Below are 60968 nucleotides of genomic sequence, written 5' to 3'. Positions count from 1 at the left end.
CAAACCCCATGTACATAGTGCCCTAGCTGGGATTCAGTTTGAGGTCTCCAGTGCTACCAGGCAAGAGCGTTACCCATTAAGCCACTGGGCTGCAACAACGTCCACAGTTGGCTTTCTGATCATTTCATGGCCTTATTAAAACAAAAAACACACCACCAAGCTTAAAGCGGCTTCAGTCATGTCTTTAAAAATGAAAGGTTAGTCAGCAGTCCACATGGACTAGGGATGAGCTTGGGTTCAGCCCAAACCTAATCTCCTTCCTAAAAAAGATAATAAATAGTGTCATGCTCATAAACTGTTGACTTTTATTAAACAGACACTCACCTGTCCAGGGATCCAGCGCCGTCCTCACCCGAGCTGGTTTCTTCACTGGTCTTCGGTCCCCCGACTCCGGCATGTTAACTGTGGGCAGCTGGCTATGACTCCTTGCAGTTTCACAGCTGGCTGCCCACTGTGAAGGATTGAGCGACGCTGTGCTTTGTGAATGGTCCACAGCTTTCTGGGACCTGTGATGTGTTCCATAAGGTTGGCGGGGAGGGGGGAAGAAAATGACCACTCCAATGGCCTAGGCAACATGTGTCAAACAAAAGGCCTTCGGGCCAAATCCGGTCCACCAGGCCATTTCATGTTTTCCTCGCACCCAGGGAGTTTTTGTCAGCTGGAACGTGACCCTCCACTCCCTGATCACCACTGTCACTTGTAAACATACAAGCCTTCTGTGTTTCCAAGGAACGCTTTCCTTTGAGTGGCTCCAACAGATTCCTGCCTGCCCTTCGCTCATGACGGGGACAAGGGAGATGCGGATGGAGTGTGGGATGGGGCATCACATGGTAAGTTGCACTGTGATCCCTGTTTGTGCACTGATGCCAACCAATGATCTCCCTGCAAGTGAGGGAGAGGGAGGCAGAGCCGCCCTACACTGCCAGGAGGTACTAAAGACGGGCCGGGTAGGTGAGACGCAAAGAAGATTTTGGGGGGTAGAAGAGATGAGGGCTGTGGAGGGAGATGTGTGTAAAGGTGGGGGATAGGGGAGAGTAGTGCAGAGGTCACAGACAAGGAGGGGTGGAAGTGAAATGTGGGCAGCCTGTGAAAGAGCTGAACCTTGCACTCTGTACACAGCGCACCCTGAACCCTGCACTCAGTATGCAGCACGCTCCTCAACCCTGCACTCTATACACTGCATACACCTGAACCCTGCACTCAGTATGCAGTGCGCTCCTCAACCCTGCACTCTGTACACTGCATACACCTGAACTCTACACTCTGTGCGTAGTGTACTCCTGAACTCTGTACATAGTGCATCCCTGAACTCCACACGTAACGCACTCTTGGTATTTATTGCCTCCTTAAGATCCTCCCACACCCTCCATCCAATGTGGTTTATTGGTGGTGGTGGTGGGGGGGGGGGCGTGGATGAGCTCCTGCACCTATACTCTGACAAAAAAGCCCTGGATAAATGTATATAGTCTTACAGATACAACCAACCCTTTGAAGGCAAACATAATGCTGATGCTGCCCCCGATGCCAAAACTGGGTATCCACCCCCCCCCCTCCTAAAAAATATGTCAGAGAAGGGGGGAGGAGGAGGAAGAGCAAGACTTCCCATTCTGGATTAAGTTATGCTTTAAAGATTCCAGCTTTCCAACTGATTTTCTGCTGTTTTTGCAAACCAAGCAGGCAGAACATTGCTGTGTGTAATGAGCCTGAAAGCTGAATTAAACGGCCAACTCCACACATAACTGGTGAATGAAATCATATGCTGGCTTCTGATATTGAGATACCACCACCAGAATTCACAGTTCTGCCCATCTGCTCCAGGACTAGGGATGAGCTTAGGTTTGGCCCAAACCCAAGCTCATCCCTAACAAAGACAGTTGATGGTGTCATGCTCATCCCTAACAAAGACAATTGATTGTGTCATGCTGACCCGATACAATGTAGAATAAATAGGTGATTGGGGAATATGGCTTAGAGAGACTGAAACCAACGTGGAAGGGGAAATGCAAATTATTCCAGGGAAGTCTCACCATTGGAGTGATGGAAGAACCTGGTGTGCACGCATTCTCCACCGTTTCCATTGTGGGGATAACACAGATAGAAGAACATGAAGGGGACATTGTGACTTTAGCATAGCTAGGGTGTTTCTTGGATACAATTTGAAGTTCCTTCATCAATTTCACTTTTCTGGAATTTCTGTTAAATTTCTTTGATTACCTTACAGATTTGCAGCGAACAATCCAGATCACTGATTATCCAGCCAGTTGCAGGAAACACCGGAACCTTTTTAAATGCAGGTAACTCATCTCATGGTCACAGTTTTGTTACAGTAATTTTACGTGTTCCTTCAGTCACAGATACTTGCCACCAAATCACATAGCTGTACGTCATTGGCTTCAAGCATTTGTACTGGAGTGGTGCCTGCAGCCCCGGTACCCGTTTTTTAGAGCTGACGGTCCTCTCTCTAGTAATAACAACCGATGCCGCTAAGCAGCCGCTTGGTTGTTATTACAAGCTTTGAGCAAGGATTGAGCAGCCCATGACATGTTAACCGGCCCCTTCCCCGCTCTCCACCCTGATAGATCTCCCGGGAGAGGGGAGGGGGGAACCTGGTGGGGGGCGAGGGGGACCAGAAAAGAGCATAGGGGAGAGGCAGAGAACACCGCCAAGATGTAAACAAAAGAATGCCGGTGTTCTGTCGAATAGTGCAGATCATACGCCTATGACAATCTGCGCATGCACAGTACATAATGTCACGGCAGCTGATCTCCCGATCAGCTGGCATGACGTCAACAATGCACATGAGCAGATTGTTGGAGCAAAGCACGGAGGATGAATCTGATCGTCAGAGCTGCAGACACTGCCAGGTGATCAGCGATGTACAGGGATTAGTGCACAGTGCTCATTTTTTTGTTTATCGGACGTCTAATTAGCACCTGATTTATGCTCATTTGGCGCCAGTCTTACGCCCGGTTTACCTCTATTAGCGCCTATCTTGCGCCCAGTTTGTGCCTATTGCCCCTATTTAGCACCTGCTCTGTGTCTATTAACGCCTGTTTTGTACTTGTTTTTCTTGCCTACTTAGCACCCAGTTTGTATCTATTAGCGTGCGGTTTGACCCCATTAGCGCCAATGTTGCGCCAAGCTCGCAGAGTGAGCGAGGCGGAATCTGACAATCAGCTGGTGTGACGTCAACACTGTGCATGCGCAGATCGTCGGAGGCATTATCCGATGATCAGCAAAGCGATCTGGCCATATTCTTTCCATTCCTTTGGGTTGATCTGGGAAGATGCTGATTGGTCAGTCTGACAACACAGACAGTTCTGCAGAAGATGAACAGAAGCGAGTTCAGAGAGACCGGGACTATGACAGTGCCATCGCGGTAATAATGTAACTGGTTCCCAAAAAATGTCAGTTAGGTGTCCGATTTGTCCACCGCAATGTCGCAGTCCCGCTAAAAATCGCTGATCTCCACCATTACTATAAAAAAAAATAACAAAAATAAAAATGCCATAAAAACATCCCAAACCAATCAATATACACTTCTTAGGATCTTTTTTTACCAAAAATATGTAGCAGAATACATATTGGGCTAAACTGATGAAGAAATTAGATTTAAAAAAAAAAAACGTATTGGATGTGTTTTATAGCAGAAAGTAAAAAATATTTATTTTCTTCAAAATAGTTTTTTTGTTAATAGCACAAACAATAAAAAAAACACGGAGGTGATCAAATACCACCAAAAGAAAGCTCTATTTGTGGGAAAAAAAACAACATACTGTATTTATTGGTGTATAACACTCACTTTTTCACCATGAAAATCGGGTGCAAATAGCGTGTGCGTGTTATACGCCAATACTTCAATTTTAGCTGCCTCGGAGGGGACGGGATGAGCGCCATCAGATTACATACAGTGAGAATCTCCTGTTTACTTGGCGGCCTCTGTAATAGGAAGTCCCGTCTCCTGGGCCGCCATTGGACCACTGTTCTGTCTATCATAGGAGATTCTCACTGTATGTAATCTGTCGGTGCTCGTCCCGCCCCCCTCCCTGTCCCATCTAGGCTGCAGATGGGCATCGATCAGGCTGCACTGATGGCAATGGTGAGGCTGCTGCATTGATGGCAATGGTAAGGGTGCTGCATTGATGGCAATGATGGGCATTGATCAGGCTGCATTGATGGCAATGGTGAGGCTGCAGATGGGCATTGATCAAGCTGCATTGATGGCAATGGTGAGGCTGCAGATGGGCATTGATCAAGCTGCATTGATGGCAATGGGGAGGCTGCAGATGGGCATTGATCAAGCTGCATTGATGGCAATGGTGAGGCTGCAGATGGGCATTGATCAGGCTGCATTGATGGCAATGGTGAGGCTGCAGATGGGCGCCGACCCTTATTTTGCTTCAAAGTTCCTTAATTAAAATTTAAGTTTTTTCCTGAAACTTCCCTCTTAAAATGAATGTGCGTGTTATACGCCTGTGCGTGTTATACGCCGATAAATACGGTAATTATTTTATTTGGGTACAGCGTCACACGACCGCGCAACTGTCAGTTAAAGTAACGCAGTGCCGTATCGCAAAAAATGGCCTGGTTATTAAGAGGGTAACACCTTCTGGGGGCTAAAATTTTTAAAAAACTAAAAACAATGTCCCCCAGTGTAGATCCATCATCAATTACTCCCCCTGCAGCACCGTAAGACTAAAAAAGAAAAAAACCTCCTGCATCCTCAAAGGATCCCCACTGACTGCCTGCACCTCTGTCTGACATTTCTTAAATAGCTAAGGGGTGACCCCGCCCCCTTGTGACATCATCAACCCAGGGTTCCCCGGTTGTTGACATCACAGGGGGGGCGGGGTCACTCGCTGATGTTATTGGGTGACTCCACCCCTTAGATATTTAATACATTTCAGACGGAGCCTTCAACGAGACCAGAGGTTATTTTTCCCTTTCTTTCGCTTCTGGGTTGCGGCGACCAATTGACGATGGATCTACACCAGGGGACATTGTTTTTTTATTTTTCATCTTTTAATACTGTTTTGGTGAATGGGTAGGGGTACTATGTACTTGTTAAAGGGGGCTTCCAGATTAAAAAAAAGCCCCCCCCACCCAAAAAAACCCCCCCCTCACAACCACCTCCCAGGGTTGTGGGGAAGAGGCCCTTGTTCTCATCAACATGGGGATAAGGTGCTTTGGGGTGTGGGAGGCAGAGCCCCCCCCCGCCCCAAAGCACCCCCCATGTTGAGGGCATGTGGACTGGTGTGGTTCAGGAGGGGGGGGCCGCTCACTTGTTCCCCCCCTCCCCTTTCCTGGCCTGCCTGCATACTCGGATAAGGCTCTGGTATGAATTTTGGGGGAGACTTGATGGCATTTAAAAAAAAAATGTTGACGTGTGTTTTTTATCTTCATTTTCTATTGCCGGCATTCTTTTGTTTACACTTCAGCTCTCAGTGGTGAAACCTTCTGACAGCTGATAAGTCGTCGGTTGTTAAGGACATGGCGGCCGACTTCCCGGTCCGCTCCTTAACAACCAGCTATTCTTCACACAGAATTCGAATCGGTAGATCATTTTTCGACCAATCTGAATTCAAATCATTCAGAAAATTTGGAATTCGTTAGAAAATTAATGAACAAATTTAAATGAAACAAAAGTAAATGAATTTTCGAAACGAATCTACAAAATGAAATTGGTAACATAACGAATCTGCCCAAAATGAAACAAAACAAATTCTTTCCGTCCTGCACATGTCTAGTGATCACTACACAATTATTTCACCCTACAGAGAATGTGAATATTGTATGAGAGATCCAGAAGAATGGACTTTAATGTGTTTTTCTGTCTCTATAGTGGCGGCACCTGCATCCTGTGAAAGTGATCCCTGTGCTGATGATGAGTATTGTGACAATAGTACTACTACCTGCAAGTGCAATACAACTCTCTATACAAACACAGGTATGATATGATATAATACATGGGTCAGGATGGATCTCTTTTGCTATTTAAAACCAAATATTGAATTTTACCATAAACCATATAAAGTCCATGTAACACACATCAATGTAAGGGGGTATTACTGACCATCAATATAAGGGGGCACCAAACTGACCATCAATGTAAGGGGGGCACTACACTGACAATCAATGTAAGGTGGGCACTACACTGATCATCAATGTAAGGGGCACTACACTGATCACCAATGTAAGGGGCACTACACTGATCATCAATGTAAGGGGGCACTACACTGACCATCAATGTAAGGGGGCACTACACTGACCACCAATGTAAGGGGGAACTACACCGACCATCAATGTAAGGGGCACTACACTGATCATCAATGTAAGGGGGTACCACACTGACCATCAATGTAAGGGGCACTACACTGACCACCAATGTATGGGGGCACTACACCAACCATCAATGTAAGGGGGCACTACACTGATCACCAATGTAAAGGGGTACCACACTGACCATCAATGTAAGGGGGCACTACACTGATCATCAATGTAAAGGGGGTACCACACTGACCATCAATGTAAGGGGCACTACACTGATCATCAATGTAAGGGGGCACTACACTGACCATCAATGTAAGGGGCACTACACTGATCATCAATGTAAGGGGGCACTACCCTGACCATCAATGTAAGGGGGCACTACACTGACCATCAATGTAAGGGGGCACCACACTGACCATCATTGTAAGGAGGAACTACACTGACCATCAATGTAAGGGGGCGCTACACTGACCATCAGTATAAGGGGCACTACACTGACCATCAATGTAAGGGGGCACTACACTGACCATCAATGTAAGGAGACACTACACTGACCATCAATGTAAGGGGGCACTACACTGATCATCAATGTAAGGGGGCACTACACTGACCATCAATGTAAGGGGGCACTACACTGACCATCAATGTAAGGGGGCACTACACTGACCATCAATATAAGGGGGGCACTACACTGATCACCAATGTAAGGGGGCGCTACATTGATCACCAATGTAAGGGGGGCACTACACTGACCATCATTGTAAGGGGGCACTACACTGACCATCAATGTAAGGGGGCACTACACTGACAACCAATAAAAGCGGGAACTACTTTGACCATCAACAGTCGATGTTCTTTATGTAAACTGGAAGTTTAATTGGATTTAACTCTTTGATTCTACGGCAGCTTTCTTCCCAGTCCCTGGTCACTCTTGCCACCCTAAAGTGGGTATATATAGAAAATCCCTATGGTGTATAATGTACATCAATCACGTCACCGTCACATCTCAGAAATACTGAATGAATTTACTCTTTTTTCAGGAGCCAGTCCACCAGTAAATCTTACTTGTACTGGAGCAAAGTTCAATATACAAGTGTCAAAATGTTGGTTGGAAGCACAAGGTTATAATACGTCCGATATCAGGCTGAACAGCACCAACTCCGAGTGTTGGGCAGTAAGGCAGGTTGTGGATGGAATGTCGGAGATAATCATTTATCGTCCATTGATAACCTCTGACTGCAACACTGAAGCTGTGGTAAGTTCTCCTGATACAAGCTGACTATTTGTTATCCAAGAGAAGTAATAACAGATACATTAGAGTATGTATAGACAAAACATTGCCCTTTATTCTCTCTCTCTAAAGACAAGCAAGCCCATAGACTTCAATGCGAAACGATGAGAATCCTGGGAGTTGAAGTTTGAGATGGCAGCCATATAATTGCTACACTATAATGGTTACACTACAGATCCCAATAGACACTTTGCTGTAGGAGGGGAGAGATGATTTTTTTTTAACTGCTGCTTGGCAGTTCTTCCTCTTGGGGAATTGGAGAGAAAGCACCTCTGTCTGATTTTTTTGCCTGCCAGCGGAAGACAATACCAGCGGAGATCTGAGACTGGGAGTGAGAAGACCTGGGGGTAGCGCAGCACTGGTCATTAGGGATGAGCTTCGAGTTCGAGTCAAACTCATGATCGACTCGAACATTGGCTGTTCCCAAGTTCGCCGAACAGCGAACAATTTGGGGCGTTCGCGGCAAATTCGAATGCCGCAGAACACCCTTTAAAAGTCTATGGGAGAAATCAAAAGTGCTAATTTTAAAGGCTTATATGCAAGCTATTGTCATAAAAAGTGTTTGGGGACTTGGGTCCTGCCCCAGGGGACATGTATCAATGCAAAAAAAAGTTTTAAAAACGGCCGTTTTTTCAGGAGCAGTGATTTTAATAATGCTTAAAGTCAAACAATAAAAGTGTAATATCCCTTTAAATTTCGTACCTGGGGGGTGTCTATAGTATGCCTGCAAAGGGGCGCATGTTTCCCATGTTTAGAACAGTCTGACAGCAAAATGACATTTCGAAGGAAAAATTCCATTTAAAACTACCCGCGGCTATTGCATTGCCGACAATACGCATAGAAGTTCATTGATAAAAACGGCATGGGAATTCAACACAGGGAAACCCCGAACCAAAAGTAAAAAAAAAAAATGACGTGGGAGTCCCCTTAAATTCCATACCAGGCCCTTCAGGTCTGGTATGGATATTAAGGGGAACCCCGGCCAAAATTAAAAAAAAAAATGACGTGGGGTCCCCCCAAAAATCCATACCAGACCCTTATCCGAGCACGCAACCTGGCAGTCCGCAGGAAAAGAGGCGGGGGCGAGAGTGCGTCCCCCCCTCCTGAACCGTACCAGGCCACATGCCCTCCCATTGGGAGGGTGCTTTGGGGTAGCCCCCCAAAACACCTTGTCCCCATATTGATGAGGACAAGGGCCTCATCCCCACAACCCTGGCCGGTGGTTGTGGGGGTCTGCAGGCGGGGGGCTTATCGGCATCTGGAAGCCCGCTTTAACAAGGGAACCCCCAGATGCTTCTTCTTTCTTCTATCTTCCATCATCTTCTTCTCGTTCTTCTGGCTCTTCCTCCGGCGTTCTCGTCCAGCATCTCCTCCACGGTGTCTTCTATCTTCTTCTCTTCGGGCCGCTCCGCACCCATGGCATGGGGGGAGGCTCCCGCTCTTCTCTTCATCTTCTTCTTCATCCTCTTCTCTTCTTCCTTCTCTTCTTCATTTTCTTCTCCGGGCCGCTCCGCATCCATGCTGGCATGGAGGGAGGCTCCCGCTGTGTGACGGCATCTCCTCGTCTGACGGTCCTTAAATAATGGGGGGCGGGACCACCCGGTGACCCCGCCCCCTCTGGCGCACGGGACATGACGGGACTTCCCTGTGGCATTCCCCGTGACGTCACAGGGAAGTCCCGTCAAGTCACCGTGCGTCAGAGGGGGGCGGGGTCACCGGGTGGCCCCGCCCCCCGTTATTTAAGAACCGTCAGACGAGGAGACTCCGTCACACAGCGGGAGCATCCCTCCATGCGAGCATGGGTGCGGAGCGGCCCGGAGAAGAAAATGAAGAAGAGAAGAAGGAAGAAGAGAAGAGGATGAAGAAGAAGATGAAGAGAAGAGCGGGAGCCTCCCCCCATGCCATGGGTGCGGAGCGGCCCGAGGAGAAGAAGATAGAAGACGCCGCGGAGGAGATGCTGGACGAGAACGCCGGAGGAAGAACCAGAAGAGCCAGAAGAACCAGAAGAAGAAGAAGATGAAGGAAGATAGAAGAAAGAAGAAGCATTTGAATAAAGGAATTGTCAAAAACTGTCTCTTGTCATTTTTAACATTTTTGACAGTTTTTTAGTGAAATGGTAGGGCTAAGTACCCCCTTACCATTTCACACAGGGGGGGGGCCGGGATCTGGGGGTCCCCTTGTTAAAGGGAGCTTCCAGATTCCGATAAGCCCCCCGCCCGCAGACCCCCACAACCACCGGCCAGGGTTGTGGGGATGAGGCCCTTGTCCTCATCAACATGGGGACAAGGTGTTTTGGGGGGCTACCCCAAAGCACCCTCCCAATGTTGAGGGCATGTGGCCTGGTACGGTTCAGGAGGGGGGGGGCGCACTCTCGTCTGCCAGGTTGCGTGCTCGGATAAGGGTCTGGTATGGATTTTTGGGGGGACCCCACGCCTTTTTTTTTTTTGGCGCGGGGTTCCCCTTAAAATCCATACCAGACCTGAAGGGTCTGGTATGGAATTTAGGGGGAACCCCACGTCATTTTTAAAAAAAATTTTGGCTGGGGTTCCCCTTAATATCCATACCAGACCTGAAGGGCCTGGTATGGAATTTAGGGGGACTCCCACGTCATTTTTTTTTTTCAATTTTGGTTCGGGGTTTCCCTGTGTTGAATTCCCATGCCGTTTTTATCAATGAACTTCTATGTGTATTGTCGGCAATGCAATAGCCGCGGTTAGTTTTAAGTGGAATTTTTCCTTCGAAATGTCATTTTGCTGTCAGACTGTTCTAAACACGGGAAACATGCGCCCCTTTACAGGCATACTATAGACACCCCCCAGCTACGAAATTTAAAGGGATATTACACTTTTATTGTTTGACTTTAAGCATTATTAAAATCACTGCTCCTGAAAAAACGTCCATTTTTAAAACTTTTTTTTGCATTGATCCATGTCCCCTGGGGCAGGACCCAGGTCCCCAAACACTTTTTATGACAATAACTTGCATATAAGCCTTTAAAATTAGCACTTTTGATTATTCATGTTCGTGTCCCATAGACTTTAACGGTGTTCGCGTGTTCGAGCGAACTTTTTTCCTGTTCGCATGTTCTGGTGCGAACCGAACAGGGGGGTGTTCGGCTCATCCCTACTGGTCATATCATATCACAGTACTTGCACCATGGACATAGGGAGACTAGAGAGTCCACTCACCCTCTGCTTCCAACTGCTGATCATCAGAGGCTTTTGGGGAGAGACCAACGGCCCTCCTCTACAGTGGGAGGTTACTTCAGCATCCCAGAGACTGGTGAAAGGTGTATTCGCACATTGCTGATACTGCTAGCAGGGACTGAGCCACTCAGAGCAAGACACCAAGTGTACCCAGACCATACCGCATCCATACTGCACCCTATACCGCCCTTATTCTAAACCTAGACTAACTACACCTATACCACCCCTGTACCACATTATACTGAAACTTTACTGCATCTGAACCACATCTACTTTGCACCTGTGCAGAGACTATACCTATACTGCATGTAGGATAATTGGATCTGTTGGTACAATGTTCTTCAAGGACCCCAAAGATAGCCAGCAGATGAACATCACAAAGAACTGCCCCTCATCGAAAAATTATTCTGTAAGCCCCCCCTTGGTCCCCTGCCCCCTCCGCAATCATCCTCTTCTTCTTTTGAACAATGTATACCCATGTAGCACACTTTTAGATAGGTGATAGGATTGGTTAGATTTAGTGCTGGCTCACTGTGTTCAGTGGAGCTGGGTGTTTTGATAGGTAAATTTAGCTTGCCTCACTGTATCCAGTGTGCCTGTAATTATTGTGTCAGGTAAATTTAGTACTGCTGACTGTAGCCAGTGCAGCTAAATAATTAGGTCAGTTCAGTGTTCTCAGCTTCTGCTAGTCTGTTTATTCTCTCTGCTTTTCAGAGAGCTGGTAGAATTCTCTGGAGCATAGGTGTGGAGCTAGGGAGATGGCAGTATGAATATTTATGCAGTACTGACCAATCCCAGGGAGCAGAGCCCTAAAGGCATGCTGGGAGTCTGTATAAAACTTCTGAGCACACTGAGCTTTGGGTCTTTTCCTGGAGAGGATCAGTCCACTAGGAAAGAACCTGGGAAAGTTTCCAGATGCTCCTTCAGGAGTAAGCGTTACATGCGGGGGCTCGGTTCTGGATTTTCCCTACAGATATTGCAGCGGTTGCTATCAGTAGTTGAAGAGACTGTCAGAGTTGTTGCTGGTGTTGTGTGGATTGCAGACAGGCAATGGGGGGGGCAAGTTAAGCTACTGCCAGTGTGTGTGTTCCCGCAGATGCAGATGAGTAATGACAGTGAAGGAGTTAACGTGGGGAGTTAGCACCAGGGGGTGAGGGTCAGAAGAGTCTGCCTAACAGGTGGAGCAATTGTCAGTGTGCCAGCCTATTGAGAGAGGTAGGAGGGGTTGCTGCCTGGCTTTGGCCAATCCATATGTGAGGAGGGGCTAATAATTCCCTTCTGGGTGTAGCCAAGAGGAAACCCTGCTGAGAGAGCACCAAGATGGCGTACGTAAGGAAGAGAGAAACAAGCGTGAGCACCGGAGTTGCTGCAGATCAGCATGCTAATGGATACACCAGTACAGTTAGCGCCTCAGGGGTGTCTGGTGTTATGCAGCATAGAGGACAAGGAGTACATTGCGCTGGTATGTGGCAGATGCCAGCGGGTCACAGTCAAGCTGCATGCCTGGAGTATGTGTAGGCATTGCTGGGAGATGTTACTGAGGTTGCTGCACAGCGATCTTCAACCCAATATCCTTCTTGTCAACTGTAAGATGGGCTACATCACAAAGATGTGGAATCCCACTTTTAAGCCATCAGGAGTGACAGGGTTGTGATGGAGTTACCACTGGGGCCTGGGACCAGTGATGTTCACCCAGACTACAGTCTCTCAATCCAGGGAAACTCGCATTTCCACCATTCGAGGGAGCAGGGGACAGCAAGCACCCCAACCCCAGTTCAGCTGCCAAGGTGAATGACCAGATGACTGTGATAAGGATCTCCGAGAGCTATAGAATCCAGAGGTGGGAGTCCACAAGTTCCTCAAGTAAGGAGTGTCCAGGGGCTTTCGATCCAGCGTCACCAAGTTTAAAAACATGTATAGGTCAATGAAGGAGGGGATGGAGGTCTGGGAGTCAGTGGCAGAGACTGAGTGAGATTGTGGAGCTGAGCTAGGAGAGGGCTCACAAGCCTCTAATCCTGACAGTGCAGACAAGGAGCATAAGGCAATGTGCTGAAGGAATCGGCCTCAGTATAGAGAAATAGGAAAGGAAGCCTGATCTATTCTCACCACGCACTATGGCCCGTGTCTGCACACAAGATGAGGCCAACAGCCACCTCATTAATAGAGTAAAAAGTCCATTCATCCTACCAGGGCAGGGAGACTGAGATGAGCTGCCAAGTTTTTTCTGCTTTCAGCGAATCGTACAACGTGGGTGGCTTCGAAATACAGCTACAATTTCCCTTATGAGATCATGGAGGCAATAGAAACCAAGTGGGTCACCTGGTGTGAAGAAGTACGGGACTTTATGTACATGCCAAGACCATACAGGAACCAGACCTATCCCTATTTGTGGTAGCAATTCCAGGCCATAAAGATGATTTGAAGCCTGGGGAGGTCCATCCACAAAGCTAAGGTTGTTGTAAAGAAAGTAGGTTGCAGGGACAAGTGGTCCATCAACATCTGGGTACCTGACAGAAGAATGGGATGGCTTTCGTTCAGTAAGTTGAACTTTGCAACTACCTTTGTTTTCTACCAGGTATTGCAGTTGATGCTGAATGGTTCTCTGTGTGTCAACAATTACACATAAAGGGGGCAATCCCCATAACTTTTAAAACATTCCCTACTATCTTTGCAACTTAAGGAGAAGGGTGCTTCAGGTCCTGTGTGGATGCGCAGCTGAAGTTAAGTCCAAGTGAGTTGCTGTCATGGCAAAGGGCGGTTGCTCACTAAAGTTCTACACAAGTGCAGAGGAGGAAAGACTTTCTGCAAAAGCTTCCCCAGTCCAGTTTTCAAGTTAAATTTTTTATCTGAACTCCAACCTAAAGGGGCAATCCCCTAGTTCTAAATTCCTTTTATTAAGAGGGGTACTTTGGCTGATGCTTGGACATGCGATGCTGAAGTGAGTTCGGGTGATTGGTTGCTTTGAGCGGGGGACGATGACTTGCTATCCAAAGGAGAAGCTCCTAATTCTTCTACAATCAGGAACTGAACTGTTGTCCAAGAGGAGGCAACCCTTGCTAATTATCAGGAGACATAATTTTGAGTCGTTGTTAGTGACAGGCAATGGATCATTACAAGAGACTCTTGACTGCAAAAAAATAACTCTGCTCAGCAGTGGAAGGACTCCTTGCCAAGCTTCAACTACTGATCTACATTTGATTACTGGAGTTGTTGCTCATGATGCTGCAAAGGTGGCAGCACTGCAAGTGTCAGTTTAGCTGAACTTCCCATCTTCTACTTCAGTTGATTGACTTTGGCTAGCAGAGCCAGAACCCAAAGCATTCCTAAAGGACTCTTCTACTGTTGGTATATGTTGCTAAGTGTCCCTGGCTAGGGAACAATATTTCATAGCAAGTTATGTTCATTGCAGATGCCTAGATAGAATAGACTAGTTAGGATGTCTGTTTGTGCTTTGCTTTCCAGGGCTCTGGAAGGTCCAGAAAGGCAAGAGATTGGTTGTCATACACTGTAGTGAATGAAAGACCAAACAGATTGGACTTACAATATGAAACAAAATTGCTGATGTCAGTATCAGTGCCTTCCCATATAATGACCACATCGTCTATGTATCTTCCATAAAAGTCTATATGGGCAGATAAGGAGTTATTACGCCAGATGTAATTGGCCTCCCAAAAGCCCATTGTCAGGTTGGCATAGGTGGGGGCAACATTTGCCCCCACAGCTGTGTCAATAACTTTAAGATAAAAGCCTCCAACAAACAGAATATAATTATGAAGTAGACAAAAAAGGGTAGCGTTTAATATGAACTGGGCTTGTCTATTGTTTAACAGTGGGTCCTCAGCTAAAAAGTTTTGGACAACCTGAAGGCCTACCTGAAGGGGTATGCTGGTGTAGAAGCATAAATAGAGTGATACTTATTAATATTATTATGCAAGATTTATATAGCGCCAACTGTTTGAGCAGTGCTTTACAATATAAAAGGTGACAATACAGCAACAATACAACTCAATTCAAGAGGGCTCTGCTCCTGGGAGCTTACAATCTAATGGGGAGGGGCTGGTGAAACAAAACGTAGAAACTGTAAGGGATGAACTGATGAGGGGAGTAGAAGATTCGGTTGTTAGCCGAAGGCAGGATAGGCCTCCCTGAAGAGATGTGTTTTCAGGTGATCGCCTAAAAGTGGACAGAGTAGGAGATAACAGGACAGATTGGGGTAGGGAGTTCAGGAGGATGGGAGAGGCTCTGGAGAAGTCCTGGAGACAAGCATGGGAGGAGGAGACAAGCCAACTAGAGAGCAGGAGGTCTTGGGAGGAGCGGAGAGGATGATTTGGGTGATTTTTGGAGATAAGATGGGGAAGAGTTGTAAATGGCTTTGTATGTTATTGTTAGTGTTTTGAATTGTAGTCGTTGGGCAATGGGAAGCCAGTGGAAGGATTGGCAGAGAGGGGTCCTGGACACTGAACAGTTGGTAAGGTGAATGAATCTGGCAGCGGCATTCATGACAGACTGAAGAGGGGATAGCTTGTGGAGAGGTAGGCCAATGAGAAGGGAGTTACAATAGTCAAGGCGAGAAATAACAAGGGAGTGAAGAAGTTGCTTAGTGGTTTCAACAGTTGGAAAGAGGCGATACTTATTTGTATGTGGGCTATTTACTAAGCATGTCAAGGAGGTGTATGCCACCTCTGATGTAAGATGGTAGCGATTGGGCCAGGGGCTGCAAAAATGAGTCAATATATTTAGAGAATCCACTAGCGACGCTTTACAAGGCTGACACTATTGGCTGTCCAGGTGGGTGGGAAGCATTTCTGTGGATCTTGTAGGTGGTAGAAATATAACAAACAGTGGGAATTGGCGCAATGGTTGTTAGTACTTGTCCCTTTGACCCAGGGGCGGAAGTATAGGGGGTCGCAGAAGTCGCCATTGCGACTGGGCCCCATGCTGCAGGGGGCCCTCCCCGAGCGGTGGCTGCATATGGGATCGAGCCCTCTGATCCTCAGCCGATGAATAAATCTGCAGTGCAGGAGCTCGGTCACGCAGTGTTTACTCTGAAAGTGAAAGCAAGGGAGAGGTGTCTAGCACAGCGTGTGCTGTGCTCTCTGCCTCCCCCTACAGTGCAGCACCTGGCATGGAGAGTGATAGTACAGTGCTGCAGCTGCAGATTTTTAAAAAGGCGATCTATATATGTTTGTATGCATGTGTGTGTGTGTTTATATGTGTGTGTCTGCATGTTTGGGTGTGTGCATATGTGTGTCTGCATGTGTGTGTGCATCTATTTGTGTGTATGTTTATATGTGTGTGTGTGTGCATGTTTGTGTGTGTGCTCTAGTGTGTGTTTTATATGTGTGTGTGCGTTTATGTGTGTGCATGTGTGTATGTTTATGTGTGTGTGTGTATTTATATGTGTATGTATATGTGGGTGTATGTGCGTACATGTGTGTTTACATGCGTGTGTATACACATTACTTTTAATCCTGACCCCCTTTTTCTTTACGATCAGAACTGCTTTTTTTTTTTGTTTTTTGTTTTTTTAGGGCGGGTTCATAATACCAACAAGAAAATACCATTCCTCTGAAAATCGATGCAGGCTCAGATCGCTTTTCAGAGGCATTTGACAGGCAGCGAAGAGGCAATATGTTGCGCCTTGATTGGTAAAATGTTGAGAAACACTGATACAGAAAAACTGATTTCTCCATTTTCCTCCTGCAGCTGCTGAAAGCCTGCGGGAGGGAGATGAGAGATGGGGGAAATGGAAAGATCAGTTCCTCTATATGCAGATTCTTTTTGCTGCCCCCCTTGTGTGCTCTCCAGCCCCCCTGCACTTTTTCCTGCCCCCCGTGCTCTCTCCTGGCCCCTCCCCTTGTCCCCACAGCTCCGCAGAGTTCCCCCCTGCCCTCTCCTGCCAGCGGCTGCAGGGTATCTGTCCATACCGATCACGGACTCAGTCCATTCACAACTGAAACATAGTAAACTGTATTTACTATGCTTCAGTTTGCGAATAAAGGGGCAGCTCTATACAGAACTATTCCTACCCATTCATTCTGTGCAGCTGAGGCTGTGTTCTCGATCTCCTTTCCTGGTCTCAAAGGTGAAACGTCAGAGGTCTGCTGAGACCCCTGATATCTCACCAAAGCCCCCCGGAACTCTTAAAAAATGTAAAAACTTTTTTTTATAAAATGATATTGTAAAAAAATAAATAAATGGTAGAAAAAAAAATTAAAATAAAAATAAAACAGTTGCCAGTGGCAGAACTACCAGGGTCACAAACTGATTGACTGATTCGCACTTGCGACCAGGCCTTGGCGTTTCAGCCACCGGGCTCAGAGGGAAGGGCCCCAGCTGGGGGTCAGGGGGGCCCTTCATGGTTTCTTGCACCGGGGCCCTGAAGGTTCTAGTTTTGCCACTGCTCTGACCATCTATATATAACTAGGAATCTGAGGCAAGGTCTTGAAAAGAAAGTCACGTGCAGTTAGTCCATCTGTACATGGGGTCTTCAGGGCTCAGTACTGTCTGTAGTTTAGGGCAAGCCTCTGGAAGGGGAGTAGAAGCAATCTCCAGGACCATGTAAAAGAAGAAAAGTGCAGAAGAACTTCTAAATGCAGACTGATTATACAATTTATTCAGCAGAAATTAGGAGAGCAACTCACATTTGAGTAGGTAAAAATAATGTTGTCCTATGGACGGTGGACTATTCAAACATGCCTGTTTCTACCTACTCAAATGTGAGTCGCTCTCTTAGGCCCCTTTCACACGAGTCGGGCTCCATTTCTACGGAGCCGCCTCGGTCCGCCGGCTCAGCGGGAGATCTGTCCGTTGATCTCCGCTGAGCCGGCGGATGACAGGTCCCTCTCTGCTCACTGAGCGGGGAAGGGCTTGTCAGGCGCCGCTGCCGCCTATGGAGGGATCGGACGAAAACGGACAGCGTGTCCGTTTTCGTCAGATCTCACCCGATCCGATCCGCCAGCGACGGATCTGGACGTAGAGCCATACGTCTGCTTTTAGCGGATCGGACGGGGTCGGATGTCAGCGGACATGTCTCTGCTGACATCCGACGGTCCATAGGCTAACATGGATCGCCCGTTCAGGTCCACCGTCAAAACTGACAGGCGGATCTGAACGGTCCGATCGTGTGAAAGGGGCCTAAGTTTCTGCTAAATACATTTTGTAATCAGTCTGCACTTTTCTACTTTTACATGGTGGTAGAAATATGTCTAATGGCTTCTGTGCTTCTTCTCTCTACAGATGAATGCAACCCACGTCATATACACAAATCAGCTGTATATTTTTGCCAAGACGGATCCAATCCAAACACAAAATGACGCTTTCATGAATATTTCCTGCGCTTACCCGCTGAATATAAATGTCGCTCTTAATGTGACTCTGCACACAATACTCGGGTAATTATTATTACATAATGTCGGTTTTTCAGAAATCCGTGCTGACTATCTCTTATGATATTGGATTCCATCACATACTCTTGTATGAGGTCCTTTAGGAAACCTTCAAGTATCTTCCCTATGGTAGAAGTTTAAATTTATAAATACTTAAAGGTCTGTTCTTATTGGTTAAAGACCTTAAACCCTTCTTAAATATAGACACCACATTGGCCTGGTGCCAGGTCATAATAAATTGGAAACAAAACCTTAGCTATAACTGAGCTCAGCTCTCCTAGGACACATGGGTGTGAGCCATAGATATGTGCAAATTTGTTTCATTATAAATTGAAATTCGGATGAAATTTTCAGTAGTTATGAGATTTGGATGTATTTGAATCTCTGAATCACAATAGTAATGAAGTTCAAGGAATCCAAAATAAATTCTAACAAAACAAATTATCCGAATTCGAAAATGAATTTGAATTCAAAGCCCAAATTGAATTCAAATTTGAAAATTAATTTTAAATTTGAAAATTTATTCAAATTCGAAATGGAAACACATTGCAATATACATAGTAAAGTATATAAGTGAAATAAGATGATGATTCCCACTTAAGCTGCTGAAAAGAATAGAATAAAACAGACTAGAATCACATGACGTCCACCCAGAATGGCAAATGTCTAGCCTGCCTGTCATTTTATTATAGGCTTGGCAAGAAGGTGTTAAAGCGGAGTTCCACTTAAAAAAAAAAAAGTAAAGTCATCAGCTACAAATACTGCAGCTGCTGACTAATAATAATCGGACACTTACCTGTCCCACGATCCAGCGATGCGGGGGAACAAAGCCCCGCTCGTCTCCCACTCCTCTCTGCGGCGCCATCATTTTCACTGTGGGCACAGCCGGGCACGCACTGCACATGCGCGAGCTGCGCAGTGTGCCGTGATCCAGTTATCTGGGACCTGTGACGTGTCCCAGGTGATTACCGAGAGGGAGGGGGGAGAGGTGATCTCCCTTCCTGTGCCGCGGTGCGCCGGAAGGTAGTGGGAGCTGGATCCCTCTAAAAAGAGGGTATCCGCTCCCCCCCCCCCCCCCCAAAAAATGTGGCATGTCAAGAGTTCACCTTCCTTTAAAGTTCCATTTTTGAGTGGAATTCCGCTTTAATACTAAAGCTGAACTCCAGGCAGATATAAAATAGAACAGAAAATAAAGTAATAGAATATAATTAAACAGAATAGCATAGAAAATAAATGAATAGACTAGAATAAAATAGAATATAAAACAATATAATCAAACCAAATAGAATAAAGCACAAGAGAATAAAATAGAATAGAATTGAATAGAATACATAGAAAAAATAGAATAGAGTAGAAAATAAAGGAATAGAATAGAATAGGAAATAAAAGAATAGAATAAAATGAATATAGCCGTCTTCCAAAATTCAAATCAATTCGGAAGTAACAAATATTTCTAGATTGCAAGTTCTAACGAGCAGGGCCCCTCCGATCCCTACTGTATTGAATTGTATTGGATCTGTACTGTCTGCCTCCATGTTGTAAAGTGCTGCACAAACCGTTGGCGCTATATAAATCTTGTACAATAATAATAATAATATGAAACAAATTCTGAAAATGAATCATTCTAACAAAATTACGAGCGCTCTTCAAAAAATTTCCGCACTTTTTTTTAAACTTTATTAAAGTATAAAAAAGTGCAGAAACTTCGTATTAACTTAAGGAACCCAAAACAAAACGAAACAAAAAGTTTCCATCGTGCACATCTTTATAAGCCATCTGGGCCAAGTGTTTCCAAGTGATCCTGGCAGATCGGGAGGAAAGGTCCCTGAAATAGAAGAGTTTTTATATCCCGTGTCTCCTCCCTTCCTTTTGCTTCAGTGTTGAAGCCTTCAGAAGCCTCTTAGATATTCGCTCCTGAGTGTCACCTGCCGTGCTGTGCGGTTCCTTCCTTCCACCCCCTATGTCTCTGCTGAGTCCTGTAGTGACATCGGGGTCAGAGGAAGGAACCATGGCCTGTGCTGGCAGACACAGGAATCCTACATTTCCAGGAAATGTAGAATACTGAAGAGTCTGGTGGCGGCTGCAGCACAGGAACGGAGGAAAGGTAGGAGATATGGGCCATCTGAGAGGTGACTATGAAAACTCTTCCATTGCAGAGAGGTTGCTTCTCAATTTTTTTCACTTAAATTACTTTTTTTTTGCCTGTTTCATATACTGTACATATTGATTTGAACCCTTTGTGGTGCATTTGACATCCTCATTTTGTATATCAGCGTCACCTCCCCCACCAGTATACACAGAGCAGAAGAAGAGATCTAATAGGTTTGCTCTTTCTTTATCCTCAGTGCAAATATTTCAGCTCTGTATAATAACATAGATCCATAGCCACATACCTACAAGGGTTTCTAGGTAGGTGACCTTTTGTCGTGTGTTTATTTTCCAGGACCACAGTAATAAATGACTTTACAGTAAATGCAAGTTATCCAGCCCAAATGATGGCCTTTAATGATAGCACATATACGACCCCTGTCTCAGAGAATGACACCCTGTATGTGGAAGATAATATCTACATATCAGTGCAAGTACCAGATCTGGATGCCAACACCTTCCATCTCAAAGTGGTGAATATTTATGCCTCTCCTGACAATGCAAGCAACCAAAAGTACTATCTTCTTCAGAACGGGTAAGTACACAGTACACTGGTTAGTAATTCTGTTTGTTTTTTTGTACTCTTTGACTACAGAAAAAGTTCCCTAAGGCTCCATTCACACTTGTGCGACTTGTAATGCCACTTTGGACCCTTTAGGTCTGGTATAGATCTTAAGGGGAACCCCCATGCCATTTTTTTTTAAATAGCATGGGGTCCCCCCAAAATCCATACCAGACCCTTATCTGAGCATGCAGTCCGGCAGGTCAGGAAAAGCGGGGGACGAGTGAGCGTCCCCCCCTCATAAACTATATCAGGCCACATGCCCTCAACATGGGGGAAGATGCTATGGGGCAGGGGGGCTCTACCCCCCCAAAGCACCTTGTGGTAGGGACAAGGGCCTCTTCACCACAACCCTGGCTGGTGGTTGTGGGGGTCTGTGGGTAGGGGGCTTATTGGAATCTGCATGCCCCCTTTAAGAAGGGGACCCCCAGATCCCAGCACCCCCCCACTATGTAAATGAGTATGGGGTACATACACCAATGGAGTGAAGCAGGCTAAATCTAACTAAAAGACATTGAGAAACCAGTATTTTGTAGTTTGTAATTTGCTGCTTAGTCTAAAATTTCCGGGCCCATTTTTTTTGTCCCAGTCCAGGCGTGCTTCCCACTGTTGCCGATGTTCCCCTCACACTGCGCCAACGTTCTGCCTAGCACTGCGTGCTGCAGGTTTGGGTGACGTTAGCTGGAAAAATGTAGCAGTTTCAAGTTTTGTAGTTTTAATATTTCTTATTGTTTTTACAAATGTTGTTTTTTTTTTGTTGGGGGGGGTGCAATTAGCTGATCTTGCCTAAGGCTCGAAATAGTCCAGCACCGGCCCTGATCCCACCCCTTTCACTTACAGCAGGGGAAGGAGAGAGATCAGTACTTATGAATGGGCACACAATGAATGGATCAGGGACTGCAGCTGCTGATCCATTCCTTCTGTTGCAGTGAGACAGGGATCTTTTTTTTCCAACCTTTTCCTCCCCCCCCCCCCTCTCCTATACATACTAGCTATAATGCTATATCCATGTGACCTGTAGAATTAACCCCTCACCTCCCTTATCCTGCACATCTCAACATTAACCCCTTTATCTCCATCGTGCCAATGTATGCAACCAGTACATTATTAACCCCTTCACTGCCTTCTTCCTCTGTGTATAACCTCTACATTATTGTATCTGGTGCACCATTAACCCCCCTTGTGTCTCTTCATTTCCAAAAAAAAAAAAAAAAGTTTAAAAAAATTAGATCACCTTTGGGTGTCCACTTTCCAAGAAAGGGTAATTTTCTGCCTTTTTCATTTTAACGGAAAGCAAGGGAAACTTTTTTTTTTTGTTTTGTTGTTTTTTTTTTATGTTTGGGCTTTTTTTCACACCTAATACGATATAGAAAATCAATCAGAGCTACCATCATAATTAAAGCTGCTGAACACTCAGGGTCAATAAACCAAATCCCAGCACAGTAATATCAAAGAAATAGCGCAACGCTTAAGCAATAAATGCCTAAACAGAGAAAATGAATATGGTCCATATATTAGATTCCCAAAGTGGTGACCACTTGTGATGTATATTCATAACGGTGACAACGTGCAGAGCGTCCACCTTTGGTGTCGCTAGCCGCTCACCTCAAAACGTGGACCCTCTGAATGAACAGTTGGGTCAATTGCGCCTTCCCATAAAGGGTATATTTCCGCATCGACCAATGAGGTAACCACCAGCAGCGAAAAGGGCGTAGGTCTGATAATCCAAGCCCTGATCTCCTTATGACAATGTACCGGATCTCCAAACGGTTATGGCACATGTAACAAAGGAAGATATCTAGTGCTCTCTGTATAAAACTTGTTTTATTGAAGAAAGCAGAATAAAACTTACAGACGTGGCACTAGTTTGGAGATCCGGTACATTTCCATAAGGAGATCAGGACTTGGATTATCAGACCTACGCCCTCGTCACTGCTGGATGTAATGGGACGCACACCTTCCAAAAATTTACATTTCTGTCTCATCAGTCCACAAAATATTTGCCTAAAAGTCTTGGGGATGATCAAGATTTTTTTGGTAAATGTGAGATGAGCCTTTTGCTGTATACAGATGACCGGACTTTCAACGGACTGAATCAGGTCAGACTTTTCGACGGACTTTTAAATGGACTTCCGTCGAATCGGACTTGCCTACACACAATCACACCAAAGTCCAATGGATTCGACTGTGATGACGTACGACCGGACTAGAACAAGGAAGTTCATAGCCAGTAACCAATAACTGCCCTAGCGTCGGTTTTCGCCCGTCGGACTAGCATACAGACGAACGGATTTTTCGACTGGACTCGAGTCCATCGGGAAGATTTGAAACATGTTCTATTTCTCAAGTACGTCACATTTTCGACAGAAAAGGTCCGCTGCAGGTCCGATGAAGCCCACACACTGTCGAATTGTCCGACGGATTCGTTCCGTCGGACAAGTTTGGTCAAAAATTCCGGCCGTGTGTACACAGCATAAGTGTTCTTTTTCGTCAGAAGTGGCTTTGGCCTTGGAACTCTCCCATGGACGCCATTTTTGCCCAGTCTCTTTCTTATTCTTGAATCATGAACACTGATCTTACCTGAGGCAAGTGAGGCCTGCAGTTCTTTAGATGTTGTTCTGGGTTCTTTTATGACCTCCTGGATGAGTCCTCGTCATGCTCTTGGAGTAATTTTTGTAGGCTGGCCACTCCTGGGAAGGTTCACCACTGTTCCAAGTTATCTCTGTTTGTGGATAATGGCTCTCCCCGTGGTTCACCGGAGTTCCAAAGCCTTAGAAATGGCTTTGAACCCCTTCCTAGACCGATCCATGTACATTACTTTGTTTCTAATGTGTTCTTGGATTTTTATTTAGATTGTGGCATGATGTGTGGCTTTTTGTGATCTGTTAGCGTGCTTCACTTTGTCAGACAGCTTCTATTTATGTGATTTCTTGATTCAGCAGGTCTGGCAGTAAGCAGGCCTGGGTGTGGCAAATGAAAATTAACTCGGCTTTCCAAAAAATTGTGGTTATTCGCAGTTCATTCATGATTCAGCATGGGAGGGGGCAATTACTTTTTCACCTAGGGCCAGGCAGGTTTGAACAGCTTTTTTCCCTTAATAAATGAATTAATAATTTAAAAACTGCATCTTGGAACTACTCGGGTTATCTTTGTGTAATAGTAAAATTTGTTTGATGATCTGAATCATTTAAGTGTGAGAAATAAAAAAAAAATAAAAATCAGGACGGGGCAAATACTTTTTCACAGCACTGTGTGTGTGTGTGTGTATGTATATACTGTGTATATATATATATATATATATATATATATATATATATATATATATATATATATATATTATATAGGATAATGGATGTATGCCATGTAATGTTCAGATCTAATAGTATGTGCCAGAATTGTGTCTAATCTTTAGATTACAGTAACTGAAAACCAATGAAAGGTTTCTGTATCCAGGTGCCCATCTAGTGATGTACCTGCTGACCAGCTAACAGTGGACAAAAATGGAGTTGGCATTGAATCTCGGTTTCCTATGAAAGTCTTCCAGATTACTGATTCTAACATCATGTATCTCTATGTGGAACTTGGACTCTGCACTACTGATTGTACCACGGTAAGACTCACTATACACATAGAGGGTGTTCTGCGTTTTCTGTGCCTGAAGAAGCAGTCAGGGATTCTTTAGCCATATTGGCAAACAGTCAACTGCCCAATTTTGCCACTGGTCCAAGGGGCCCCCAAAGCCGCAGGCATTTTCTTGCCCTGGATGAGCCGCCACTAGCCTGAGGGTGCCAGTTTTAGTGGTGAGGAAAATCATTTTTTTTAAACTTTAGTGAAGTGTGTATAACAATCCCACCTTCCCTTCCTCCTGATAACCAGAACTCAGATCTCAGTGTCCTGGTGCCAACAATTTACGCAGTGCTTTCCATACTTTACGTTTACAGCAGTCCCCATACCCAAGGAGCTTACAATCTCACATGCATGCACACATACTAGGGCCAATTTAGACAGGAAGCAATTAATTTCTACCATCATGTCCACGGGAGGAAATAAACACAAGCAGAACATACGGTATAAACTCCATGCACATCGTGTCCTAACCAGGATTCAAATTGAGGTCCCCAGTGCTACAAGGCAAGAATGCTAACCATTAAGCCGCTGTGCTGCCCCAATGTCCACAGTTGGCTTTCTAATCATTGAATGGCCTTATTATATGGAAATGTTTATTGACTGAAAAATTTAAAATATGCACGCCACCAAACTTAAAGTGGTTCTTCAGTAATTTCTTTAAAAATTAAAAGCCAGCTACAGTTTTTGTAGCTGCTGACTTTTAATGCGGTAGTAACGTCTGTAGAAAAATAAAAAGTTGCCACCTGTAAAGTAATATCATAATGTGCTAGTATGCATTCCAGTGGCATGCATAGTAAGCATTTCATAGTAAAGTTGCCCCCTGCGAAGTAATATCATAATTTGCATACTAGCACATTATGATATTACTTTGCAGGGGGCAACTTTACTATGAAATGCTTACTATACATGCCACAGGAAGTCTTTGTTTTAAGGTAAGCATTTCATTACTAGTGGCATGCTGTCACCGCTGACAGGGATTCCATCTTCACCAGATCTTCCTTCTCAGTTCTCGGGCTCCAGCTGTCTGACTGGTTGAGTCCACGATGACGTCACTCCTGTGCAGGTGCTTGAGAACCCCAGGCAAGGCAGAGAGCTCTGAAGGAACGGCACGGCTATGCCGTTCCTTCAGAGCGCATGTGCCGGTGAAATCACCATCTGTTACTTGTTGAAATATCTCCTAAATGGTGCATGTTTAGGAGATATCCATTTTACCTACAGGTAACCCTTATCATAAGCTTACCTGCAGGTAAAAATTGCACAAAAGAGGTTACTACCACTTTAATTCTTAAAGAAATTATGGAAGAGCCACTTTAAGCTTGGTGGTGTGCATTTTTTTTCCAGCCCATTAACACCTCCAACCATCTTTTTTAATCTTAATAAACAGACACTGACCTGTTCAGGGATCCAGCACTTTCCTCACCAGGGCCAGTTTCCTTGGAGAGCTATGACTAAGCACTCCTTGTAGTGCGAAACGCGTAAGCTTTGTTCCATTTTGCTGTGACCTGTATTTTGGATGACACCTTATTGAATAAAGACAAATATTTTTGGAGTGCAGCTGTCCATAATTTCTTTGATGTCTAAGGGCCAGTTTCTTTGCCGGTTTTCAGTCCTTGGCACCAGCATGTGATCAACTGTGGGCAGCTGGTTGTGACTCCATGTGGCTTCACAGCAGGCTGCCCACTGTGCATGCGCAAGCCAAGCTGCACTTTGTAAATGGTCCCACAGCCTTCTGGGACCCATGACGTGTCCCAGGAGGTTGGCAGGAGGGAGGGGGAGAGAACTTCTACTGGGGTTGCCTAGGAAGTGGGAGAGGGTACCTATCAAAACTAGGTATCTGCTCCCCCCAAAACAAAGTTCCAAATATGGAAGGGGGGGTGGAAGATGAGAGGAAGATGAGTGGAACTTCTTTTAGGTGAAGTTTTGCTTTAAAGATGCCAGATTCCCTCCCGATTTTCTGCTGTTTTTACAAACCAAGCAGATAGAACATTGCTGTGTGTGATGAGCGTGAAAGCTGAACTAATGGCCGACTCCACACAAAATTGGCGAATTAAAATCATATGCTGGCTTCTGATACTGAAATTCCACCATCAGAATTTACAGTTCTGCCCATCTTCTGTAGCCATAACATGGACTTGGGATGAGCTTGGGTTTGGCTCAAACCCAATCTCTTCCCTAACAAAGACAATTGTTGGTGTCATGCTGACCCGATACAATGTAGAATAAATAGGTGATTGGGGAATATGACTTAGAGAGACTGAAACCAATGTGGAGGGAGAAATGTAAACTATTCCAGGGAAGTCTCACCATTGGAGTGATGGAAGAACCTGGTGTGCCCGCATTCTCCACTGTTTCCATTGTAGGGATAACACAGATAGAGGGACACGAAGGGGACATTGGGACTTTAGCATAGCCGGGGTGTTTCTTGGATACAATTTGAAGTTCGTTCAACAATTTCACTTGTCTGGAATTTCTGTTGAATGACTGTTATTTCCTTACAGACCTGCAGCCCTCAATCCAGATCATTGATCATCCAGCCAACTGCAGGAAACTCTGGAACCTTTTTGGATGCAGGTAAATCATCTCATGGTCACGCTTTGTTACAGTAATTTTCCGTTTTCCTTCAGTCACAGATATTAACACCCCAACTCCAGACAAAATATTTTTTTTTCTTTATTGTTTTAGATAATGTAAGAAAGTGCTTCTGTCAAGATTTAAATGCTGTCTTTGTTCCCTTTGGGAGGATTTTCCCTCACTTCCTGTTCTGTCTGACACCTGACCAGGAAGTAAGGAGAAATATCCCAATAACAAACCTGCACAGGTTCTAACCCTTCACCGTTCTACTAAAAATTGCCTTTGTGTGTCCCGTATATATTTAACAGACCAATAAGGCAGCAAGTTGCCCATTGTTAGGGATTATTGTCAGGGATTACAAACACTTTAACTTCTACGGTGATCACTACACAATTATTTCACCCTACAGAGAATGTGAATATTGTATGAGAAATCCAAAAGAATGGACTTTAATGTTTTTCTGTCTCTCCAGTGTCTGCACCTGCATTTTGTGGAAGTGAATCCTGTGCTGAGGATGAGTATTGTGACAGTGCTACTAATACCTGCCAGTGCAATACAACTTTCTATACATTCATACGAGGTATGGTATCATGGGTCTCATGTGACTTAAAACTAAATATTGAATTTTCCCATAAACCATATTAAGTGCATGTAACACACATCAATGTAAGGGGGTACTACACTGATCACCAATGTAAAGGGGTACTACACTGACCATCAATGTAAGGAGTCACTGTGCTGATCATCAATGTAAGGGGGCACTACACTGATCATCAATGTAAGGGGGCACTACACAGATCATCAATGTAAGGGGGCACTACACTGATCATCAATGTAAGGGGGCACTACACTGATCATCAATGTAAGGGGCACTACACTGATCATCAATGTAAGGGGGCACTACACTGATCATCAATGTAAGGGGGCACTACACTGATCATCAATGTAAGGGGGCACTACACTGATCATCAATGTAAGGGGGCACTACACTGATCATCAATGTAAGAGGGCACTACACTGATCATCAATGTAAGGGGGCACTACACTGATCATCAATGTAAGGGGGCACTACACTGATCACCAATGTAAGGGGGCACTACACTGATCATCAATGTAAGGGGGCACTACAATGACCACCAATGAGTCACTGCATTGACCATCAATGTAGGGGCACTACACAGGAAACCAATGTAAGGGGCACTACACTGACCACCAATAAAAGGGGGACTACACTGATCATCAATGTAAGGAGGACTGCATTGACTACCAACAGTCAATGTTCTGTCTGTAAAGTTAAAGTTTAATTGGGGTTTAAATCTTTCACTCTATGGCAGCTTTCTCCCCAGTCCCTGGTCACTCTTGGCACCCTAAAGTTGGTATATATAGAAAACCCCTATAGAGTATAATGTACATTAATTACATCACCGTCACCTTCTCATCTCAGACACACTGAATGGATTTAATAGTTTTTCAGGAAGCCTTCCATCTCCATATTTTTCTTGTACTGGAATAAAATGCAATATACAAATGTCAAAATGTTGGTTGGAAGCACATGGTTATAATACGTCTTATATCAGGCTGAACAGCACCCACTATTGTAACTTATTATAACTGTTAGTCAGTAAGGGAAGGTTGCTAAGTAAGGGAGTCTCTGTCTGGACTAGGTGTGTGGTTGGCATTCAGGATGTGCAGTCCAGCTCACCACTTCCTGGCAAGTGGCTAATCTGGTCCCAATGACTTAGCGATCAGCAGATTTCTATCAATCAGGTCCATAGGTTTGCGTAGCCTATTACATTAGGGTGTGCACCTCAAGCCCAAACACACATTCTTTTCTCTGCAGCCTCAGCTGCACTGGACAGTGAAAGAATAAGAAGTGCTCTGTACTGAGTGGCTTCCTGCTCATTCACAAACTAAAGCATAGTAAACAGTTTACTATGCTTCAGTTATGATTGAACACAGTGAGTGAGTGTGTTTACTGTGTTCATTTTGAAAAGGAAGGGGTCGGTAAATAACATATTGATTAGCCCGTTCACCCACGCTTTATTCTGGAACATCCAGCAGCTGGGGCCAGAGGAGAGGAGAGGAGGGAAGCCGGCAGCACTGTGGGTGGTGGGAGCAACACGGGAGAAGCCCAGGCGGTAGCGGGAGTCAGCATCGCACACAGAGAGAACAGCTCGGTCTGAAAATTTGCCTGCCAGCTGGAGACCATACCAGTGGAGATCTGAGCCTGGTAGTGAGGACACCCAGAAACAGTGCAGCACCACCCACATCACAGCACCTGCACCACTGCAGCAGGGAGAATGGTGCATCCACTCACCCTCTGCTTCCCACCGCTGATCATCAGAGTGATTAGGGCGTGTCCACGTGGCACGCCTCCTGTGCGGGCCTATGGTCCGGCCCCAGATCCCCACAGGCCGCAGATCCTGAAGACACAGCAACTCTCTCCCTCTACTCAGTCTCTGAAGGCAGCTCAGGTGCAGGTCTGCCCCCTCTCCTGATGTGGAGGAACAGGACAGGAACAGGTCCTCTTAACTCTTTTCTAATGGCTCTGGTCCCTCAAACATGGGGCACAGACCCTCACAAAAGATGTGTCCCTGTCTTTCCCCCCCTGGACTGCCCCAGCTCTTTGCTGATTTGCCCAAGAAGGCAGTGAAACCCTCCTCCTCCCAGGTGCAGGGATTCATGGGAATTACAGTCCACAGTCTATCTTCATTAACTACCATTGTCCAGGGAACTACAATTCCCATCATCCATAGCGCCTGCACAGTAAGTCTTCTCTGCTTCTGCCATTGGCTCTCCTGCCCTCTGATGGGATCCAATTCTGCTCCGCAAGGGGGGGGGGGCGGGAGAGGAGTCTGCACATGCTCAGACACTCACCCTGCAGCCATCCAATCGGCTAAGAAGAGCGCTGGTGACTGCACAGTGGGAGAGGGGCGGATGAGGGGAACGAAGAGCTGGATCAGATACCCACAGCCCACCTGATGTTTGCATTACACAAAGTGGGCAGGAAGTGGGCAGACTAATAGCAAGCAGCACTCCTATAGTGCTATACTACTATAGCGTATAATGTACATGAAGCATGATGTCACCGTCACCTTCTCATCCCAGAAATGCTGAATGAATTTACTCTTTTTTCAGGAAGCCACCCATCTCCAAATCTTACTTGTACTTATGTAATGTTCAATATACAAGTGTCAAAATGTTGGTTGGAAGCCCAAGGTTATAATACATCCGATATAAGGCTGAACAACGCCAACTCTGAGTGTTGGGCTTACTGGGAGTTTGTGGATGGAACATCGAAGATGACCTTTCAACGTTCATTGACAACCTCCGACTGTAACACTGCTGCTGAGGTAGGTTCTCCTGACACCATATAACTGTTTGTTATACAAGAGAAGTAAAAACAGATACAATAAAGTATGTGTAGCACTACCCCCATAAGAGTTGCAGATGTCAGGGTTCCCCATGGCTGCACAGCCAGTCACACAGCATTTTCTTTTTTACACCCAGACACAGCAAATAGTCTTTGGGCTTGTTTTTGTTGTTTTTTATTAAGGGGATAATAACTTGGATGGCCTAACTTGAAAACCAGGGACAACTTCCTCCCTATTTACAGCTTTCACTTCTTCATCCTGCACAATTCTTGATCCCTTTGCACAGCTCCACTGGGTTTACTCCTCTGGGAACTAACAGTCTTCAACAGCCCAGACTTCAACAGTTCATCATCAGCCCATTACAGGCTAGGGTGTCTCAATCCCTTGGGAAGAGTAGCACATGTGGCGTGATCTTCTTTCTGCAACACCTTCTGCTTTCCTGTAGACACTGGCCTCAGCTCTACCTCCTGCAGAAATGCTAGTCCACCTCTTCTCCAGCCCACCTGGCTGCTTCTTCTTCCCAGTCTACCCAACTGACATACACTGGAGACTTCCCAGGGCAAGGTTAGATGAAGACTTGGCACACCGCTGTCGTCAAAGGGGATTGGCTATAGTTTGTAGTCTATCCCCTTGTCTGTCCCTGCACGGTGCTGATCTACTCACTCTGTCCCTCCTTGCTCTCTCCCACTGTCTCTCCAGAAAGCTTTCCTCCAACTGCCTAATGTGGTAGGATTCTTCCAGGCCAGCCTCCTGAGCTTCAGCCTGAGGTAACCCCCCCAGCAGTGGCCCCCCCCCCAAGATTCACCTCAGCACTGATTCTCCATCTTCCACCCAACTGCCTGGCTGGCATGGCTCATGTCTATTTAAGGGCTCCTTAGTTCCCTGCCAGGCCCACTTCCTGGGGATTGGCTAAGGGCACCTAAATATACAAGGCAACCCTCCTAGCATCCGCCTACTAATTTCTAGAACTTTCTCCAACATTCTACAACTAGGGGGAGGCACCAGAGAACTGCCAGGATGAATGATCCAGCCCTAACCTATAATAACCCTGACCCTGATTCCATGACTCAGGTTTAGCCCTCAGCACTGCTTCTCCATCTTCCACCCGACTCCCTGACTGGCATGGCTCATGTCTATTTAAGGGTTCCTTAGTTCCCTGCCAGGCCCACTTCCTGGGGATTGGCTAAGGGCCTCTAAATATGCAAGGCAACCCTCCTTGCTTTTGCCCACTAATTTCTAGAACATTCTCTAACATTCTAGAACCAAAGGGAGGCACCAGAGAGCTGCCAGGATAAGTCATGCAGCCCAAACTCTAATAACCCTGATTTCATGACTCAGATTTAGCCCTGGGTCAGACTAAAATTTGCCTGCACTACCGCTAGTAGCACACTAGAGGGTGCTACATATGTATAGACCAAAATGTTCTATGTAGCCAGGTGTTGGTTTACAATTTGGTGATAGAGATATTTTCCTTTATTCTTCTCTTCCTCTAATGAGATACTGATGTCATACTGCACCATCCTCCTCCACCCAGCGAGGAGGGGAGGAGCTAAAGCTAAACAAGCCCATAGACTTCCTATGCAGAGCATTGAGAATCCTGGGAGTTGTAGTTTGAGACAGCAGCCAAATAATGGCTACACTATAATGGTTACACTATAGATCCCATTGGCTACTGTGTAGTGGGACGAGTGCAGAGATCAGTTTTTTAAAATTGCTCGGTAAAATTTTTCCTCTTGGCACTGAGGGAGTTAGAGAGGGAGAACAGCTCTGTCTGAATATTCGCCTGCCAGCTGGAGATCATACCAGTGGAGATCTGAGACTGGTAGTGAGGACACCCAGAAACAGTGCAGCACCACCCACATCACAGCACCTGCACCACTGCAGCAGGGAGAATGGAGCATCCACTCACCATTGCTTCCCACCGCTGATCATCAGAGGAGAGACCGAAGGGACCCCCCTTCTATAGCGAGTGGTCACTGCCGCATCCTGCAGACTGGTGAGAGGACTATATGCCCATTGCTAATACAGCTAGCAGGGTCTGAGCCACTCAGAGTAGGACACCATGTGTACCCAATCCATACTGCACCCTATACCGCATTTATTCCAAAAACCTAGACTGCACCTATACCAACCGTATACCTCATTATACCAAACCTTCACATCTGAAGCACATCTACCTTGCACCTGTGCAGAGGCTATACCATACCTCTGCTGCATGCAGGCAAACTGGGGCTGTTGTTAAGTGCACCAACACTCTTAAAGGGCTCCAAAGATAGCCGGCATAATTATTCAACAAGCATCCCTTTGTTTCCCTGCCTCCTCCACTACCATCCTCTTTTTCTTTTGGACAGTGCATACCCAGTCAGTCTAGAGCTAGCATCGCTGCCATAAATGTGCTCTGACAGTATAGTTCCAGCACTTGGTGGATTAAACGTTACTACTGCTCACTGCTGCATAGACATGTGCAATTTGTTTCGGTCCGAATACAAGTCGGACACGTTTTTGGTTATTCAGGGGTTTTGGAAAAAACCAAATGTAAAGAAAAAAATGCCAGCAATAAAAAAATGTTTAAGAAAACAGCACTGTGTACTCGATACCCATTTACATATGGGAGGGGGCGATTCTGGGGGCCCCCTTGTTAAAGGGGGCTTCCAAATTCCGATATGCCCCCTGCCCGCAGACCCCGACAGCCACAGCCTAGGGTTGTCGGGAAGAGGCCCTTGTCCCCATTAAGCACCCACCCCCCTATTTTGAGGGCATGTGGCCTAGTATGGCTCAGGAGGGGAGGGTCGCTCGCTCTGGTATGGATTTTTTTATTTTTGGTGTTATTTTTTTACATTTCGCTTACCCTAGTGTCCCTTGTCAATTTCACCGGGTCCTCCCCCAGACCCTCCAGGTCTGCACCATTCTCTGGTTGTAGAGGAGATAACGAGGCAAAGGGAATGATTGGCTTCTGAAGCTTCCATGGAGGATGGAGTAGGGGGGTGGCTTGCTCTGGGCTGCGTGTTTGAATGGACGTACACAGCTCCAGCCAAGAGCGCACATACATGGATGTCTCCCTAGCAACCACAAAACCATGCTTTCCAAAAAAATGGACTTGTTTACCATTCAGCAGGAACGGGACGTGACATCATGATGTCGCTCTGGTCCTCCTAGGCCATAGAGATCAGTGGTCGCCTTCTTTACTTTGCTCACTTCTGTGGCTCCCAGCACAGAAGTGAGCCCTCCCTCCACTTCCAAAAGTGATCCAGTGGCGAATCACCAGCTCCAGCTCGGAGCATTTTATTAGAGAAAAAACAATGCCTGAACGAAAAATTAATACTGGGGTTATGGCATCTAGCTGCAGCCATAACTCCCGGTATTAAACGTCAAAATCATGACATATTTTCCCAGTTAGCCGATTGGCAAGTGGAGTTAATGCATAAACATGTGTTTTATCGGGTTCAAGTCACGACTCTGTGCAGGCCAGTCAAGGTTTTTCCACCCCAAACTCGCTCATCCGTGTCTTTATGGACCTTGCTTTGTGCACTGGTGGGCAGTCATGTTGGAACATGAAGGGGCCGTCCCCAAACTGTTCCCATAAAGTTGGAAGCATGAAATTGTCCAAAATGTCTTGGTATGCTGACGCCTTAAGAGTTCCCTTCACTGGAACTAAGAGGCCAATCCCAACCCCTGAAAAACAACCCCCCACCATAATCCCCCCTCCACCAAACTTTACACTTGGCACAATGCAGTCAGGCAAGTACTGTTTTCCTGGCAACCACCAAACCCAGACACCTTCATCAGATTGCCAGACAGAGAAGCGTGATTAGTCACTCCAGAGAACACATCTCCACTTTTCTAGAGTCCAGTAGTGGCGGCGTGCTTTACACCACTGCTTCTGACGCTTTGAATTGCACTTGGTGATGTAAGACTTGAATACAACTGCCCAGCCATGGAAAAACATTCCATGAAGCTCTCTACGCACTGTTGTGCTAATTTGAAGGCCACACGAAGTTTGGAGGTCTGTACAGTATCTCACAAAAGTGAGTACACCCCTCACATTTTTGTAAATATTTTATTATAGCTTTTCATGTGACAACATTGAAGAAATGACATTTTGCTACAATGTAAAGTAGTGAGTGTACAGCTTGTATAACAGTGTAAATTTGCTGTCCCCTCAAAATAACTCAACACACAGCCATTAATGTCTAAACCGCTGGCAACAAAAGTCAGTACACCCCTAAGTGAAAATGTCTAAATTGGGCCCAATTAGCCATTTTCCCTCCCCGGTGTTACAAGGTCTCAGGTGTGAATGGGGAGCAGGTGTGTTAAATTTGGTGTTATCGCTCTCACTCTCTCATACTGGTCAACGGAAGTTGAACATGGCACCTCATGGCAAAGAACTCTCTGAGGATCTGAAAAAAAGAATTGTTGCTCTACATAAAGATGGCCTAGGCTATAAGAAGATTGCCAAGACCCTGAAACTGAGCTGCAGCACGGTGGCCAAGACCATACAGCGGTATAACAGGACAGGTTCCACTCAGAACAGGCCTCGCCATGGTCCACCAAAGAAGTTGAGGTCACGTGCTCAGCGTCATATCCAGATGTTGTCTTTGGGAAATAGACGTGTGAGTGCTGCCAGCATTGCTGCAGAGGTTGTAGGGGTGGGGGGTCAGCCTGTCAGTGCTCAGACCATACGCCGCACACTGCATCAAATTAGTCTGCATGGCTGTCATCCCAGAAGGAAGTTTCTTCTAAAGATGATGCACAAGAAAGTCCACAAACAGTTTGCTGAAGACAAGCAGACTAAGGACATGGATTACTGGAACCAAGTCCTGTGGTCTGATGAGACCAAGATAAACGTATTTAGTTCAGATGGTGACAAGCGTGTGTGGGGGCAACCAGGTGAGGAGGACAAAGACAAGTGTGTCTTGTCTACAGTCAATCATGGTGGTGGGAGTGTCATGGTCTGGGGCTGCATGAGTGCTGCCGGCACTGGGGAGCTACAGATCATTGAGGGAACCATGAATGCCAACATGTACTGTGACATACTGAAGCAGAGCATGATCCCCTCCCTTCAGAGACTGGACCGCAGGGCAGTATTCCAACATAACGACCCCAAACACACCTCCAAGACCACCACTGCCTTGCTAAAGAAGCTGAGGGTAAAGGTGATGGACTGGCCAAACATGTCTCCAGACCTAAACCCTATTGATCATCTGTGGGACATCCTCAAACGGAAGGTGGAGGAGCGCAAGGTCTCTAACATCCACCAGCTCTGTGATGTCATCATGGAGGAGGGGAAGAGGACTCCAGTGACAACCTGTGAAGCTCTGGTGACCTCCATGCCCAAGAAGGTTAAGGCAGTGCTGGAAAATAATGGTGGCCACACAAAATATTGACACTTAGGGGTGTACTCACTTTTGTTGCCAGCGGTTTAGACATTAATGGCTGTGTGTTGAGTTATTTTGAGGGGACAGCAAATTTACACTGTTATACAAGCTGTACACTCACTACTTTACATTGTAGACAAGTGTCATTTCTTCAGTGTTGTCACTGTGAGCTTCAGCGTGCGCTGACCCCGCTCTGTCATTTTACGTGGCCTACCACTTCATGGTTGAGTTGCTGTTGTTCCCAGTTGCTTCCACGTCGTTATAATACCACTAACAGGTGACTGTGGAATATTTAGTAGAAAGGGAATTTCACGGATGGACTTATTGCACAGGTGGCAACCTATCACAGAACCACGCTTGAATTCACTGAACTCCTGAGAGTAACCCATTCTTTTACAAATGTTTGTAGAAGCCATCTGCATGTTTAGGTGCGTGATTGTATACACCTGAGACCATGGAGGTGATTGGAACAGCTGAATCCAACGATTTGGAGGGGTGTCCCAATACTTTTGGCAATATAGTATATCTGTAATCTATTATCTATATCTATAATCTATATCTATAATCTATATCTCAAGAAGCATGTTGATAGAAGGAAAGAGCGGAGATGAGCTCTTCAGTCCTCTGCTTCTCCTTTCACTGTACAGTCACAGGCTGGGGGTGGGTCCAGCATAACCTGGAATCAGAGAAAATGCATTGAATAATGCAGACCACCGGACTGAGGACATCTATTGGTAAAAAAAGCACTGCTGAGGAAACCTCTGGAATGAAGCTGAATATTGGAGCAAAAGTTGCTTTTTTTTTAATTTTTTTGATGGGCTATTTATATTTATCTCAAAAAATTCTGGCCCAATGGCTAACGCTGCGCTAGAAATGTAGAATATAATATACAGCTGCTAGCACCTTCAAGTCAGATACAAACTTAATAGCTATAAAATACAAAGTATAGTGCAGCGCTAATACAATTAAAATTTATACAGGTGAAAAAAGACTGAAAAAAGAAAACCAATGAGGAGTCCCAAATGCACAGTCCATAGAAAAAAAACAGAAATCAAAAATCCGTGCCTTATATAGATGGAAAACTCACAGGTAAGGGAAAAGGTGATGATCCTTCACACAAGATAAATTCTGCTCCACACCCAGGTGAGAGTAAGTAATCCTGCTTCCCAGCTTCCCGTGACCAATATAAATCGGTCTCACCAAACACAGGGAAACGGGTCTCCCCAGAAACCTTTAGTAATGGCCGGGATCTCTCCGCTTTGCAGATGGGACTCAGAAATAAAAGATAAAAAGAAAAGCTCCCATAGTGCAAGTACGTTAAAATTCCAAACTCAATGGTATAATAATGGTTGCACTTACAAGATAGAATTGTCGAAACAGCATGTCTCTGTACTAGGACTGCGGCGTCCCTACGAGCTTCACTCCACTTCCTGCTTTGCTAGTTCATGTAGCGTGATGACGTTACCATACGCGTTTCGTCACTAAAAGGACGTCATCTGTGGATTGGTCTTTTTTTGAGGACTCTATCTTGTAAGTGCAACCGTTTTTTTTTTATACCATTAAATTTGGAATTTTAAAGTAATGCACTTTTGATGAACATTTCTTTTTATCTTTCATTTCTGAGTCCCATCTGCAAAGCGGAGGGATCTCGGCCATTACTAAAGGTTTCTGGGGAGACTCGTTTTCCCTGTGTTTGGTGAGACCGATTTATATTGGTCACGGGAAGCTGGGAAGCAGGATTACTTACTCTCACCTGGGTGTGGAGCAGAATTTATCTTGTGTGAAGGATCATCACCTTTTCCCTTACCTGTGGGTTTTCCATCTATATAAAGCACAGATTTTTTTGATTTCGGTTTTTTTTCTATGGACTGTGCATTTGGGACTCCTCATTGGTTTTCTTTTTTCAGTCATTTTTCACCTGTATAAATTTTAATTGTATTAGCGCTGCACTATACTTTGTATTTTATTCCTATTTATCTGCTTGTCTTTGGCCGGAGTTCTGCTTTAACAAAGCTGGAGACTTCCTTTTTTGACCTCACAGAGAATACACTGATATTAATAGTAACTGTTTGGTTACATAGTTACATAGTAGGTGAGTTTGAAAAAAGACACAAGTCCATCAAGTCCAACCTATGTGTGTGATTATGGTAATGTGCAGATTACTGCATGGCGGTTTTCTGACCCTGATTAATGACTTCTGTGCTTCTTCTCTCTACAGATTAATGCAACCCATGTCACATACACAAATCAGCTGTCTTTTTTTGCCCAGACGAATCCAATCCGAATAAAAAATGACGCTGTCATGAATATTTCGTGCTCTTACCCGCTGTCTATAGATGTCAGTCTAGTGATGCCGGGCCAAATAGTTTGGTAAATATTATTACATAAGGTTGGTGTTTTAGAAATCCATGCTGATTATGTCATATAATACACTATATTACCAAAAGTTTTGGGATGCCTGCCTTTACACGCACATGAATTTTAATGGTATCCCAGTCTTAGTCCGTAGGGTTCAATATTGAGTTGGCTCCGCCCTTTACATCTATAACAGCTTCAACTCTTCTGGGAAGGCCGTCCACAAGGTTTAGGAGGGTGTCTATGGGAATGCTTGACCATTCTTCCAGAAGAGCATTTGTGAGGTCAGGGACTAATGCTGGACGAGAAGGCCTGGCTCTCAGTCTCCACTCTAATTTATTCCAAAGGTGTTCTATCGGGTTGAGGTCAGGACTCTGTGCAGGCCAGTCAAGGTTCCTCCACCCCAAACTCGCTCATCCATGTCTTTATGGACCTTGCTTTGTGCACTGGTGCACAGTTATGTTGAAACAGGAAGGGGATGTCCCCAAACTGTTCCCACAAAGTTGGGAGCATGAAATTGTCCAAAATGTCTTGGTATGCTGACGCCTTAAGAGTTCCCTTCCCTGGAACTAAGGGGCCAAGCCCAACCCCTGAAAAACAACCCCCACACCATAATCCCCCCTCCCCCCACACCATAATCCCCCCTCCACCAAATGGTTTGGACCAGTGCACAAAGCAAGGTCCATAAAGACATGGACCGAGAGGTGGGTATGAAAACTCTTCCATTGCAGGGATGTTGCATTCCATTTTTTTTTTCACCCTGACAAAATCACTTAAATTACTTTTATTTTCCTATACATATTCATTTGAAACCTTTGTGGTGCATTGGAAATCCTCATTTTGTGTATCAGCGTCACCTCCCCCACCAGTATACACAGAGCTGAAGAATATACAGTATCTGATGGGTTTGCTCTTTATCCTCAGTGCAAATATCTCAGTTCTGTGTACACTCTGTATAATGACATAGATCCATGGCCACATACCTACAAGGGTTTCTAGGTAGGTGACCTTCTGTGTATTTTTCTCCAGGATCTCAGCAATGAATGGCCGTACAGCAGATGGAAGTTATTCGGTCTACATGATGGCCTATAAAGAAAACCAATTTATGACCCAGCTCTCAGATTCCGACACCCTGTATGTAGGAGATACTATCTACATTGCAGTGTTCTTACCAGCTCTGGATGCCAACAACTTCCATCTCAAAGTGGTGAATATTTATGCCTCTCCTGACAATTCAAGCGCCATCAAGTACTATCTTCTTCAGAATGGGTAAGTACACAGTACACTGGGCATAGCTCCCAACTGTCCCTGATTTGAAGCAATGTCCCTCTGTCCCTCTTTCCTCCTCATTTGTCCCTGATTTTGGCCTGATCTATATAGTTGTATATAAAATTCACTTTTTATCTATCAAAAAGGGTTTCCCAGCGCTAAACCTTTCATCTGATTTCTAAATTGCTGTATTTGTAAACTTCAAAAGCCAATATAAAGGAATATTAGTGGTAAAAAAGCACTTGTGGGTTTAACCAATTTAGTTTTTTCTACAATTCCCCTTTAGGGGGCGTGGCATGGGGGTGTATCCTATGCCTGCATACTTTTGCTGATAGGTGTCCCTCATTCCCATCTCAAAAAGTTAGGAGGTGTGCACTGGGTAGCAATTCTGCGTGTTCTTTGTACACTTTGACTACAGAAATAATTCACTAAATGCCCAAAACAATATATTACCTTAACAACCTATGGACCACCATACTTTTATCAATGGCAGACTGGCAACCTTTTATTTATTCTGGGCCCTTTATTAGTGGCTCTGGGTAAATAGCCATCAGGAGGAAGATAATTAGAGATACTGTACCCAGCCGATCCAAGGGACTGGGTACCATGAGATCCCTATGATTGGTCATCACGTTAACCACTTGCCGCCCATCAGTGCCGCCTATCCGTGCTGCCTATCAGTGCCCACCAGTGCTGCCTTTTAGGGCCCACCAGTGCCACCTATCAGTGCCACCTATCAGTGTCCATCAGTGCCACCTATCAGTGCTTATCAGTGCTGCATATCAGTGCCACCTATCAGTGTCCATCAGTGCCACCTATCAGTGTCCATCAGTGCCACCTATCAGTGCTTATCAGTGCTGCATATCAGTGCCACCTATCAGTGTCCATCAGTGGCACCTATCAGTGCTTATCAGTGCGGCATAATAGAGCCTCCTCATCAGTGGCCGTCAGTGCCGCCTCCTCAGCGCACATCAGTGAAGAAGAAAAGTTACTTATTTACAACATTTACTGACAGAAACTAAGAAACGTTTTTATTTTTTCTAAATTTTTGGTCTTTTTTCTTTGTAAAAAAACAAATAACCCAACAGTGATTAAACACCACCAAAAGAAAGCTCTGCTTGTGTGAATAAAATGATTAAAAATGTCACATGTGTACAGTGTCACATGACCGCGCAATTGTCATTCGAAGTGTGACAGCGCTAAAAGCTGAAAATTGGCGCCTGGGCAGGAAGGGGGTGACAGTGCCCGGTATTAAAGGAGACAAGGAGAGAGGCACCTCTGGGTGTAGATTTGTGACAATTTTTAATAAGCACTTCAGAAAAATGGCAACTCACATTTGGGAAGTGTATAACGGGCACATAAAGGAAGGTCCCAGCAAGCAGAGAGGGTCATCGGCAGACGATCGAATCCTGAGATCCCTCCATTGGAGAGAGCTTTTACTCAATGTACACCACTGTGTGGAAAGCCGGCAAGCGGTGGAGGAAAACTCAAAGCGAGGTTTGAAGCGCTGATGGTAGAGAGGCAAGGGAGGATGACGTCACCGGTATGCAACGCGTTTCACGAGCATGCACGCTGCGGATGACACAGCAGCCACACTCCTCTGTCAAGCTGACTTGTGGGACCATAGTCACCATTATAAAGTGTATACAGGGAAAATGGGGGGGGGGGAGGGACCAATTATAAATGAGTCATGGTAGATTGGCATAAGGAAAAACGTGTGGATGATACATCAATAAGTAATAAAAAAATTGACAATGTAGTAAAAGTTTATAAAACACACACACATGGACGGTACACAAACATAATCATGAAACGCGTTGCATACCTGTGACCTCATCCTCCCTTGCCTCTTCACCATCTGCGCTTCAAGCCTTGCTTTGAGTTTTCCTCCTTTTTTTGCCAATCTACCATGACTCATTTATAATTGATCCCCCCCCTCCCCATTTTCCCTGTATACACTTTATAATGATGACTATGGTCCCACAAGTCAGCTTGACAAAGGAGCGTGGCTGCCGTGTCATCCGCAGCGTGCATGCTCCTGAAACGCGTTGCCTACCGGTGACATCATCCTCCCTCGTCTCTTCACCAATTGCGCTTCAAGCCTCGCTTTGAGTTTTCCTCCACCACAACCGGCCTTCCACACAGCTGGGTACAGTGAGTACAAACGCTCTCCAATGGAGGGATCTCAGGATTTGATCGTCTGCCGATGACCCTCTCCCCTTGCTGGGACCTTCTTTTATGTGTCTGTTATACACTTCCCAAATGTGGGTTGCCATTTTTCTGAAGTGCCATGTCTTGTTAAGCTATAATTTATATATTGTGCCACTGGGTAAAATGGTGGTTTACACCAGATTTTGTAGGAAGCGAGCACACTAATGGCTCAGGCTCATATGACAGCCAGAGATAGAGCTCAGAGCCCCACCCGGCTCCTGAGGGGGTCAGTATGTGAAGGGAGCCGTGAAAGGTGCTCCTATGCACCATGGTGTCCATGCCAGTGCAGAGCAAGGCCCAAGCTTGAGAGAGAGAGCCCATGAGGGACAGAGCAGCTAGGAACCTGTACAGAAGAGGCAGAGCTGGGATGCAGTGTCTGTGCATAAAAACTCGCAGGGCTGTCTTTAAATCAGAGCAAAACACTGTAACACTGTACAGTAACCTCTAGCAACCATTTAACAAGCAGAAATCATGTGCTGTAACCTCTAGCAACTAATCAGTAAGCTGTAATGTGTGCTGTAACCTCTAGCAACCAGTCAGTAAGCAGTAATGATATGCTGTAACCGCTGGCAACCAACCGCAGTTGCTGCCTGATTTGATACAGTAAACTGATTTTAAGTCTAGCTACTAATTATTGTATGTCTCAGAGCAGGTGGAGAGTGAAATTGCATGGGGGGGGCAAGAAAATTTTTGCCCAGTGTCCAATCAATATTAAAGACGGCCCTGAATACTCGGACATGGTTCATGGTCAGGAGGACCAAAAAGGTACTAACGGTCAGGAAGACCCTGAAGAGGTACTTGAAGCAGTAAAGCTGCCATAAGAGAGCCAGGAGGTTGAATGCTGTGGTGGTAAGAAGTAAGAACCTCCTGCGTGGGAAGACAAACCTGTGGGAAGTTTTGATGTTCTATTGAATGAAAATGGTCAGGAAAGCCCTGAAAACTTTATCTGGTGTAGAGTTAACTTACTGTTTTGGCACTACCATTGAGCAAAGAAACCCCGGCGTGTCACAGTATATATAAATGACGAACCCAGCCCATATATTGTTCAGTTGTAATAGTATTTATCACTATTGTGTCTAATCTTTAGATTACAGTAACTAAAAACTGATGAAAGGTTTCTGTATCCAGGTGCCCATCTAGTGATGTATCTACTGATGAGCTAACAGTGGGAATCAATGGAGTCAGCAGTGAAGCTTGGTTTGCTATGAAAGTCTTCCAGATTACCAATTCTAACACCATATATCTCTATGCCGATCTTGCACTCTGCAGTAGTGATTGTAACTCGGTAAGACTCAACATACACATAGAGGGTGTTCTGTGATTTCTGTGCCTAAAGAAGCAGTTAGAGATTATTTAGCCATATTGGCAGTCATCTGCCCAATTGATATGCACACAAACTAGGACTCATTTAGACAGGAGCAAATTTTTTCTACCAGCATATCATCGGAGGAAACGAACACAAGCAGAACATACAAACTCCATGCAGATAGGGTCCTAGCTGGGATTCTAACTTAGGCCCCCAATGCAATAAAGTAAGAGAAACAGATGGGTAGTGGTGCAGCCAAACGAGTGTTTGAATAAAGCATAAGTCCATCAAGTCAGTCCTTTGAGCTCCTAGCTCTGTATAAAGGAAACACAAACCACGGTGTCAGGGCCAGCCTTGTGAGGGAAGTTTAAGTGATCTCCAGACATGCAAAAACAGAAAGAAAACGGGCGCCTCTGAACGTAGAATGTATGATTTAATGTGAAACAAAGAAGATTAAAAACTCACATTGAGGTAATAGGCACATTAGAACCAGTGATAGGCGCTGCATTGGCTTACGTGCTGAACGCTGTGTCCATTAAACGTTACTCTTCTCATATGGGTTTGACAAAGGAGCGCGCACTGTGTACACCCTTGTAGTGCGCATGCTCTGAAGTGCGTCGCAAGCACATCATTGACACCATCGTCAGCACTGCGTCCCAGCTTCTCGCCATTCAGCCTCAGCTGCATTCCATCCCTCGATTTCGGCTCCAGCTGCGTTCCTACCCTCGGTTTCGGCTTCACTCCACCGTAGCCGCATCCTGCTGGCCAGGACAGACCATACGAGAGGTGTAACGATTCATGGACACAGCGTTCAGCCCGATGCCCGATGCAGCATCTATCACTGGTTCTAATGTGTCTATCATCTATTACCTCAATGTGAGTTTTTAATGTTCTTTGTTTCACATTAAATCATACAGTCTATGTTCAGAGGCACCTGTTTTCAATTAGGTAAGACTAACCATTAGGGCATTGTGCTGCCCCAATGTCCACAGTTGGCTTTCTGATCATTGCACAGCCTTATTAAGATGCTTGAAAGTTTCTAGGGCCAAAACAATTTAAAAAAATGCACACCACTGAGCATAAAGATGCCAGCTTCCCTCCTGATCTTCTGCTGTTTATGCAAACCAAACAGGTGGAACGTTGCTGTGCACGATGAGCATGAAAGCTGAATTAATGGCCAACTCTACAAAAAACTGATGAATAAAATCATAGGCTGGTTTCTGATATTGAGATACCACCACCAGAATTCACAGTTCTGCCCATCTGCAGCCATAACATGGACTAGGGATAAGCTTGGGTTCAGCCCAAACCCAGTCTTACCTCTAACAAAGACAAGTGATGGTGTCATACTCAACCCTAACAAAGACAAGCGATGGTGTCATACTCAACCCTAACAAAGACAATTGATGATGTCATACTCAACCCTAACAAAGACAATTGATGGTGTCATACTCAACCCTAACAAAGACAATTGATGGTGTCATACTCAACCCTAACAAAGACAATTGATGGTGTCATACTCAACCCTAAAAAAGACAATTGATGGTGTCCTACTCAACCCTAACAAAGACAAGCGATGGTGTCATACTCAACCCTAAGAAAGACAATTGATGGTGTCATACTCAACCCTAACAAAGACAATTGATGGTGTCATACTCAACCCTAACAAAGACAAGCGATGGTGTCATACTCAACCCTAACGAAGACAATTGATGGTGTCATACTCAACCCTAATAGGGCGTATACACAGTCGGACTTTGTTCGGACATTCCGACAACAAAAACCTAGGATTTTTTCAGACGGATGTTGGCTCAAACTTGTCTTGCATACACACGGTCGCACAAAGTTGTCGGAAAATCCGATCGTTCTAAACGCGGTGACGTAAAACACGTACGTCGGGACTATAAACGGGGCAGTGGCCAATAGCTTTCATCTCTTTATTTATTCTGAGCATGCGTGGCACTTTGTCCGTCGGATTTGTGTACACACGATCGGAATTTCCGACAACGGATTTTGTTGTCGGAAAATTTTATCTCCTGCTCTCCAACTTTGTGTGTCGGAAAATCCGATGGAAAATGTCCGATGGAGCCTACACACGGTCGGAATTTCCGACAACACGCTCCGATCGGACATTTTCCATCGGAAAATCCAACCGTGTGTACGGGGCATTACAAAGACAATTGATGGTGTCATACTCAACCCTAACCAAGACAATTGATGGTGTCATACTCAACCCTAACCAAGACAATTGATTGTGTCATACTCAACCCTAACAAAGACAATTGATTGTGTCATACTCATCCCTAACAAAGACAATTGATGGTGTCATACTCAACCCTAACAAAGACAATTGATGGTGTCATACTCATCCCTAACAAAGACAATTGATTGTGTCATACTCAACCCTAACAAAGACAATTGATTGTGTCATACTCAACCCTAACAAAGACAATTGATGGTGTCATACTCAACCCTAACAAAGACAATTGATGGTGTCATACTCAACCCTAACAAAGACAATTGATGGTGTCATACTCAATCTTAATAAGGACAATTGATGGTGTTGTGTTGCCCCTGTAGAATAAATAGGTCATTGGGGAATATGGCTTAGACGCATGGGTCTCCAAACTATGGCCCTCCAGTTGTTCGGCAACTACAATTCCCATCATGCCTAGTCATGTCTGTAAATGTCAGAGTTTTACAATACTTCATGGGACGTGTAGTTTTACAACATCTAGAGGGCCATAGTTTGGTTTCAGTCTCTCCGAGGGATCTCCAATGTGGAGGGGAAATGTAAACTATTCCAGGGAAGTCTCACCATTGGAGTGATGAAAGAACCTGGTGGGCCCGCATTCTCCACTGTTTCCATTGTGGGAATAACACAGATAGAGGAATGTGGATGATGTAACTTTAGCATAGCTGGGGTGTTTCTTGGAAACAATTTGCTGTTTCTTCATCGATTTCACTTTTCAATTTTCAATTTTCTGTTGAATGACTTTTATTTCCTTACAGACCTGCAGCTCTCAATCTGTATCAAATATTACCCAGCCAATTGTAGGAAATGCTAGAACCCTTATGGATGCAGGCAAGTCATGTCATGGTCACTATTTTGTTACAGTCCTTTTTCATGTTCCTTCAGTATATATTAAAGCCCTACTCCACAAATCATTTATTTCTTTTTTGTTTTGGATTATATTACCTGCTGTCTTTGTTCCCTTTGGGGGGGGGGGGGTTTCCCTCACTTCCTGTTTTGTCTGACACCTGTCATCTGACTAGGGTGTAAGGAGAAACTGCCCATTCCAATTACATTTTTCTTTATTGCTCCATATGTCCCAATCAATACCGGGCGAATTCTGACATTTATCATATACATGTAAAAATCTATTTTTATTTACTAGAAAATTACTTAGAACCCCCAACCCATATATATATATATATATATATATATATATATATATTTTTTTTTTTAAGCAGTGACCTTAGAGAATAAATTGGTGGTCATTTAAATATTTTAAGTCACACGGTATTTGTGCAGTGGTCTTTGGAACGCAGTGTAAGAGTAAATTGATACCCAACATTTCACGCTTTAAAATTGCGCACGCTCGTGGAATGGCGACAAACGACGGTAATTTAAATTATCCATAGGTGATGTTTTTAAAAGTCTTTGTAGGTTACCAATTTAGAGTTACAGAGGAGGTCTGGTGTTAGAATTATTGATCTCACTCTGAGGATCGCAGTGATACCTCACATGTGTGTTGCGATCACTTTTTACACATGCGCGCGGGACCAATGCGTGTGCGTTCGCCGCTGTGTGAGAGCATGGGGTGGCGGGGGTGTTTACATTTTTTTTAATTATTTTTTATAGTTATTATTTATTTTGTTTCATTTTATTTATTTTTGCAGTGTTTAAAAAAAAAAAAAAAATTGATCACTTTTATTGCTGTCAAAGGCAATGTAAACATCCCTTTTGACGGCAATAGCAATGACAGGCAGAGGCGGCTCGTCCATTGTGGGCGCCTCCCTTATTTATGCGCCTGGCCCCTTTCAGGACGTTGGGCACATGAATTCCTATGGCGGGAGGTGGGCGGGGGTGTGTTTATTTGAAGCACCTGAGTAGAGTCGGAGGCTCTAATAGGCTTCAAAATAGGGTGGGTTTGGGGTGCAGAGCATTGCGTCTGGAGCCCACCCAGTTGTTTTGCAACAGCAAATAAATTTTTGCTGTTGCAACACTGATCCTCCTCCCGGCCAATCGGGAAGCGGGTCTGATACCCGTCACCTGATTGGCTGAAAGGACAGGCGATCCTATTGGATGCCTAGGAGGAGGGGAGGATATGCATGGCGGAAGCAAGGAGGAGAAGACACGGGATCCGCTGCCTGATGCCCGCCGCAACCTGATGTCCACCAATGCCCCAATGTGCCCACCGACTAGTGCCGGTGGACCAGCAGACAGCAAAGCGGGGGGGGGGGTTGAGGTGCCCCCAAACAAAAAAACACCAGCTGCCACTGATGACAGGTACTATTTATGGAGAGATGGGGGGTCTATTAGACCCCCCATCTCTCCTTTGAGCTCCAATGCAGCTGGTCAGACACAGATCGGTGTGACAGAGCTGCTTCCCTGGCCCCATAGCAACAAAGAGACGAAGAGCCGGAAGTGACAACAACAGCTTGAGTTCCTCTCATTGTGAGGCCGGAGATGGATGCCGCCGGTGGCATCGCTCCTGGTTTTCCCGATTGCTCAGGCTAGCCCGGTATTTCAGCGGCTGCTCAGCCGCTCGGTAATACTTTTATTTGAAAGAGAATCGCCGGCTGACACCGGGATCGGGGCTGTAACCTCAACCATGATCCCGGTATAACCACTTCCCTACCAGGACATATATATATACAGCGGTCAGTAGGGAGGTGGTTAATACACCAAAAAGGGAGCACATTGTCCATTGTTAGGGATAATTTTTTAGGGATTACAAACGATTTAATTTATTTGGTGATCGCTACACAATTATTTCAGCCTACAGTGAATGTGAATATTGTATGAGATATCCAGAAGAATGAGTATCAGTCCGGTTGAGGTCTCCAATTAACAGATGTTTTTTTTTCTATCTCAGCCTATTATGATTACTATTACGTTGGAAATTCTACTAGCGGTAAGTAAACTTTTACACTGAGAATTTTAATGGTTTCAATTACATACGTTACATAGTTGGTAAGGTTGACTAAAGACAACAGTCCATCCAGTTTGACCTGTGTTGGTGTGTGTGTGTGTGTGTGTATCATTTCCCATATATTGTGTTCGCAAAGCTTCACTTCCAGGACTCTTCTTAAACACTATCCATACTGCCTGCCGACCCCACCCATTGTGGAAGAGAGGTCCACATCCTTACCGCCCTGACAGTGAAAAACCCCCTATACAGCTTAAGGTTAAGCTTCTCTTCCAGTCTCATCGCGTGGCCCCCGTGTCCTCTTACAATCCCTGGGACTGAAAAGTTTCATACTTACGTTGGGATCACCGTTGAGATATTTGTATATCGCTATCAAATCTCCTCTCAAGCGTTTCTTCTCCAGGGAGATTTCTTTTATATTTAGACTTTATTAGATTTTCTGAATAATTTTTATACATTGTAATATTGGGGGTTATTTATCTTCAGTGTAGAGCTTACCAGTGAGCTGAGTCTACACCAGATATGCAGTTTAAGGGCTTTTTTGGCCCATGTGTATTGAAGTAAAAGAAAAAAAACAGTCCATCCAGGATTCCCACGCAGGGGTTTCAACTTCAAAGAAATAATGAAATAACGAATGGAAAATATCGAGCCACCTGGCTCTCTGGTCAGCACTGCTGTTCAGGCGTTGACCTCGGTCCTCTTGACCCTGTAACTGTGTCCTCGTTTGGTACCCACTCTGTACCTCTGGTGACACTCTCTCTTACAGCTTCCTGGCTGCTACAGCCCACCGGCTTGGACCCTCCGTCTGCTCTGTCAAACTGTCCTGTGCCAACAGGCACACTTCTCCCTTGAACGCCTGGACTCCTCGGGAGGGTGGAGCCCAGAACCCTGGTCCTGGCTCTGCTATAAGCCCAGGACCCACCTGTACAATCAACAAGCCAGACTCCAAGGCTGTTCCCAAAACCCGGTCCCAGGGTTGGAGATTCTATCCCACCCAGATCTCTATAAAATTTCCAGGCTCCAGGTCCCCAAGTGGATTTTACCAACCACAGAGAAAGCTGATAAAACAGTTACCTCCAAATTAAATAATCCTCCTGGAGCCTCTCAACCTGCCTATTCGAGAAACCTGGGCGACAATCACTAGGACAGGGATCCGTACTGTCACAACATACATAATCAAATATATCAAATGTACTTTCAACCCATATCCCCTTAAATCCCACCCCCTCCTACTCCCTCCCGCACTCACATGTCTCTTCTTCCTCTGCTGTGCCTCCTCCTCTTCTTCCCGACCCTCCACCTCTTGGCCTACCCCCTTTACCTATTCTGCCCATATCTCCACATATTTCCTATTTTCTTTAAATTCTTTCAATTGTTTCCAAATATTTGAGAAACACTCTGTCTGATCTTCCTCTCTACTACAGAGATACTCCATTATGTATATGTATTCAGTTCTTTTAAACCAGTCTCTTATTGAGGGGCTTGAGGGAGAAAAAATGTAGCGCTTGTAGTCATTCTTCGTAATCGAGGTCCTCCAGTCCCCATATTAATTTAGTTGCCCTTCTCTGGACTCCCTCCAGCTCCAGCACATCATTCCTGAGGACTGGTGACCAGGACTGGACGGAATACTCCGGATGTGGCCGAGCCAGAGTTTTATAAAGTGGCAGAATAGTCGTTTTATCTCTGGAGTAAATGCCCTTTTTCTTTCTCAATCTTAATTTTAATAGAAAATTATTATACAAATAGACAAATATGCATACATTAATGGCATAATCATACCATCAATCGATTTACAAATACATTATACAAGCTTGCATAACAAAAACATCAACACCAAAAAAAGGCGAAAAAAGAGACAGCTACAAAACAAAAAGAGAAAAAAAAAGACAGGGGAAAACGACGGCAACACATAAACATCATGTTTTGAAAGATTATTATGACGTATTTAGATTCTGCTCAAGTTCCCATAAATCATTCTAATTTCCTGATGACTCCCTAAAAGTCCTCCAGGGGGCCCATACCTGGCGGCATTTTTCATATGTATCCAATTCATGTGCCAGGAGGGTCTCTCAATGTAATCCATTTCCATTATCCATTCATTCACTGATGCATTCTAAATTCCCTTTTTAATGCATGCTAATATCTTGCTGGCTTTGCTTGCTGCAGCTTGGCATTGCATACTATTGCTCAGTCAGTCTTCTACTAGGACCCCCTAGATCCTTGTCCATCCTGGATTCCCCCAGAGGTTCTCCCCCTAGAGAGCAACTTGCTTTAATATTTTTAACTCCCAAGGGCATTACTTCACATTTTCCACATTAAACTTCATTTGCCATCTAGTTGCCCACCCCATTCATTTATTCAGGTCTTCTTGTAAGGTTTCCACATCTTGCTGTGATGTTATTGCCCTGTCTATTTTTGTGTCCTCAGCAAACACTGAGATCGAGCTATCTATCCCATCCTCTATATCGTTCATACTGTAAATGAATTAAACAGAATTGGTCCCAGGACAGAGACTTGGGGTACCCTAGTCACCACTCTAGACCATTCTGAGTAGACATTATTTGTCACCACCCTTTGGAAATGTCCCCGTAGACAGTTTTCTATCCAAGGACAAACCCTATGGTCCATATCCACTGACCTCAGTTTGTAGACTAAGCGTTTGTGGGAGATTGTATCAAATGCTTTTGCAAAATCCAGATACACCACATCCACCGGCCTACCTTTGTCCACATGGCAGCTCACTTCCTCATAGAATGTTAACAGGTTGGTTTGGCAAGAGCGACATTTCGTAAACCCGTGCTGATTACTGCTAATTATACTGTTTTCATCGTCATATTCTTGGATATGGTCCCATATCGTCCCCTCAGTTAGTTTACAAACTACCGATATTAGACTGACAGGCCTAAAGTTCCCAGGAATAGATCTCTGCCCTTTTTTGAATATTGGTACCACGTGGGCTTTTCGCCAATCAACTGGTACCAATCCTGCCAGTATGCTGTCCATTAAGATTAGGAAAAGTGGTCTGGCTTTAACCTGAGTTCTTTGAGGACTCTTGGGTGTAAACCACCCGGTCATATTGGCATAGCTAAACATGTTTAACTCCTTTATAGCAAAAATACCCTTATATGTGGGGGGAAGGGTGGGTGGACCTCAACATTCAGCCTCAACATGTATGCATCGCTGACCCCCACTACTCTGACCCCCAGAACTTTGACCGTGCTCTCACCAACACCTCATGGTCAATTATCAATGATTAGGAGGTAGGGTGGGCTCCTGGTGACATCATCAATGTGCAGCCAATCACAGTACCACAAAATCTGAAGACCCTCTTACCGGCCTTGGGCATCAGAACCCATTTTAAAGCATTTTATTGCTCCATGTATCCCATATATTTAGCAGACCAAAAAGGGAACAAATTGTCCATTGTTAGCAGAGGCATAGCTTAAAACTTGTAGGCAAAAGATGACTTGGGACCCCCCCACTACCACCCACCGATTCGACCTCGTGCCAAGATACTCCCATCGTGTGCCAGTGCTACTTACACAAGGATGACCTGTGACTTTATGGTGGCTGTTTCACTGTCTCTCTGCTCTCTGTCCTGCTGCCAGCTGCATGTGCACACAAGGTGGGTGCTGCTGGGTGAAAGCAGGGGGCCTGTATGTAAAAAAAAAGGAAACTCTTGGGATCCATCTGGGGTGGATGGGCCCTCTGACTTCCAGTTTCACCTAAAAACCCACCACTTTCATCTGGCAGCCCAGAGTGTATGTGCATGTTTGAGTAGGGTGAGGATGGGCTGTACTGGGCTGGGCAGGGGGACAGAGTGCGCCACTGGGGGAAAGAGCTTTCCCTGTCACCCTATGTAGATGTAACTGAAAACTCGCAGGGCCTGGCATAGGCCTGAACGCGCCCCTTCCTGGCCAGCTTGGGCCCTCTGAGTTTATTAATTAACGTACACAGGGTGACGCGGCAAGCGCTTTTCCCCAGCGACACAGTATAAAACCTAATGTGACTGGGAAGCTACATGGGCCCATGGAGATTGGGCGGGGTCACCACTGAGCCCATGATTGTTGGGGATTATTGTCAGTGATTACAAATGCTTTAACTTCTACGGTGATCACTACACAATTATTTCAGCCTACAGTGAATGTGAATATTGTATGAGATATCCAGAAAAATGGACTTTAATGTTTTTCTGTCTCTATAGTGGCTGCGCCTGCAACTTGTGGAAGTGAATCCTGTGCTGATGATGAGTATTGTAACAATATCGATAGTACTACTACCTGCCAGTGCAATGCAAATTTCTATACATTCATAGCAGGTATGGTATTCTATAATATAATGGTCAGAATGGATCAGGTGCCATTTAAAACCAAATATTGCACAACACTGACCACTAATGTAAGGAGAAACTACACTGATCATCAATGTAAAGGGGGCACCACGCTGACCATCAATGTAAGGAGACACTACACTGACCATCAATGTAAGGAGACACTACACTGATCATCAATGTAAGGGGGCACTACACTGATCATCAATGTAAGGGGCACTACACTGATCATCAATGTAAGGGGGCACTACACTGACCTCCAATGTAAGGGGGCACTACACTGACCATCAATGTAAGGGGCACTACACTGATCATCAATGTAAGGGGCACTACACTGATCATCAATGTAAGGGGGCACTACACTGACCTCCAATGTAAGGGGGCACTACACTGACCATCAATGTAAGGGGCACTACACTGACCATCAATGTAAGAGGCACTACACTGACCATCAATGTAAGGGGCACTACACTGATCATCAATGTAAGGGGGCACTACACTGACCTCCAATGTAAGGAGGCACTACACAGACCATCAATGTAAGGGGGCACTACACTGATCACCAATGTAAGGGGGCACTACACTGACCACCAATGTAAGGGGGCACTACACTGGGCACTACACTGACCACCAATGTAAGGGGGCACTACACTGACCTCCAATGTAAGGGGCACTACATTAGCCACCAAGAGTAAATGTACTGTATGTAAAATGGAAGTTTATTTGACTTTAACTATTTGACTCTATGGCAGTTTTCTCCTCAGTCCCTGATCATTCTTGCGACCATAAAATGGGTGTATATAGTGTAGCGCTTATTCCCGCAGGAGCTGCGGGTGATGTTGGGTCCTCGGTTCTGCCACAACTCTCTTAATTGCTCAGTCCCCACTGACACACTTCGACATATACAAAAGCCATTTACACCTGTGGACTTAAGGGTTGGCAGGCTACCACTTTAGGAACTCACAGGAATAAGGCCACCAACAGCTTGGCAATAAATTAATTGAATGTATTAAGGCAATTCAATGCAATGCGGTGTAAATCAACAAACAGATAAATGCACAGACATTAATTCATTATGATATAAAATGGGAAACAAATCATTAACTTGCACTTAAACAAGCTATAGGAATGTTAACTTGAATCTTAACCGGCTAACCAGAGTCTCTAAGCAATATAAACCAGTTCAGAGGAATAGAAATGGTCCTGGTATACACCTTGGGCATACAGCCCCATTACTGGTGGGAATATGCCTTCCTAATGTGGGGATACCTGTGGAGGTGGTAGAAAGTACCTGGTGCTTAGTCGCCAACATTGGCCAAATTTTGGTGGGGTCCTTCTTTAGGTGGTGCACTGTCTTTTTAAAAGTGATGTTCAATGACAGGAGATGCTAGGTAGGGCTGTCTCTGTCTGGACTAACTGTGTGTGGTTGACATTTAGGGTGAGCAGTCCAGCTCACCACTTCCTGGCAGGTGGCTAATCTGATCCAAATGGCTTAGCAATTGGCAGATTTCCATCAATTAGGCCCCCGGATCCTCACACTGGCCTCAGTGTCTGAGCTCAGATCCTGAAGACACAGCAACTCTCTCCCTCAATTCAGTCTCTGAAGGCAGCTCCAGCAGCTGGGGGGCAGGTCCTCTTTACCTGTCCTCTCTCTCTGATGTGGGGAAAAGGACAGCAACAGGTTCTCTTAACACCCTTCTAATGGCTCTGGTTCCTCAAATGTAGAGAACAGACCCTCACAACAGATCTGTCTCCACCACTCTCTCCCCCTGAACTGCCCCAGCTCTGGGCAGCTTTGCCTGAGAAAGCGGAGAAACTCTCTTTCTCCCGGATACAGGGATTCAGTCCACAGCCTGTCCGTCTTCATTAACAAGCACTGTCCATCATCCATAGAGCCTGCACAGTGACTCCTCTCTGATTCTGCCATTGGCTGTCCTTCTCCTGCCCTCTGATAGGATCTGATTCTGCTCTGTAAGGAGGGAGGGTAGGAGAGTGTCAGAAACCATGAAATCAGACCGAGACAGAAGTACAGTTAAATCACACTTGTTTAATAATAAAAGTAAAAAGAACAAACTTAGTCAAAACATAGCCAAAGTTCAGTAACCGGGACGGATAGTCAGCCAAGCCAGAAGTCAGGGATCAAATTAGTGGAACAGCAAGCAGGATCAGAAGCCAGAAGGGATGTCAGCAAAGCCAGTCTTTAAACAGGAACGCAGGAGATAGTTTCTTGTGATGTGACCAAGGCAAAGGCAGAGCTCCTCTGGACAGGACGGTTTAAGTAGGCAGGACTGACGAGCAGGATCAACAACAGCTGAGTAACTGTGGAGAGAGATAGGAGCTGGCAATTAGGCAACAGCTGAGCGGCCAGCTCAGAGAAGGAAGGGCTGAGCTCAGCCCTGACAGAGAGAAGAGTGATCTGGAAATTACATTGAGCCTGCCCTTGTTACACAGGTCCCAAAAGAGGGGGTGAGCGGGTGATGAGTCTGCACACACACAGACACTCATCCTGCAGCCATCTACTCAGCCGAGGAGAGCGCCGGTGGCTGCACAGTAGTGGTGACGGTGGGGTGAGTGGGGGGAACACAGACCCAGCTAAAATACCCACACCCTGCCCAATGTTTACATTAGACTGGTGTGGGGGGGGGGGGGGGGGCGAGTAGGCAGACCCATAGCCTGCAGCACTCGGGTACAGTAGAAAACCCCTATAGTGTATAATGTACATCAATCACGTCACCTTCTCATCTCAGAAATACTAAATGAATTTACTCTTTTTTCAGGAGCCACTCCATTCGTAAATTTTACTTGTACTGGAGCAAAGTTTAATATACAAGTGTCAAAATGTTGGTTGGAAGCAAACAGTTATAATACATCCGATATAAGGCTGAACAGCATCAACTCCGAGTGTTGGGCAGTAAGGGAGGTTGTGGATGGAACATCAGAGATGACCCTTCACCGTCCATTGATAACCTCTGACTGTAACACTGCTGCTGAGGTAAGTTCTCCTGACTGTTTGTTATACAAGAGAAGTAAAAACAGATACATTAAAATACAGTGCCTTGAAAAAGTATTCACACCCCTTGAAATTTTCCGCATTTTGTCATGTTACAACCAAAAACGTAAATGTATTTTATTGGGATTTTATGTGATAGACCAACACAAAGTGGCACATAATTGTGAAGTGGAAGGAAAATGATAAATGGTTTAAACATTTTTTACTAATAAATATGTGAAAAGTGTGGGGGGGGGCATTTGTATGGCGCCCCCCTGAGTCAATACTTTGTAGAACCCCCTTTCACTGCAATTACAGCTGCAAGTCTTTTTGGGGATGTCTCTACCAGCTTTGCACATCTAGAGAGGGACATTTTTGCCCATTCTTCTTTGGAAAATATCTCAAGCTCTGTCAGATTGGATGGAGAGCGTCTGTGAACAGCAATTTTCAAGTCTTGCCACAGATTCTCAATGTGATTTAGGTCTGGACTTTGACTGGGCCATTCTAACACATGAATATGCTTTGATCTAATCCATTCCATTGTAACTCTGGCTGTATGTTTCGGGTCGTTGTCCTGCTGGAAGGTGAACCTCCGCCCCAGTCTCAAGTCTTTTGTAGACTCTAACAGGTTTTCTTCTAAGATTGCCCTGTATTTGGCTCCATCCATCTTCCCATCAACTCTGACCAGCTTCCCTGTCCCTGCTGAAGAAAAGCATCCCCACCACATGATGCTGCCACCACCATGTTTCACGGAGGGGATGGTGTGTTCAGGGTGATGTGCAGTGTTAGTTTTCCACCACAAATAGCGTTTTGCTTTTAGGCCAAAAGGAGGCTCCTCTCCATTCATAAACTGAGGCATCGTAAACACAGTTTACAATGCTTAGTTATAAATGGACAGTAAGTGATCACTGACTGTGTATTCAGAAAAGGAAGGAGTCGGTAAATTACAGATTTACTGGCTCCTTCCTCCTCTCTCCATCCTGACAGATCCGGGACAGAAGGGGACTGGAGGAGCACGGAGGGGGATTGGAGGAGCATGGAGGACATGGAGGGGGACCGGAGGAGCACGGAGGACCACAGAGATGGGGACCAGAGGAGCATGGAGAAGGACACAGAGAAGGACATAGGGGACAGTTGGGGATGATCAGTGAGTGCGGCAAGTTACAAGCACCGATCTCCCTGTATAGATTTCAATAAAGCAGCTGAAAGCCATGAGGGGTAGAGAGGAGGAGAAGCAGCTGTCAGCTGCTTTATTGAAATCTATACAGGGAGATCGGTGATTGTAACTAACCACACCCCTGCACCGATCACCCCTGACTGCCTAGGTATCGGGTCAAGCATTGAAGCATTTGCAGGAGTACAAGTGCTCGTAAATGCTCGGTATTGGTGCAAACCTATACACTATATTACCAATAGTATTGGGACACCTGCTTTTACACGTACATGAACTTTAAAATCATCCCAGTCTTAGTCCGTAGGGTTCAGTATTGAGTTGGCTCCGCCCTTTGCAGCTAAAACAGCTTCATCTCATCTGGGAATGCTGTCCACAAGGTTTAGGAGTGTGTCTATGGGAATGTTTGACCATTCTTGGATGAGAAGGCCTGGCTCACAGTCTCCGCTCCAATTCATCCCAAAGGTGTTCTGTCTGGGTTGAGGTCAGGACTCTGTGCAGGCCAGTCAAGTTCCTCCACCCCAAACTCGCTCATTCATGTCTTTATGGACCTTGCTTTGTGCACTGGTGTGCAGTCATGTTGGAACAGAAAGGGACCATTCCCAAACTGTTCCCACAAAGTTGGGAGCATGAAATTGTCCAAAATGTCTTGGTATGCTTTGAAGCCTTGAGAGTTCCCTTCACTGGAACTAAGGGGCCAAGACCAACCACTGAAAAACAACCCCACACCATAATCCCCCCCCCCCCCCACCAAGTGATTTGGACCAGTGCACAAAGCAAGGTCCATAAAGACATGGATGAACGAGTTTGGGGTGGAGGAACGTGACTGGCCTGCACAGAGTCCCGACCTCAACCTGATAGAACACCTTTGGGATGAATTAGATCAGAGACTGCGAGCCAGGCCTTCTCATCCAACATCAGTGCCTGACCTCACAAATGCTCTTCTGGAAGAATGGTCAAACATTCCCATAGACACCCTCCTAAACCTTGTGGCCGACCTTCCCAGAAGAGTTGAAGCTGTTATAAAGGGTGGACCAACTCAGTATTGAACCCTACGGACTAAGATTGAGATGTCATTAAAGTTCATGTGGGTGTAAAGGCAGGCGTCCCAATACTTTTGGTAATATAGTGTACTAGTATTAGTATTAGTTCATCAGTCCTCTGCTTCTCTTGTTATTGTGTAGTCAAAGGCTGGGGGGGGGGGGGGGCGAGTCCAGGATGACCTAAGCTCAGAGGAAGTGGGTTGAATACCAGACTGAGGACATTTTGTGGAAAAAGGTACTGCTGGGGAAATCTCTAGATTGAAGCTTATCTTTTGATGGACTATTCTAATTCATCTAATTGTTTTTGGCTGGAGTTCTGCTTTTTCAAGGCTGGGGACTTCCTTCTTTGACCTGTCAGAGAATACACTGACAATAATAGTAACTGTTTGGTAATGTGCAGATTACTGTATGGTGGTAAGTTTTCTGACCCTGTCTAATGACTTCTGTATTTCCTCTCTCTCTACAGATTAATGCAACCCACGTCACATACACAAATCAGCTGTATATTTTTGCCAAGACAGATCCAATTCGATTAACAAATGATGTTGTCATGAATGTTTCCTGCTCTTTCCCGCTGTATACGACTGTCACACTGCACCCAACACTTGGGTAATTATCATTACATGATGGTGGTATTCAGAAATCCATGCTGGACATCTTTTATGTTATTGGATTCCATCACAAAACCTTGTACGAGGTCCTTTAGCAAAACTTCATGTGTTTTCCCTACAGTAGAAGTTTAAATTAAAGGAATTTGCTTACTGGTTGAAGACCTTAACCCCTTCTTAAATATAGGCACCACGCTGGCCTTGTGTCAGGTCTTGATAAATTAGAAACAAAAGCTTGGATACAACTGAGCTCAACTCTCTGAGGACACATGGGTGTAGGACATCTGGGCCAAGTGTTTTCAAGCGATCCTGTCAGATCGGGAGGAAAGGTCCCTGCAATAGAAGAGTTTTATATCCCGTGTCTCCTACCTTCCTTCTGCTTCAGTGCTGCAGCCTTCGGAAGCCTATTAGATACCCAACACTCCTGAGTGTCACCTGCCGTGCTGTGCGGTTCCTTCCTTCCACCCCCCTGTCTCTGCTGAGTCTTGTAGTGACATCGGGGTCAGGTGAAGGAACCATGGCCTGTGCGGGCAGACACAGGAATCCCACACTTCCAGAAGTGTTGGATACTGAAGAGTCTAATGGAGGCTGCAGCACAGGAACGGAGGAAAGGTAGGAGATATGGGCCGTCTGAGAGGTGACTATGAAAACTCTTCCATTGCAGGGGTGTTGCTTCTCAATTTTTTTCACTTAAATTACTTTTTTTGTCTGTTTCTTATACATATTAATTTTAAACCTTTGTGGTGAATTTGAAATCAGTATACTCAAAGCTGAAAATATCTAATAGGTTTGCTCTTTCTTTTTTCCTTGGGTGCAAATATTTCAGTTCATACACTCTGTATAATAACGTAACATATGCTGGCTTCTGATATTGAGATACCACCATCAAAATTCACAGTTCTGCCCATCTGCTGCAGCGATAACATAGACTAGGGGGCAATACATTGATTACCAATGTAAGGGGGGCACTACAAACCCTATTTTATCCCTAACAAAGCCAAATGCATACACCCTGTATAATAATCTAGATGCATGACTACATACACTATATTACCAAACGTATTGGGACACCTGCCTGCCCTTTACACGCACATGAACTTTAATGGCATCCCAGTCTTAGTCCATAGGATTTAATATTGAGTTGGCTCACCCTTTGCTATAACAGCTTCAACTCTTCTGGGAAGGCTGTCCACAAGGTTTACGAGTGTGCCTATGAGAATGTTTGACCATTCTTCCAGAAGCGCATTTGTGAGGTCAGGCACTGATGTTGGATAAGAAGGCCTGGCTTGCAGTCCCCACATCCCAAAGGTGTTCTATCGGGTTGAGGTCAGGTGCAGGCCAGTCAGGTTCCTCCACCCCAAACTCGCTCATTCATGTCTTTATGGACCTTGCTTTGTGCACTGGTCCAAATCATTTGGTGGAGGGGGGGTTATGGTGTGGGGGTATTTTTTCAGGGGTTGGGCTCGGCCCCTTAGTTCCAGTGAAGGGAACTTTATGGCATCAGCATACCAAGACATTTTGGACAATTTCATGCTCCCAACTTTGTGGGAACAGTTTGGGCATGGCTCCTTCCTGTTCAAACATGACCTCAACCCCAGGGCCGTCTTACCGAGCGGGCACACCTGGGCACAGCCGGTCATCATGGCCCTCATCAGGGCCGGTCGGATCTAGAGCGAAGCTATTGGAATTGCCTCCGCTCTGCTCGCCGTCACACACAGACCCGCCTCCTCCTAACCCCACGTCTCTGATAGACAGAATGCGGGTCCAATGCTGGGATGTGTTCTGTCTATCACAGGCACGGGGTCAGGAGGAGGCGGGGCTGTGTGTGACGGCGAGCAGAGTGGAGGCAATTTCATGTAAGCTGTAACAGCGTGCTATTCGCACTCTGTGATCTCCGGCTCTCCTCTTCCTCCAGTCATAATGCGCCTGCCCTCTCTCTTCCTCTGCCCTGGCGAAGCTGCAATGTTGGGCACAGTGAATCTGCAATGGGGGCACAGTGAGGCTGCAATGGGCACAGTGAGGCTGTAATGGGGGCACAGTGAGGCTGCAAGGGGCACAGTGAGGCTGCAATGGGGGCATAGTGAGGCTACAATGGGGGCATAGTGAGGCTACAATGGGGGCACAGTGAGGTTACAATGGGGGCACAGTGAGTCTGCAATGGGGGCACAGTGAGTCTGCAAGGGGCACAGTGAGGCTGCAAGGGGCACAGTGAGGCTGCAATGGAGGCATGGTGAGGCTGCAATGGGGGCACGTGAAGCTGCATTTGGGGCACGGTGAGGCTGCAATGGGGGCACAGTGAGGCTGCAATGTTGGCAAAGTGAGGCTGCAAGAGGCACAGTGAGGCTGCAATGGGGCACAGTGAGGCTGCAATGGGGCACAGTGAGGCTGCAAGGGGCACAGTGAGGCTGCAAGGGGCACAGTGAGGCTGCAAGGGGCACAGTGAGGCTGCAAGGGGCACAGTGAGTCTGCAATGGGGGCACAGTGAGGCTGCAAGGGGCACAGTGAGGCTGCAATGGGGGCATGGTGAGGATGCAATGTTGGCACAGTGAGGCTGCAAGGGGCACAGTGACCCTGCAATGGGGGCATGGTGAGGCTGCAGTGTTGGGTACGGTGAGGCTGCAGTGTTGGGTACGGTGAGGCTGCAGTGGGGGCACAGTGAGGCTGCAATGGGGGCACGGTGAGGCTGCAATGTTGGCACAGTGAGGCTGCAATGTTGGG

General features: G+C 45.5%; 1 protein-coding gene across 1 annotated transcript; it reads left to right on the top strand.

The window, feature by feature from the left end:
• Positions 1–779: 779 nt before the first annotated feature.
• On the top strand, positions 780–48961 carry LOC141109922 (uncharacterized). Its single transcript, XM_073601175.1, has 16 exons — positions 780–830; positions 2222–2294; positions 5843–5947; positions 7311–7525; positions 18007–18161; positions 20599–20838; positions 24319–24475; positions 26991–27063; positions 27536–27643; positions 30202–30416; positions 38031–38182; positions 39197–39436; positions 42776–42932; positions 45966–46038; positions 48056–48094; positions 48876–48961. The coding sequence occupies exons 1-16, from the start codon at positions 780–782 to the stop codon at positions 48959–48961; spliced, it is 2139 nt and encodes a 712-aa protein (XP_073457276.1).
• Positions 48962–60968: the final 12007 nt, after the last annotated feature.

Source organism: Aquarana catesbeiana, linkage group LG10 (genome assembly GCF_042186555.1).
Source record: "Aquarana catesbeiana isolate 2022-GZ linkage group LG10, ASM4218655v1, whole genome shotgun sequence".
Lineage (NCBI taxonomy): Eukaryota > Metazoa > Chordata > Amphibia > Anura > Ranidae > Aquarana > Aquarana catesbeiana.
Note: the sequence above shows the minus strand (reverse complement) of the source record. Positions and strands in the feature narration are given on the sequence as shown.

What these genes read in the sequence shown, in the direction of transcription:
- LOC141109922 (XM_073601175.1), top strand. Translation starts at nt 780, where the DNA reads ATGACGGGGACAAGGGAGATGCGGATGGAGTGTGGGATGGGGCATCAC. An exon ending in TGGAACCTTTTTGGATGCAG is followed by an intron (nt 27,064 to 27,535) that starts GTAAATCATCTC and finishes CTGTCTCTCCAG; the next exon opens with TGTCTGCACCTGCATTTTGT. An exon ending in TACTATCTTCTTCAGAATGG is followed by an intron (nt 39,437 to 42,775) that starts GTAAGTACACAG and finishes TTCTGTATCCAG; the next exon opens with GTGCCCATCTAGTGATGTAT.